The sequence below is a fragment of the Zea mays genome, chromosome 7 (assembly GCF_902167145.1).
Source record: "Zea mays cultivar B73 chromosome 7, Zm-B73-REFERENCE-NAM-5.0, whole genome shotgun sequence".
Classification (NCBI taxonomy): Eukaryota; Viridiplantae; Streptophyta; class Magnoliopsida; order Poales; family Poaceae; genus Zea; species Zea mays.
In genome coordinates, this window is record NC_050102.1 from 4939218 (window position 1) to 5011306 (window position 72089).

The 72089-nt window shown below is 45.6% G+C and overlaps 3 protein-coding genes across 3 annotated transcripts; 1 reads left to right on the forward strand and 2 right to left on the reverse strand.

Annotated features, from left to right (window-relative positions):
• Positions 1 to 20615: 20615 nt before the first annotated feature.
• LOC100273117 (oxygen-evolving enhancer protein 2, chloroplastic) lies at positions 20616 to 22107 on the reverse strand. The gene is made up of 3 exons (XM_008653782.2): positions 21637 to 22107; positions 21223 to 21506; positions 20616 to 21120 (listed from the first exon to the last, which is right to left on the reverse strand). Exons 1-3 carry the CDS (start codon positions 22091 to 22093, stop codon positions 20860 to 20862), a joined length of 1002 nt encoding a protein of 333 aa, XP_008652004.2. The 5' UTR covers positions 22094 to 22107; the 3' UTR covers positions 20616 to 20859.
• A 4574-nt stretch (positions 22108 to 26681) lies between these two features.
• On the reverse strand, positions 26682 to 29018 carry LOC103631938 (flocculation protein FLO11). The gene has a single exon (NM_001362669.1). It carries the CDS (start codon positions 28984 to 28986, stop codon positions 26920 to 26922), a length of 2067 nt encoding a protein of 688 aa, NP_001349598.1. The 5' UTR covers positions 28987 to 29018; the 3' UTR covers positions 26682 to 26919.
• Positions 29019 to 52475: 23457 nt separating this feature from the next.
• On the forward strand, positions 52476 to 54565 carry LOC100283096 (seed maturation protein). Its single transcript, NM_001397649.1, has 5 exons — positions 52476 to 52681; positions 53217 to 53432; positions 53579 to 53880; positions 53991 to 54060; positions 54152 to 54565. Exons 2-5 carry the CDS (start codon positions 53234 to 53236, stop codon positions 54310 to 54312), a joined length of 732 nt encoding a protein of 243 aa, NP_001384578.1. The 5' UTR covers positions 52476 to 52681; positions 53217 to 53233; the 3' UTR covers positions 54313 to 54565.
• The last annotated feature ends 17524 nt before the right edge of the window (positions 54566 to 72089 follow it).

Sequence of the window (72089 nt, forward strand, 5' to 3'; positions counted from 1 at the left end):
GGCTCCTAGCTGCCTTGGGGCTATAAAAGGGACCCCTAGGCGCATGGAGGGACACACCAAGCAACCTAAGAGCATTCTTGATCATCCACACTCATTCTTTGCGCATTCGTTTGTCATTCTAAGTGATTCGAGCTACGTTCTAGTGAGAACTTTGAGATAGTCTTTTGAGCTCGATTCTTGGCCGTGTGTGTGCGCATTTTGCTGTGGATTTGTGTGTGTTGCTTCCCTCCCTTACTCCGTATTTCTTTGTGAATCTCAAGTGTAAGGGCGAGAGACTCCAAGTTGTGGAGATTCCTCGCAAACGGGAAATTGAAAGGAAAAGCATAACACTGTGGTATTCAAGTTGATCATTGGATCACTTGAGAGGAGTTGAGTGCAACTCTCGTCCGTTGGGACGCCACAACGTGGAGTAGGCAAGTTTTGTACTTGGCCGAACCACGGGATAAATCACTGTGTCTACTCTGTGTTGAACTCCTTGTGATTATCATATTGTGCAAGATCTTCTCTCTAGCCACTTGGCATTAACTGTGCTAACACTTAATCAAAGTTTTGTGGCTTAAGTTTTGAAGTATACAGGATCACCTATTCACCCCCCCCTCTAGGTGCTCTCAGCTATGAAAGCACAAGATGGACGGATCATGATGTCGTCTGACTCATGCTAAGGTCATTTACTGTAATTGACCCCCATCTTGTCAATCTTATTCGTGAGAATCCCAGGTACACCAAGATGACGCCCGAGGAGATTCTTGGAAAATTTGTGAGCGGGCGCATGATGGTGAAGGAAGCTCGATACGTGGACGATGCTCTAAACGGTCCACTACCCGTCTACGAGCCTCAACCTGTTGCTCTCAAGGCAACCAGTAGCAGGGAGGCACTCCCAAGCAAGGTGGCACAAGTGGAGGCTGCTAGCCTCAACGAGGATGAGATGGCGCTTATCATCAAGCGCTTCAAGACCGCACTTAAAGGACACAAGGAGTACCCCAACAAGAACAAAACAAGGGGAAATCGCTCCTATTTTAAATGTGGTAAGACTGGTCACTTTATTGCAAATTGTCCCGATAATTATAGTGACCAGAGACAAGAAAAGAACGAGAAGAATGAGAAAAAGAAGAACTACAGGAAGGCAAAGGCGAGGCGCACCTTGGAAAGGAATGGGACTCAGATTGCTCCTCTTCCGACTCTGACGATGAAGGACTTGCTGCCTCAACCTTCAACAAATCCTCACTCTTCCCCAACGAACGCCATACATGTCTTATGGCCAAGGAGAAAAAGGTACGTGTTCGGGACACACCCAAGTACACTTCATCTAGTGATGAAGAATCCTCCGACGATGAAGTAGATTACTCTAGTTTATTTAAAGGTTTGGATAGAGCCAAAGTAGAGAAAATTAATGAATTAATTGATGCTCTAAATGAAAAAGATAGATTGCTAGAGAAGCAAGAAGATATTTTGTATGAAGAGCATGACAAATTTATTAGTGTTCAAAAATCTCTTGCTCTAGAAATTAAAAGAAATGAAATGCTATCCTCTGAGTTGTCTGCTTGCCATGAATCTGTTTCTAGTTTAAGGACTTTAAATGGTGATTTAAATACTAAGCTAGAGGAAGTTAATAAATCTAGTTCATATGTAGATCATGTTGTTATTTGTAATAGATGTAAGGATATTGATGTTTATGCCTGTAATGAACATATTGTTTCTATTACAAAATTAAGTAATGAGGTGGCAAGTCTTAATGCTCAACTTAAGACTTGCAAGGATAATTTTAATAAATTGAAATTTGGTAGGGATGCCTTCACTATTGGTAGACACCCTTCAATTAAGGATGGACTTGGTTTTTGAAAGGAAACCAAGAACTTAACAAGCCAAAAGGCCCCCGTCCTCAACAAGGAGAAAGGGAAGGCCCCCATGGCTAGTAGTTCTCAAAAGTGTCATGACTACATTTATGATAGAAAATTTTCTAGGAATGCTTATAATAATAGAGACTATGATCATGCTATGATTGCTTCCAGCGCTACTTATGATTGTAGTAGAAATAGGCCTAGGCACAATCATGTTGTGTCTCATGCGCCTAGGAGGAATAATGTTGTGTCTCATGTGCCTAGGAAAATGTGCAATGAACCCACTACTGTTTTTCATGCTTGCAACACTTCTTTTATTCTTTCATGTAAGAATGCAAAAGTAGTGGCTAGGAAGTTGGGATCCAAATGCAAGGGAGACAAAACTTGCATATGGGTTCCAAAAACTATTTTGACTAACCTTGTAGGACCCAACAAGAGTTGGGTACCTAAAACCCAAGCTTAAATTCCTTGCAGGTTTATGCATCCGGGGGCTCAAGCTGGATTATCGACAGCGGATGCACAAACCACATGACGGGGGAGAAGAAGATGTTCACCTCCTACGTAAAAAACAAGGATTCTCAGGATACGATCATCTTTGGAGATTGAAACCAAGGCAAGGTCAAAGGCTTGGGCAAGATAGCCATCACCAACGAGCACTCCATATCGAATGTATTTCTAGTAGAGTCGCTTGGTTACAACCTTCTGTCTGTAAGTCAATTGTGTCACATGGGTTACAATTGTCTTTTTACAAACGTTGATGTATCTGTCTTTAGAAGGAGTGATGGTTCATTAGCTTTTAAGGGTGTATTAGACGGCAAACTCTACTTAGTTGATTTTTCGAAAGAGGAGGCCGATCTAGATGCATGCTTAATAGCTAAGACTAGTATGGGCTGGTTGTGGCATCGCCGTCTAGCACATGTTGGGATGAAGAACCTTCATAAACTTCTAAAGGGAGAACATGTGTTAGGACTAACCAATGTTTGTTTCGAGAAAGATAGGCCTTGTGCAGCATGTCAGGCAGGGAAATAGGTGGGAAACACTCATCATAGCAAGAATGTGATGACAACATCAAGACCACTGGAGCTTCTTCACATGGACCTCTTCGGACCCGTTGCCTACCTTAGCATCGGGGGAAGTAAGTATGGTCTTGTAATTGTTGATGATTTTTCCCGCTTCACTTGGGTGTTCTTTTTACAGGATAAATCAGAAACCTAAGGGACCCTAAAGCGCTTTCTAAGGAGGGCTCAAAACGAATTTGAGCTAAAGGTGAAAAATATAAGGAGCAACAACGGGTCCGAGTTCAAGAATCTGCAAGTTGAGGAGTATCTTGAGGAGGAAGGCGTCAAGCATGAGTTCTACGCTCCCTACACACCACAGCAAAACGGTGTGGTAGAGAGGAAGAACATGACGCTTATCGACATGGCGAGAACGATGCTTGGAGATTTCAAGACGCCCGAGCAGTTTTGGTCGGAAGCTATGAACACAGCTTGCCACGCCATAAACCGGCTCTATCTGCATCGCCTTCTCAAGAAGACCTCCTACAAACTCCTTACCGGTAACAAACCCAACGTCTCCTACTTTCGTGTATTTGGGAGCAAATGTTACATTCTGGTGAAGAAAGGTAGACATTCTAAATTTGCTCCCAAGACAGTAGAAGGGTTTTTACTAGGGTATGACTCAAATACAAAGGCGTATAGAGTCTTCAACAAATCATCGGGTTTGGTTGAAGTCTCTAGCGACATTGTATTTGATGAGACTAATGGCTCTCCAAGAGAGCAAGTTGATCTTGATGACATAGATGAAGATGATGTTCCAACGGCCGCAATGCGCACGATGGCAATTGGTGATGTGCGACCACAGGAACAACAGGAGCAAGATCAACCATCCTCCTCCACAATGGTGCATCCTCCAACTCAAGACGATGAACAGGTACCTCAAGAAGAGGGACAGGATCAAGGGGGAGCACAGGAAGAACAAGTGATGGAGAAAGAAGCACCAAGTGCCCCTCCAACTCAAGTCCGAGCAACGATCCAACGACATCACCCCGTTGACCAGATTCTGGGTGACATAAGCAAGGGAGTAACTACTCGCTCAAGATTAGCTACCTTTTGTGAGCATTACTCGTTTGTCTCTTCTATTGAGCCTTTTAGGGTAGAAGAAGCCTTGTAGGATCCGGATTGGGTGTTGGCCATGCAGGAAGAGCTCAACAGCTTCAAGAGAAATGGAGTTTGGAGTATGGTGCCACGTTCAAAGCAAAATGTTGTGGGAACCAAGTGGGTGTTTCGCAACAAGCAAGACGAGCACAAGGTGGTGACAAGAAACAAGGCTCGACTTGTGGCAAAAGGTTATGCACAAGTGGCAGGTTTGGATTTCGAGGAGACTTTTGCTCCTGTGGCTAGGCAAGAGTCTATTCGAATTCTATTAGCCTATGCCGCTCACCACTCTTTCAGGCTATTTCAAATGGATGTGAAGAGCGCTTTCCTCAATGGGCCAATAAAGGAGGAGGTATACGTGGAACAACTGTCACACCCGGTTTTAGAAGGCAAACCGAATGCGAACTATGTACGTGCCAGGATCAGAACTCACGTACACAGCGATTACATAAATGAACATCATCACACAATGCTCGAATAATAACATAAAAGAGTACTTATTACATCATAGAGTCATAGACATCCACATAGTCATTGTCTTAACAGGTAAATCAAAGTACTAGCGAAACACAGTAAAGATAAGGCCTTCACAGGCAGCTGACTGGGGGTTGCCGCCAACCCACACCTAGAACTCGTCGTAGTCTTGAAACTCCTGGAAGTCTCCTTCCACGGCTTCGCCTTCTCCTGAGCAGTGGTTACAATGCGGACAACCTGGTGTTTTGTGGTAAAGCAAGGATGAGTACACATCAACGTACTCAGCAAATGTCCCGTTTGGCTGAAGTGGACTAGCTTTATGTGGGGTTAGGCTCAAGCAGTTGCTTTTAGTTGGTCAGGTATTTATCATTAGTAGAAGCCAGATTTTAGCATTAACCAATCCCGTAAACCATTTCCTCATCGAGGAACATCATCATCATAGTCAAACCAAAACCATGTCATAATCATTATATCTCGAACCATCTGTATCTCTAATCAAAGAGGATCCCAAGGCTGCTCTTAACCGTGAGCACGGCTGATATATCAGTTTCACTACCCTCTGCAGAGGTTGCACACTTTACCCATGAGTCATGATTCCCTTTCTACCCGGGGAGAGCTAATCCCCATTGACCACTACCTAGGTGGTCCGGCAGGGCATCACTACGTAGCTTTTACAAAGATTCCCTAGAGATCATAGCTGCCCGTTAGGTTTCTCCAGTTTGATAAACACAGTACCCCTCCCCGCAGGAGAGTGACTAACAAAGAGCAAAACGAAAGAACCTCGGCACTCAGCCTCGGCAGAGCAAGCACTGTGCCTGGACCCCATTGACGGCACGACGGCTAAGCAACTACACCTCTAGTTCATCCAATTAATCAGCTAAGGGCATCCCATTTCACCCTCATGGTTGCACTGTTATCCCGGGTGGTCTCTCAACGAACCAGTCCTTACGGAGAGGTACTCAGGAAACAGCCTGAGCCCCCTAGAGTATCACAAGATCATCAACATCAACAGGATAACAGTATCATAAATAGCCACATCATGTTCATTGATTATGTTAAAGCAGTAGCAAAGTGCTAACCATAATAGCCCATAAGGTCATCAAGGATAAAGTAAAGTGCAAAGCTAGTCAATCCTTAGGTTTCAGGAAAGTAATGCGGGGTAGTAAGTTATAAATGAATAGGACATAATGGGACAGAGGACACTTGCCTTCACCAAACTGCTGATCAGGGACTTCCTCTGCAACTGCCTCGGGAAACACAGACTGCTCGTTGTCTACGCAAAGCAATCATTCACACTATGCACTTGGGAAAATAACAAACAAAAACAATATACCAAACATATGCAGCAGAGAGGGGTCACAAGTTCATAACAGAAAAGGGATAGGCACTCTAGTGTTCCCTAGGTCTGGGGTAGAGGACTACACAAAGTGATTCACTATCCACTAATCAGGTCTAAGTTGGTGGTGGGATTAAATAATTATCTGGTTTGAGTTTCTAAACTTAAGTGTTTAAGTCCACAAACTTAAGTAATCCAACTTTTATTAAAGTCTACTCATTTCCAATTATCTTAAATAAGGTTTCAATAGTCTTAATCCTATCCTAGTGATTAGCTATTAATTAATACATGGAAACAGCAGGGAAACATTGCATAAACAGATAGATAATAATATTATGAACATTTTGCAATTTGAAGCACCTAATTTGGAGTTCATATGACAAAGTTATGAATTTTACAAGTTTAGGGGTTAAAATTATACCCTAAGGACTTATTTTGAATTAAAAAAAAGGGCCAGGGACTTAACTGCGAGAAACCAGGGACGGCGGGCGCAATTTCCAGAAAACAGGGGGGCTCTTTAAGAAAATGCGCGGGCGAAGGGGTATCGGGCGCCTACAGCCGTCAGATCTAAAGCGAACGATCAGGATTAGATCCTGCGGGCGGGCGCGCGGGCGCGCGGCGGCCTGGGCGGCTGACAGGCGGGGCCGGGCAGGCAGCGCGGGGCGCGGGCAGGCTGACAGGCGGGGCCGGGCGGACAGCGCGCGCGCGGGGCGGGCTGACAGGCTGGGCCCAAACGGCAGAGCGAGCGCGCGGGCGGGCTGACAGGCGGGGCCTAGCGGGCAGAGAGACGGGGTGAGGGGGTAGTGGGCCTGGGCCGCTGGATCGCTGGCGGGCGGCCAGGATTAGGTCCGGGCGGGTTGAATCAGGGCCGCCCGATCTGGGTTGAACGGCGGAGATCGGATGGGCGGCCTGGGTCTTCCCTACGGCTAGTTGGGGCGGCGGCGCTCGTCCCCGCGGCGGAGGGCTCGCCGGAGACGAGGGGCGCGGGCGATTGGCGGGGCTCTGGGGTGACCTGAGTGGTCGGGGAGGTCGGGGAGGGCGCGGGGAGTTCTCCGGTAGGGTCTGGGTCGGGGCAGAGGCACCGGAGGGGGGCGGTTCACGGCGGGGCGGCTCGGCGGCGGGGTTATTCTACTCCGGCGAGCAATCAAACGCAACAGAGAGCAAAACAAAGGGCGATAGGGGCGGGTACGCGGAAGGCGGCCGCGCCGACAGGCCGGGCCCGCTGCGCAGAGAGAGGAGGGGAGGGAGGCGCGCGCGCGAGAGATGGGCCGGCTGGGCCGAAAGGCCGAGGGGGCGGCTGGGTTGGGCTGCTTTACCTTTTTCTTTTATTCTGAATTGTTTCTCCCTTTTCTTTTATTTATTCTATTTGATTCAAATTCAAATGGGCCCCAAATTCAAATTAGACCTTTTGAGAATTATGCACCAAACAAAAGTGAAATCCAGGGTTCAACATGATGCAACAATTCATACCCCACTAGGGTTTAACATAATAGACTACAATTACAAGTAAAATAAGCACTTAGCTCCTATAGAAATGAGAGAGAAAAGAATTAGGAAGGATGAGAAAAGGAAGTAACACCTGAATTTGTGAATATGAGCAAAGAAATTTTATACCCCCAAATTCAGGGTGTTACAAACCTATCCCCCTTAAAAGAATCTCGCCCCGAGATTCAAGGTTGGTCAGCAAAGAGTTCAGGGTATTTGGCCTTCAGGTCATCTTCTCGTTCCCAGGTTGCTTCATCCTTCGAGTGGTGACCCCATCTGACTTTGCACATTCTGATAGTGTTCCTCCGGGTGACTCTGTCTGCAAACTCCAGAATCTGCGTTGGCTTTTCTATGTATGTCAGATCCTCCTGGACCTCCAAACCCTCCACTGGCAACTGTTCTTCTGGTACTCGCAGACACTTCTTCAATTGCGACACATGGAACACATTGTGCACTGCTGACAAGCTCTCTGGTAGGTCGAGCTGGTAGGCCACTTCTCCACGCTTGGCTTGAATCTGATATGGTCCGACGTACCGGGGTGCTAACTTGCCTTTAACTCCGAACCTTCTGACTCCCCTGATAGGTGACACCTTCAGATAGACGTAATCTCCCACTTCGAAACTCAGTTCTCTTCTCCTTCGGTCCGCATAGCTTCGCTGCCTTGACTGGGCTGTCTTCAGATTCTCCCGAACCATTTTGATATTCTCTTCGGCTTCAAGCAAGATGTCGGGGCCAAACACCTGTCTCTCTCCAGGCTGGTCCCAGTGCAGCGGAGTCCTACAACTCCGTCCGTAGAGTGCCTGAAACGGTGACATCTTCAAGCTGGCCTGGTAACTATTGTTGTAGGAGAATTCTGCATAAGGTAACCTTTTGTCCCATCCTGACTTGTCTTGCAACGCACAGGCTCTCAACATATCTTCTAGGATCTGGTTAGTTCTTTCAGTCTGGCCGTCTGTCTGCGGGTGATAAGCTGAGCTGAAGTTCAAATGTGTGCCCAAAGCTTCTTGTAGCTGCTGCCAAAAATGAGATGTGAACTGCGTTCCTCGATCTGACACTATCTTCTTCGGCACGCCATGAAGGCAGACTATCCGTGACATGTATAACTCAGCTAACGTTGCTCCGGTGTATGTCGTCTTCACAGGTATGAAATGGGCCACCTTTGTTAAGCGGTCCACGACCACCCAGATGGAATCATAACCGGCCCGGGTACGAGGTAGGCCAACTATAAAATCCATCCCAATCTCATCCCACTTCCACTGAGGAATCCGCAAAGGCTGCAACAATCCGGCAGGCCTCTGATGCTCTGCTTTGGTTCTCTGACAGCTATCACAGATGGCGACATATTCTGCGATCTCCCTTTTCATACCATACCACCAAAACCTCCTTTTTAAATCCTGGTACATTTTCTCACTCCCTGGGTGTATCGAGTAGGCTGTCTCATGAGCTTCCTTGAGGATCAGTTCCCGAATAGGTTTGAGGTCGGGAACACACAATCGGTCCTTGAACCAGATTACTCCTTCTTCATCCTCTCGAAAGTCTTTGCCTCTTCCTTCTAGGATCAGCTGCCGGATCTTGTTGATGTTTTCATCATCCTTCTGCCCTTCTTTGATCTCCCGCTCTAGGGTGGGCTCCAATTCCACTGTCACTCCTTGCGTACTATTCAGGAAACCGAGGCTCAGTCTGTCAAACTCCTTGGCTAACTCATACGGCATTGGGTACAAGGCCAACATATTAACTTGACTCTTCCTGCTCAGAGCATCTGCAACAACATTGGCTTTGCCCGGATGGTAATGTATCTCCAACTCATAGTCTTTGATCAATTCCAACCATCTTCGCTGCCTCATGTTTAACTCTGACTGGGTGAATATGTACTTCAGACTTTTATGATCTGTGTAGATGTCGCACTTCTGCCCATACAGGTAGTGTCTCCAGGTCTTTAAAGCATGAACCACTGCTGCCAATTCCAGGTCATGTGTGGGGTAATTCTTCTCATGGATCTTCAGCTGTCGAGACGAGTATGCTACAACTCTCCCTTCTTGCATCAGCACACATCCCAATCCGGTGTACGAAGCATCGCAATACACTGAGAATGACTTGTGGACATCAGGCAGGACTAGCACAGGAGCTGTAGTCAATCTATTCTTCAGTTCTTCAAATGCTTCCTGACACTTTTGGGTCCACTTAAACTCAACTTTCTTTGCTAGTAACGCTGTCATTGGTCTAGCAATCTTTGAAAAGCCTTCGATGAAACGCCTGTAATATCCAGCCATTCCAATGAAGCTCTTGATCCCGCGAACATCCTTCGGTGCTTTCCAGTTCAGGATATCTGCTACTTTCTTTGGATCCACTGCTAACCCATCTTGATTTATGATGTGACCCAGAAACAAGACTTCATGAATCCAGAACTCGCATTTGCCCAACTTGGCGTACAACTGATGCTCTCGAAGCCTTCGCAATACCATCTTCAAATGCTCCACATGATCTTCCTCACTTTGAGAGTATATGAGAATGTCATCGATGAACACTACCACAAACTTGTCCAGATAATCCATGAACACACTGTTCATCAGGTACATAAAGAAGGCTGGCGCATTTGTCAAACCAAAGGACATAACCGTGAACTCATATAACCCGTACTTGGTGATGAATGCCGTCTTCGGTATATCCGAGGGTCGGATTCTGAGTTGATGGTAACCAGATCTTAGATCTATCTTCGAGAATACGCTGGCACCTCTGAGCTGGTCAAACAGATCTTCTATCCTTGGCAGGGGGTACTTGTTCTTGACAGTGACTTCATTCAGGGCTCTGTAGTCTATGCACATCCTTTTGGTACCATCTTTCTTCTCTACAAACAACACTGGAGCGGCCCAAGGCGAGGTACTTGGCCTGATGTAACCCTTCTCTAACATCTCGTCTATCTGCTTCTTGAGTTCCACCAATTCTGGTCCAGACACTCGATAGGCTCTCTTTGAAATGGGGGCGGTACCAGGGATAAGCTCTATGGCAAATTCGACTTTTCTCTCGGGTGGCATACCTGTTAGCTCCTCGGGAAACACATCCGGAAAGTCCGACACAACCTTGATAGTCTCGAGCGGGTTGGGCTCCTTACTATCAACAGAAATCTGGTGACAGACTCCCTCTTCTGACTTAGGCATCCTTATCTCGGCCACTACCTCTTCTCCTGACGGGGACTTCAATGTTATGGTCCTCTTGTCACAACTAACATTTGCTTCATACTTCATTAACCAGTTCATCCCTAGAATGACATCTATCCCAGGGGTGCCTATTACTATTAAGTCACTGGGGAATCCTATCCCCCTTATTTCCACCATTATGTTTGAACATATTTTATCTGTTTGCACCTTGCCACCAACCGAATTAATCCTCATGGGTGGCATCATTGCCTCTACTGAGATGTTATGCAATTCTACCCATGTTGCAGTGACAAAAGAATGAGTTGCACCAGTATCAAATAGCACTTTCGCGGGATGAGATTCGACTGAGAACATACCTACTGCCACATCTGGTGCATCCTGGATCGCTTCGGCTTCCAAGTGATTGACCTTTCCACGGTTGTACGCTTGGTTACGATTGCCTGCTGCCGGCTGCAGTACACCTTGCCTTGCTGGAGCATTGGGGTTGGTCTGCTGCTGAGCCATCTTCTTTGGGCACTGCATCGCCCAGTGGCCTTGATCTCCACAGTGGAAACATCCTCTGCCTCCTCCTTGTGCTGGGGCTGCTTGGTTGCTCTGATTCGCTGCTGGGGCAGGAAGGCGAGGTGCCTGGTTGTTCTGCTTCTGATACTGATTACCTCCCTGCTGGCTGTGCTGGCGATACTGCTGCTGCTGCTGCGGGTACTGCCTCTGAAACTGCTGCTGATGCGGACGCTGATTCTGATTCTGATATCCCTGCGGGTGACCAGGTCTGCCTTGCTGAGACGAACTGCCTGAGAAACGTGGACGGCTGATGCCTCCGGACTGGGGTCCACTCATCTTGCGCTTCCGATCTTCCATGTCCTTACGCTTCTTCTCAGTCATGACTGCCCTATCGATCAGGTGCTGGAAGGTGGGGAAGGTGTGATTCATCAACTGGTAATGCAGGGGATCCACCAAACCTCTCATGAACCTGTACTGCCTCTTGGCATCAGTGTTGACATCCTCGGGTGCATAACGAGACAGCTGCAGAAACTTGTCTCTGTACTCACTAACAGACATGGGTCCCTGCTTCAGAGCCAGAAACTCCTCCTTCTTCACGATCATTAGTCCCTCGGGCACATGGTACCGACGGAAACTCTCGCTGAATTCCTCCCAAGTGATGGCTTCGGGGTCAGCATGGGTGGCGAGGTAGGACTCCCACCAGGACTGGGCTGCTCCCCTCAGCTGGCGGGGACCATACAGAACCTTCTCTCTGTCATCGCATTGGGCGGTGCGCAGTTCCCTCTCCACTGCGCGCAACCAGTCTTCTGCATCCATGGGGTCAGCAGAATGGGCGAAGGTAGGAGGGTGCCCTCTCATGAACTCACCACGCTTATCTCGTGGCATCTGGGGCATCTGCACTTGCAACTGGGGTTGGGGCTGCTGTTGAGCCTGCTGCATGGCTGCCAGAGTCTGTCCAATGGCCTGCACTGCCTGGGTCTGCATCAAGAACATCTGCTCCACTGACATCGGGGGTGGCGGGGGAGGCTGCCTCTGATTTTCCTCCTGCTGGTCGTGCTGCTCCTGCTGAGCACGCCTGTTGCATCGGCGCCTGTTGTCAGACATCTGTGGAAGACATTCACACATCAGCATTGATCTCACAATCTTTCAGCATAAGAAAAGAGAATACAGAATTCTTCATGACACTGAGTGAACAAAGAGCTTCACTGATCCTCATTCATGATTCAACACAGCTTCTCAGATAAGAAAGGAAAGTAAGAGTAAAGGGCTTCCCAACTAAACAACTGACTTCATTAATATTACTAGCTAAGCCAAACTGCAGGGGAAACCCACAGGTTGGCTACAGTCATTACAAAGATCCAAATCCAGTACAAGTTCATCATAACAAGCATGCAAGCGACTGATAAGCAAACTAAACTAAATGGAGGCAACTGATAAGCAAACTAAACTGACTACCTAAGACTGAGACATCTGACTTAGAATTATTACAAACTTCGACGCTAACGACCTAAGGATCCAAATCTATCCTGGTCTTACAGACAGGGGAACCATAAGTGTGGTGACCACGTGGCGGTGAGCGGTATGGGTGCTGAGTCCCAACAGGTGCGGGGGAACCACCCTCCTGGTGATGGCGCTCTGCCAACTCAGCACGCAACTCCGCAATCTCCATTCGAGCCCTGCTTAGCTCGTCCAGAGAGTGATCCAGCTCCGTGTTAAGCACTGCGACTAGGTTGACTGTGCTGCTCAACCTAGGGTTAGCCTCACCAACAGGTGAAACAACCACACTCTCTATGCTGCCAGTAGGGCGGCGGGGGTAGTACCGAAGGTTAAGACCGTCGGCCACGCCACCGAACAAAGAACAGTACTGAGAGAGTGCACGTCGTGCTGCATCCTGCATAGCCGCCTCTGCAGTGTCCCTCTCGGAGATGGAATAGTGCTCCGAAACGGCCTCCGCACCCCGGAGGTCATCCTCCGGACGGCGAACTAGGCAGGTAGCCTCCCAGCGGTCCGGGTACCTCCCGCGACTGTGCTGGTAGACTACACAACGATACTCGATCGACCAGGTGTGCCGGTCGAAAGCCTGGCGCAGCAAGGTGTCGAGCGCGTCGTGGAAGTGACAACCGCGAGCGGCGTCACGGGTGATGGGTCGGGCGACCCATCCTTCCGCCTCCTGCGGCTCAGAGGACTCCGTGCTGTGGGCTGAGTCGTCGTCGTCGGGGTCTCCTCCCGTAGCTCCTCCAACAGCTCCTCCAACAGCCGGGACGTCCCGCGGTGGAACAAGGGGCGCCTCCAGCTGGGCAACAGAGGGACGGGGCCTCACGGTCTCCACCTCCTGCTGGGGTGAGGAGGAAGAGCCCTGCTGCTCTCCGTGCTGGCGCCGGCGTTCCTGCTCCTCACGCAGGTGGTGGTGCAGCCTCTCCAGGTGACTCGACTGTCCGGACACGGTGCGGTGCAGAGGACGCTCCGCAAGTCGAGACGGCAGGAAAGGAATCACCGACTTACGTGCAGTGTGTCTAAGACGAGCCATCTACAAAAGACACCGTAAGCACAAGAGTAAGAGCAGAACTAATATGACAAGTGAATAAACCAAAGATAGAATAAGATAAAAATTTTAACAAGGTATAGTATAGATAGATAGTAAAACATAGGGTTGGTCGAGGTGACCGACTTTTGAAGTAACAACAGAGGTCAAGGTGAGAGGGAAGGTCAATAGTCCTTAGTACGACCAGTGCTACTCTAGGTCAGCGGTCCTACAGTCAGCATGGGCTTTGATACCACTTATGTCACACCCGGTTTTAGAAGGCAAACCGAATGCGAACTATGTATGTGCCAGGATCAGAACTCACGTACACAGCGATTACATAAATGAACATCATCACACAATGCTCGAATAATAACATAAAAGAGTACTTATTACATCATAGAGTCATAGACATCCACATAGTCATTGTCTTAACAGGTAAATCAAAGTACTAGCGAAACGCAGTAAAGATAAGGCCTTCACAGGCAGCTGACTGGGGGTTGCCGCCAACCCACACCTAGAACTCGTCGTAGTCTTGAAACTCCTGGAAGTCTCCTTCCACGGCTTCGCCTTCTCCTGAGCAGTGGTTACAATGCGGACAACCTGGTGTTTTGTGGTAAAGCAAGGATGAGTACACATCAACGTACTCAGCAAATGTCCCGTTTGGCTGAAGTGGACTAGCTTTATGTGGGGTTAGGCTCAAGCAGTTGCTTTTAGTTGGTCAGGTATTTATCATTAGTAGAAGCCAGATTTTAGCATTAACCAATCCCGTAAACCATTTCCTCATCGAGGAACATCATCATCATAGTCAAACCAAAACCATGTCATAATCATTATATCTCGAACCATCTGTATCTCTAATCAAAGAGGATCCCAAGGCTGCTCTTAACCGTGAGCACGGCTGATATATCAGTTTCACTACCCTCTGCAGAGGTTGCACACTTTACCCATGAGTCATGATTCCCTTTCTACCCGGGGAGAGCTAATCCCCATTGACCACTACCTAGGTGGTCCGGCAGGGCATCACTACGTAGCTTTTACAAAGATTCCCTAGAGATCATAGCTGCCCGTTAGGTTTCTCCAGTTTGATAAACACAGTACCCCTCCCCGCAGGAGAGTGACTAACAAAGAGCAAAACGAAAGAACCTCGGCACTCAGCCTCGGCAGAGCAAGCACTGTGCCTGGACCCCATTGACGGCACGACGGCTAAGCAACTACACCTCTAGTTCATCCAATTAATCAGCTAAGGGCATCCCATTTCACCCTCATGGTTGCACTGTTATCCCGGGTGGTCTCTCAACGAACCAGTCCTTACGGAGAGGTACTCAGGAAACAGCCTGAGCCCCCTAGAGTATCACAAGATCATCAACATCAACAGGATAACAGTATCATAAATAGCCACATCATGTTCATTGATTATGTTAAAGCAGTAGCAAAGTGCTAACCATAATAGCCCATAAGGTCATCAAGGATAAAGTAAAGTGCAAAGCTAGTCAATCCTTAGGTTTCAGGAAAGTAATGCGGGGTAGTAAGTTATAAATGAATAGGACATAATGGGACAGAGGACACTTGCCTTCACCAAACTGCTGATCAGGGACTTCCTCTGCAACTGCCTCGGGAAACACAGACTGCTCGTTGTCTACGCAAAGCAATCATTCACACTATGCACTTGGGAAAATAACAAACAAAAACAATATACCAAACATATGCAGCAGAGAGGGGTCACAAGTTCATAACAGAAAAGGGATAGGCACTCTAGTGTTCCCTAGGTCTGGGGTAGAGGACTACACAAAGTGATTCACTATCCACTAATCAGGTCTAAGTTGGTGGTGGGATTAAATAATTATCTGGTTTGAGTTTCTAAACTTAAGTGTTTAAGTCCACAAACTTAAGTAATCCAACTTTTATTAAAGTCTACTCATTTCCAATTATCTTAAATAAGGTTTCAATAGTCTTAATCCTATCCTAGTGATTAGCTATTAATTAATACATGGAAACAGCAGGGAAACATTGCATAAACAGATAGATAATAATATTATGAACATTTTGCAATTTGAAGCACCTAATTTGGAGTTCATATGACAAAGTTATGAATTTTACAAGTTTAGGGGTTAAAATTATACCCTAAGGACTTATTTTGAATTAAAAAAAGGGCCAGGGACTTAACTGCGAGAAACCAGGGACGGCGGGCGCAATTTCCAGAAAACAGGGGGGCTCTTTAAGAAAATGCGCGGGTGAAGGGGTATCGGGCGCCTACAGCCGTCAGATCTAAAGCGAACGATCAGGATTAGATCCTGCGGGCGGGCGCGCGGGCGCGCGGCGGCCTGGGCGGCTGACAGGCGGGGCCGGGCAGGCAGCGCGGGGCGCGGGCAGGCTGATAGGCGGGGCCGGGCGGACAGCGCGCGCGGGGCGGGCTGACAGGCTGGGCCCAAACGGCAGAGCGAGCGCGCGGGCGGGCTGACAGGCGGGGCCTAGCGGGCAGAGAGACGGGGTGAGGGGGTAGTGGGCCTGGGCCGCTGGATCGCTGGCGGACGGCCAGGATTAGGTCCGGGCGGGTTGAATCAGGGCCGCCCGATCTGGGTTGAACGGTGGAGATCGGATGGGCGGCCTGGGTCTTCCCTACGGCTAGTTGGGGCGGCGGCGCTCGTCCCCGCGGCGGAGGGCTCGCCGGAGACGAGGGGCGCGGGCGATTGGCGGGGCTCTGGGGTGACCTGAGTGGTCGGGGAGGTCGGGGAGGGCGCGGGGAGTTCTCCGGTAGGGTCTGGGTCGGGGCAGAGGCACCGGAGGGGGGCGGTTCACGGCGGGGCGGCTCGGCGGCGGGGTTATTCTACTCCGGCGAGCAATCAAACGCAACAGAGAGCAAAACAAAGGGCGATAGGGGCGGGTACGCGGAAGGCGGCCGCGCCGACAGGCCGGGCCCGCTGCGCAGAGAGAGGAGGGGAGGGAGGCGCGCGCGCGAGAGATGGGCCGGCTGGGCCGAAAGGCCGAGGGGGCGGCTGGGTTGGGCTGCTTTACCTTTTTCTTTTATTCTGAATTGTTTCTCCCTTTTCTTTTATTTATTCTATTTGATTCAAATTCAAATGGGCCCCAAATTCAAATTAGACCTTTTGAGAATTATGCACCAAACAAAAGTGAAATCCAGGGTTCAACATGATGCAACAATTCATACCCCACTAGGGTTTAACATAATAGACTACAATTACAAGTAAAATAAGCACTTAGCTCCTATAGAAATGAGAGAGAAAAGAATTAGGAAGGATGAGAAAAGGAAGTAACACCTGAATTTGTGAATATGAGCAAAGAAATTTTATACCCCCAAATTCAGGGTGTTACAACAACCCCCTGGCTTTGAGGATGACAAGTACCCGACCATGTGTTCAAGCTCTCTAAGGCGCTCTATGGACTCAAGCAAGCCCCAAGAGCATGGTATGAATGCCTTAGAGATTTCTTAATTGCTAATGCCTTCAAGGTTGGGAAAGCCGATCCCACTCTTTTTACAAAGACTTGTGATGGTGATCTTTTTGTGTGCCAAATTTATGTCGATGACATAATATTTGGTTCTACTAATCAAAAGTCTTGTGAGGAGTTTAACAGGGTGATGACACAGAAGTTCGAGATGTCGATGATGGGCGAGTTGACCTACTTCCTTGGGTTCCAAGTGAAGCAACTCAAGAACGACACTTTCATCTCCCAAACGAAGTACACACAAGATCTTCTCAAGCGGTTTGGGATGAAGGACGCCAAGCCCGCGAAGACAAGACACCGATGGGAACCGACGGGCATGTTGACCTCAACAAAGGAGGTAAGTCCATTGATCAAAAGGCATACCAGTGCATGATAGGTTCATTGCTCTATTTATGTGCTAGTAGACCGAACATTATGCTAAGTGTATGCATGTGTGCTAGATATCAATCCGACCCTAAGGAATGTCACCTTGTGGCCATTAAGCGATACGCCTTGCTTCGGGATCTGGTATCCAAAGGGGTCTACCTTTGACTTGATTGGATACTCAGACTCTGATTATGCCGGGTGCAAGGTTGATAGGAAGAGCACATTAGGGATGTGCCAATTTCTAGGAAGGTCCCTGGTGTCCTGGAGTTCAAAGAAACAAACATCTGTTGCCCTATCCACCGCTGAGGTAGAGTATGTTGCCGCAGGACAGTGTTGCGCGCAACTACTTTGGATGAGGCAAACCCTCCGGGACTTTGGCTACAATCTGAGCAAAGTCCCACTCCTATGTGACAATGAGAGTGCTATCCGCATGGCGGATAATCCTGTTGAACAAAGCCGCACTAAGCACATAGACATCCGGCATCACTTCCTGAGAGACCACCAGCAAAAGGGAGATATCGAGGTGTACCATATTAGCACCTAGAACGAGCTAGCCGATATCTTTACTAAGCCATTGGATGAGAAAACTTTTTGCAGGTTGCGTAGTGAGCTAAATGTCTTAGATTCGCGTAACTTGGATTGATTTATAGCATACATGTGCTCTATGCCTTTGATCATGTTACTTTGAAGCATTTACATTACTCGTTGTATATTTGTGGTGCTCAAGTTGTACAGGACCTCCCCGGACCTCACAAGTCCATATGCAAATGGTGCACATATTTAGGGGGAGATATGCCACAACTTGACCCTCTGAAACTAACCTTTGTGTTTGAGTATACTTGATGTAGTCTCCAAAGTGCATTGAAAGGGAAAAGTGAACTTGGACGATGCAAAGACTTCCACTGCACTCCGGTATTAGTGTACTCTTTTCCAAGTTCATACTTATGCTCTCATTGCCTTTTTGCTCTTAATTGACATTTTTTGTGAGGCAATGGGGTTAAAGGGCCAAAAATGATCCAGTTTTGGTGCTTCATGCCAAAGGAGGAGAAATTAAGGCCAAAGCAAATGGATCAGCTACCACTTGTGAATTTTGAAAACAATAGAGTTAGACTTTTGATTTGTCCAAAATACTCTTATTTGTAAAATTTGGTCTCTTGTGGGAGAGAATTTTAATTATGGGAAAAAGGGGGAATTTTTGGCACTTGATCAATTTTTCTCTTGGAATATCTCTAATGTGCCCAAACAAGCGTGTTTGACTTAGAAATAGGAAAATTAATTTGATTTGCAAAAACAAACCAAGTGGTGGCAAAGAGCGATCCAAATATGCCAAATTATAGTAAAAAACAATTTGGTCCTCAATTGCATTGATGTTGCACTTCTTTTGGTTGCTTTTGGTTGTGTTGGCATAAATCACCAAAAAGGGGGAGATTGAAAGGGAAATGTGCCTTTGGGCCATTTCTATAATGTTTTGGTGATTAAGTGCCCAACACGTTTAATTAAGTTCTTATGTGCCAAATAAAGTGAGAAGTGCAAATCAAGGCAAAAGGTATGTTTCTAGACTTGGTGAATTGTTTTATGTACTAACATGGTTATCCAAGTGCTAGAAACAGTGACTAAATAAGAAGAGAGAAAAAGGGAAAAGCTTGGCTCTGTGCAGCCAATCTTCTGCTCGGTCTGGCACACCAGATTGTCCGGTGCGCCAGGCTAGTCCGCGGTGAACTCGCCGCTCTCGGGTTTCGACGGCGGCGTACGACTATAATTCACCGGACTGTCCGATGGCACATCGGACTGTCCGGTGAACCAACGGTCACCAGTGCCAACGGTCGGCCGCGCAATCTTCGCGCGACACGTGGTCGCGCCAACGGTCGGTTGGGCACATCGGACTGTCCGGTGTGCACCGGACAGTGTCCGGTGCGCCAACTGATCCCGAGGACCATTGGTAGGCTGCTCTTCGTATGGAAAGAAATCGAGCACCGGACATGAACAGTAGCTGTCCGGTGGTGCACCGGATTGTCCGATGCACCACTTGACAGAAGGCAAGGATGGCCTTCCAAGATTGCCTCCAACGGCTCCTAGCTGCCTTGGGGCTATAAAAGGGACCCCTAGGCGCATGGAGGAGATACCCAAGCATTCACTAAGCATTCTAAGACTCTCACACTCTGCCTCCGCACATTTGATCGATTGTGTTAGTGATTTGAGCTCCGTTCGAGTTGTGAACTCTCTGTGCTACGTTTTGAGCTCAAGTCTTGGCTTGTGTGCGTGTGTGTGCTGCGGATTTGTGTGTTGTGTGTGTTGCTCTCCTAGCCTTACTCTTGTGCCTTCTTTGTGATCTTTGTTGTAAGGGCGAGAGGCTCCAACTTGTGGAGATTCCTCGCAAACGGGAGAAAGACTATAAGTAAGAAAGTCGTGGTATTCAAGTTGATCATTGGATCACTTGAAAGGGGTTGAGTGCAACCCTCGTCCATTGGGACGCCACAACGTGGAAGTAGGCAAGTGTTACTTGGCCGAACCACGGGATAAAAATCGTGTGTCTCTTGTGTTGCTCCTCTCTGTGATTATTTGTGTTCGCAAGAGCTCGCCTCATAGACTTGATTAACTTGCGCTAATATCTCTTTAATCAAGCTTGTTGGAATTTAGTGTTGAATTTCACAGGATCACCTATTCACCCCCCTCTAGGTGCTCTCAGTTGGGCTATTAACTAGGACAACAATTCCATAATTTTCCACACCTCTGGCTAGGGATGGCAATGGGAAACCGAAGTCCTATACCTGATGGGTAAAATCCCTATTAGGGCACGAGTATGGCTATTTTTAATACCGATGAGTATTTTGTTGGGTCATTTGTTATACCCATCGATCATGGTGGGCATGGGTATGTTTTCTCTTGCCCCGTACCTGCTACCCGATACAAAAGCCGCTAACATATGACATGTGGGTCCGGATTAAGGAGCGTGTTCTCTCTCATGCATAAGCTTGTATGATGTTGACATTTAATGGTGAATGTTGTTGACATTGTGATAAGTTTATGATGGGTTCAATAAATTTGTCACGATAGTACAAAGATAATATGTTATTTTAGTATCTTTCGATATTGATGAGATATGATATTTCAACATTTTGTATTTGGTAGTTACTTTTGCAATTTAAGTGATCATGTCTACTGTAATGTTAGTGGTTGGTTACAGGAATGGTATAATTTTGTACCCATGATAGGTAGTGGTATGAGTATGAGACTTTTTTTTCTTTAGTGGGTATGTATATGACTTTGTGTGCCTGTGGCTCAGGCCAGGCCACAAGCTCAGGAACTCTGATTCAAGTCCCGGAAGATGCTTATAGTCTTTGTTCTCATGGCTGGGAACATCGAAGCGCTACTATTAGCACTAAGATTTCCTAAACAATTTGCGTGACTGAAGAAATCGATCCTTGTACGGGAATGGAGCTCTCCTTAGTCTTTGTTCTCATGTACAGTCGAAGGAACACACAAGCGTGCTCAGCCAGGCCTGGCCTAGCCAAGCTCTCTACGTAGTGCGTGCATCCCATCCCATCGAAGAAATAAAATTACATCATCATGCGACGCTGAAGGAGGAGGCGGCCTTCTCGACTCCCTTCCTGGCGCCCTTGAACCACCTCTTGTCGCCGGCCTGCGCCTTGCAGATGTAGAGCTTGCCGTCGGAGACGGTGGCCGCGATGAGCTGGTGCTTGCCGCCCTCGTCGCCGTCCGCCGTCCTGGTGAGCACGGACACGGCGTAGTACTGCTTGCCGTCGATCACGGGGGTGGAGCTCTCCAGGACGTTGGCGGTGGCCACGGCGCCGGTCTCGAACCCGCCCTGCACGCACGTCGATTCATGTAAGGCAAGCAGCACTGCAGCTACAGAGATGCACACATGCATGGCCGTCGTCACCACAGTCCACAGGGTTATATTACGGACCTCGGAGTCGGTCTTGCCGCCGTAGGCCTGCCTGCCGAGCAGGTAGTCGACCTGGGAGAGGAACTCCTCGGGAGAGCCGTAGTCGGCGATGGTCTTCTTGGACGTGGGCTGGATGATGACGGACACATTGCTGTTGGCGTCGAAGTTGTCCTCGTAGCGGAGCACCTGCCCGGGGAACTCCCGCTCCTTGCTGGGGTTCCACTTGGACGGGATCAGCAGCTTGAAGCCGTCGCCGCTGTACGCGATGTACTCCGTGCTCGCCTTGGGCTTGCCGAACACGTTGGCTGCCGACCGACATGGACGACGCACGCGGCTCAGCGAGGCACAGGCACTCGATCAGGCGGCGGGCAGATGGTTAACTAAGGCAAGCGAATTGATCGAGGACGTGCGCCGGTTGCATGCTCCGTAAGTTACCTGCTTCTCCGTATGCCGCGGCGGCAGGACCCACCTTGGCGCCGGCGGCGGCCGTGACGCCGGCGAGGAGCGCGAGCGCGGCGCGGCGCGAGACGTCGCTCTGGTCCGCGGCGGCTTCCTGCTTCCGGGCCTTGCAGACGAGCAGCTGGGCGCTGCGCGGCGGGGCGGCGGCCAGGCGCGGCGACGCGCCGAGGCGGGCGGTTGACTGGTGGAGGAGGCAGCAGGAGGTGGACGCCATGGCTTGGCTCCTCCGGGGTCCGGACTCGTGGGGGAGAAGAGTGTGCGTGGGTGCCACCACTCGCGCTAGCGCGGGCGCGTTAGCGAGGCCGCGACGTGTTAACGAGGGGAGGCGGCCGTGGGGTCGCATACCGTACCTGTGCCTGTGGTGCGTGGCGCCCCGGCAGATGGAGTTTGGATCAGGGGCGACGCCGCGGGATAAGGCTCCGCGACGCGCCATTGGGCCACGTCGGATCGCGATGCTGGTTCCCTGCCCTTTCCGTTTGGCAGCAACTGTCATGACATGGCGTCTGCGTCTCTGCGATCGTCTACCTGCCTGCTGGTGGATCCTGAATCGAGCCAGTTCTGACTGAAGAAATACCACACATTTTATGAATTTTGACTCACAAATAGTCGGATTGTTATACACAAACAGTCAGGTCTATATTCAAAGCGGCTCAAGAATATACTGATTCTTTTTAATTTTGCCGACCGGCAACAAACTACTCCATCCGTCCTAAACTAATATTTATTTTTGCTTTTGATTTTTATATCTATATTCAAATGGATGAACATAAATCTAGACACATATAAAACATATACATCAAATATTATATAAATATATTAATTAATTAATTAACTAAAATAAATTTTAATTTGGGACAAAGGGAGTATAATAGAACTCAAGGGTTCACATTGTTCACATACCACTCTACACCTAATTTTGCAGTAAAAATAAGCTCGCCAAGTCGGTGGACTGTTCCATCCGTGACATGTCCAATGCCACTCCACACCTAATTAAGATGTTCCATGCATCTTACCTTAGCGTTCTCAGACTGTTTGAATGTCTGAAGTACTGAGAAAAAAAAAGGGTGGATGCTTTAGGAGGTCCTGATGATCTAGTACGTGGAAGATCAGAAAGGTACGATTGACGTTGCTTTAGCCCCTTTATATTTTATAAAGACTTGTTCAAAAAGGAAGATAGGTAGACTGGAGATTTCGTTGTCCCATGATCTTTGGGAACAAGATGAGAGAGTGTTAGTTCATGAGAATGATTTGTTGATATCTCTTCTTCTTTTTTTTCCCGGAGAACGAAATAAAGGTGACGGTTTGGAGTTGCGATGCTGAAGGTGCTCTAGGCTAGGACCATGTGGGCTTTTCCTTATGTTTTATCTTAAGTGTCCGGATCTTATTGAGAAGGATTTGTTACAGCTGTTTGAGTAATTTAGTCCTATGCAGATTAAATTTTGCAGTGTTGTCTCTCATTCCAAAAGTAGAGGAGGCTGAATCTACGAAGAACTTCAGACCAATTAGTCTTATTTATATTAGTTGTTCTTCTAAATTCTTACCCCTAAATTAGGTAAAATTATATATATACATATATATATATATATAGTCTGGGTGCCCCAACAAACCTCCCCTCCTTCTGGTCATCATAGCCGTTGTCGTTTCCATCTTGGTCCAGAGGGACCCTGGGCGAACGACACGTGGGTCCGGGGGGCTTATTCTTGCGAGTGGGGGCAGGCACAGTGCTGCTACTGCTGAGCGGCACAGTGGTTGTCGTGCGTGAGCCGGCGAGGGAGGCGGGCGACTGGTGTAGGGTGGATTGGAGAGGACGTGGTTGGATCACGCGTGAGGAGGGGGCGAGGGAGGCGGGCAGCTCGTGCAAGGTGGATTGGAGAGGACATGGTTGGATCACACGTGAGGAGGGGCAGTCATCGTGGGAGAGGTGGCCGCGTGGGGAGGGGGCGAGCGGGTGGGGAGATCCGCGGGCGTGGGTCTAGCGGGGGCACGACGGTCGCGGGGAGGCGGCGCACGGGCGAGGGTAGGCAGGAGCGCGCAGATGGGGGCACCGCGAGGGCGGGGCAGGCAGGGGCACCACTGGGTGTGGACGCCCTCGTTCCTATCTTAATAGAGTAGTATATATATATATATATACAGGGGCGGATCCAATAGTGGGGTAAAGTAGGTCATGGCCCCACCTCAATTTCTTATCTCTTTATATATATACACATTGAATATACTGTAAAAAATAGCAAGTATATGAGGCCAAAACTACACTGAACAGGCTACTTCCATCGTTCTAGTCTACCGTCCAACTTCACAGTCTGCTAATAGAATCTCTAGCAATATTCTTTATATCCATTCTCTATATTCATCCTTTACCATCTCCTATAAAATATTCCCTCTTGTATATCTAATCTCTCTCCTGCAGCGTCCACTAAATTTCATCCTCTATAGATAAATACCTATATTAGACACATTTTACTTCAATTTTCCGTACATATATATTTGGCATACTCTCAAATGTATCTCAAATGTATTGTACATATTTTAGTTTTGCTAAATTTGTTGATTGAAGTGTTAAAATGAATACAGGAGAGAAACTATATATATATGAAGGATCCAACAGTGTCCCCTAAATTTAGAGGACACTGTTAACGTGTAGAGTACGAGAATCTCTCCTAAAATTTAGGATATAAAACGTCATAGCACATCTGTTGGAGAGAGTCTAAACAGCCTACTCTTAGTGTGTCACCCTACTCAATCGACCATTGTGCAAACAAGAGTTTTAATAATTAAATATTAGAAGAATATCTAATCTAGATGAAATAGTTTTAAATCTAAAATTTAAAAGACAAATTGATGAGTATGATAAAAAAATATTCAAGATGAAGCGAGAAAGGTGTACATTCAAATTGTAGCTTTTATCGTACGGTCACTAGTTTCTATATGCAATATTACATGTGTCTTACGGTCTTGTCTAGTTGTTTTGCGATTTTGTTTGGCCTCACGTAAATTTATGTCCTGCTATATATATATATAATATTACAAGCCATGGGCTTTCAATAGCTAGGGAAACCCTAGCCCAACACTGTCATCCGGTTCAGCCGCACCAGGTCCCAGACGTCTATGAAAAGAGCCCCAGACCGCTAGGGTTCAATTTTTGACGCACTGCCCCGATACATGAGCGACAACGCCACCTAAGCACGCGTGGCGACGGTTCCCCGAGAACGAAAGGCGGCAGTGCCCCGAGACGCGCGCGACGGCAACGCCAAGCATATTGGTGCCCTCCGTACGCACGACGGGTGGCTACTCCCTGATCCGGCGGCGCGGCGGTGGTGGCTCCCCGATTCGGTGGCGCGATGGCGGTGGCTCCCTGATTTAGAGGCGTGACGGCGGCGTTTCTCGGATCCAAGAGCGCGATGGTGGCTGCTCCTCGATCCGACGACGCGACGGTGGTGGCTCCTCGTCTTGCGGTGCGACAACGACGATTCTTCGATCCGTAGGCACGACGACATCGGCTCACCGATTCAGAGGCGCGGCAGTGGCGGATCCCTGGAGGCGCGCGAGGGGTTCACCCGCCGCAGGACGCGTGACACCCTCCGATCTAGCAAGCCTTGGGCATCCTCCGGCGACGGTCTCCTCCGATTCGGCTCAAACTTGTTGATTTTTACGATCATGAATACAACACATCTGAGTTATCAACAACTCTCACGTTGGATCGGTTTTACGATAAAAAATGAGGATTTTTGCGCTAAAAGTCAAAGGATTTTACGCAAATCTGGGGTGCGCACCACCGTCATGCATGTATATTTTCCGCGTGCACGGTGAAAAAGGAAACCTCTTAATTTATGGTGTATGTAACTGCTATAAAAATTCAAATCCCTTAATTATCTCCCCTAATTAGATCCCATAATCAACTCCTGTAATCAAATCACTTGATTTATGGTGGCTGCGTGAACGTGGTGGCTGTTGGTTGGGATTGAATCAACATTTACACTGTGTATCTAACACTATTTTATACTTAAACTTTAGGATTTTTACGATAATGAATCTAACGCATCAAAGTTGTCAACGTCTCTCACGTTGGCTCAGTATTTACGGTCAAAACCGAGGAGTTTTACGCTAACCACACTAAAGCATTTTACGCTCGAACCTGAAGCTAAACTGAGGAATTTATTTAACACTGAAGCATTTTACGCTAAAGCTATTTGAAGCCTTAGGCTCGAACCTGGAGTGTGTCCACGAGTGCACTTTATTTATAAGGTCTAAACGAACGAGTGACCCTCATTTACCCTTAAACATTGTTTAAAACGGATTAAACCGCCGTTTAGCCGAACAAATTTAACAGACACGATGATATGCATGCTATTGCTATAGCTGCAGAGTGCAGACACAAATATAAGTCACACACGTATATATAATTTGATCTTTCGTTGACGAAAGATTGAACCTATAAATCCAGTACGTGATAATTTTTTTACATCGTATTTAAGGAGATGTAGGGAGCACTTTGTTCTTTCATTCCGGACACTTTAAGCGACGAGTTGCGTGAGAATTTTACTATAGATTCGCTCAAGAAAGATCGAGTTTTCGGATAGGGTAAACGAAGTCGCGTCAGCTCACGAGCGCGGTATAAGGCTATCCGCACTCATGTAACCCTAAATTTCTACTATAAAAGGAATATTTCATTCTGGTCAGCGATATTCTCTACTCTATCCTATAATACTCCGCGTTCATATTTACTCTAAATATCTATCCTATACCAACTACCATATATTCTATCATTTTTCCCCACACTTTTTTATCATTTTTTCCCACACATATACCACTAGCGGCAGCCGTCACGTACTCACATGCACCGGCAGCAGGTTTAGCGCATGCGCTGTATTTGAGGTTTCCAGCGTGGAGAGAGAGTGTAAGGTGAGGTTTCCAGCTCCCCACTGCGGCACTTGAGTGAACTGTAAAAGTTTAGGGGAGCATTTCCAGCTCCCCACTGCGCCCAGCCTAAGACTGTCCAGATAGTATGTCATGCAAAGTACTATAACAAAAACATAAATTTAATTGATTTTAGATATTTTGAATTTAAAAAGTATAAAACAATTTATAATTTAGGACAAAGAGAGTATATACATGACAAGAACATAGCCCATCATCACATTTCCTGCCAGACATCACCCAAACCAAAAGAATGACGACATTAGAACTGAAAAGCATGGCGAAACTTCAGTTAACGTGTAATTGACAGCTCAGGTGCCACAAACATCGAAACAATGCTTCGGCTCAGTTTTGTTGCCCACCGCCGGCGCCATTGCCGTCGACCATCTTGGTGATGAACTTAGGGATGGGGACCTCGTACCCGTACAACGAGAAGTCGGGCGGCAGCTGCGGCATCCTGGGCTCCGACGGCATCGCCGGGAACGAGATGTTGGCCAGCCCGGAGAGGTCGGGCATCTTGGGGATCTGAGGGATGTCGGCCGGGAGAGCCGGGGCCGCCCCAGGCTGGCCAGCAGCCGCAGGCTGCTGCACGGCGGCGAGACTGGTCATCATCTCGGGCGTAATGTTGGCCGGCAGTTGGCTCTGCACGGCCGGGAGCTTGGCCAGCACCTCCGGCGGCAGGTCCGCCGGCAGCTGGCCCTGCGCCTGCGCCGCCGGGATGGTGGCCAGGATCTCGCTCGTCTGCAGCTGCCCCTGCGACGCCGCGATGTTGGCCAGCGTCTCCGGCGGGATGCTGGCCAGCACGTCGGGCGGGAGCTTGGCCAGCACCTCCGGCGGAAGCTTCGACACCACTACTTGCGGTGGAACGACGTTGGCCGGCTGGTTGGCGTTGGCGGGCATGTTTACTGGGACGTTGGTCGCCGGGGTGTTTTCCGGCAACGACCCGGTGGCGGGAGGGACCGCCGCGGGTGAACCTGTCGCTGTGTTGGGTATGGTCACCGGGACGTTGGTCGTCTGGGTGTTCTCCGGCAACGACCCGACGGCGGGAGGGACCGGCGCCGGTGCACCTGTCGCTGCGTTGGCGTTGGCGTTGGCGGGCATGGTCACCGGGACGTTGGTCGCCGGGGTGTTCTCCGGCAACGACCCGGCAGCGGGAGGGACCGGTGCACCTGTCGCTGTGTTGGCGGGCATGGTCACCGGGACGTTGGTAGCCGGGGTGTTCTCCGGCAACGACCCAGCGGCAGGAGGGACCGGTGCACCTGTCGTTGCGGTGGCAGGCATGGTCACCGGGACGTTGGTCGCCGGGATGTTCTCCGACAACGACCCGACGGCGGGAGGGACCGGTGGCGGTGCACCTGTCGCTACGTTGGCGTTGGCGAGCATGGTCACCGGGACGTTGGTCGTCGGGGTGTTCTCCGGCAACGACCCGGTGGCGGGAGGGACCGGCGCCGATGCACCTGTCGCTGGGTTGGCATTGGCGGGCATGGTCACCGGGACATTGGTCGCTGGGGTGTATTCCAGCAACGACCCAGCAGGGGGAGGGACCGGCGGCGTTGCACCTGTCGCTGCGTTGGCGTTGGCGGGCATGTTCACCGGGACGTTGCTCGCCGGAGTGTTCTCCGGCAACGACCCGGTGGCGGAAGGGACTGGCGCCGCTGCACCTGTTGCTGCGTTGGCATTGGCGGGCATGTTCACCGGGACGTTGCTCGCCGGAGTGTTCTCCGGCAACGACCCAGCGGCGGAAGGGACTGGCGCCGCTGCACCTGTTGCTGCGTTGGCGTTGGCGGGCATGGTCACCGGGACGTTGGTCGCTGGGGTGTATTCTAGCAACGACCCGGCGGTGGGAGGGACCGGCGCCGCTGCACCTGTCGCTGTGTTGGTGTTGGCGGGCATATTCACCGGGACGTTGCTCGCCGGAGTGTTCTCCGGCAACGACCCGACGGTGGAAGGGACTGGCGCCGCTGCACCTGTCGCTGCGTTGGCGTTGGCGGGCATGGTCACCGAGACGTTGGTCGCTGGGGTGTATTCCAACAACGACCCAGCGGCGGGAGGGACCGGCGCCGCTGCACCTATCGCTGCATTGGCGTTGGCGGGCATGTTCACCGGGACGTTGCTCGCCGGAGTGTTCTCCGACAACGACCCGGCGGCGGAAGGGACCGGCGCCGCTGCACCTGTCACTGCGTTGGCCTTGGCGGGCATGTTCACCGGGACGTCGTTGCTCGCCGGGGTGTTCTCCGGCAACGACCCAACGGCGGAAGGCACCGGCGCCGCCGCCGCCGCTGATTCCTGGCCATTTGGAGTCGCCGGACGTTCGGCGAGGAGGCGCGAGGACACACAGAGGTGTAGGTGGATAGCGAAAAAAATGGCCAGGAGAGTCACGTAGCCGAGAGGCCTCATTGTGACTTCTCCCATGGAATCGAGATTCCAGACCCAGCAAAAAATGGAGGGCCGCAAACGCAGGATGGTAGATTGCGCAAGATATATATAGGAATCTAAAAATGAAGACGACGAGCCTAAATTTGGTGGCATGCATGTTTAATGGCAACACAACGAAATGAAAATGATTAGATCGGTGTGAGGTGGTGATAGCGCCTCTGAACAACATAAATTCAGGCATGTATATAACATGCTAAACATAGAATAGAACTGAAGTTCCAATTCGCTTCTGGTTCTTGTACATCTTGCCGGATATCTAGTATGTCCAGCCCCATCGCTGCCTGCGCAACTCCAATTAAGACACTGCGTGTTTGGTACGTATCATCATACGAGCACGCAACAGAGGTGTGCCTACGCTCCATCCAACCCCTTTCTCCACCGCTGCAGAACGTACTTGGAGGGCACTCTTTGATCTTCATCATCAGAGTAATTTCTACATATTAGAGCGCGGCACAATCGAGCTCATTCAGCTCATCCATGTTAGCAGAAAAAGATAGACCTTTCGATATAGCACATTAACGGTCACAGTCACAGAATCTTTGTTAGGTTGCCTAGAGAGAGTCATGCTCGCTTCTAGAGAGGTCTAGTCCAACCACGACGGTGTGCCCTGCTATCGCCTCCATCATCGAGGAGTCGTACCGGTCTTACTATTGCGCTGGTGGCGATGCGATACAGTGGTAGCGACAGGCCGCGGCAACGATGTCTGAGGGTATGGGTTGCCCTAGCGTGCAATCTGCGATGGAGGGCGGTCGTGGCTGCGGTCGAGGCCCGGGTGCACACAACGACGGAGGGATGGCCGGCCTAGAGACGACAATGGGAATCCGATCCTCGATTCCTGGCGGGGAATTCCTCATTAGCCGATGGGGATGGGGAAGAAACTCCCCCCTAGGGGTATAAACGGGAAAAATTCATCCCCCAACGAGTAAATAGGGATAGGGACGGGGAAGCATTCCTTATCCCCGTTCCCCGCGGGGACATGTTAAATTTGCATGTGACGATGTTTCCGTGTACTAGTTAATGATAAAAATAAATAATTATCTTGTCAAGAGACCACTAATTGTACAAATGTGTTTATTTTGATGTGTGCATAATGCTTTCTTGCATCTGGCAATGTGTATAAGTGACAATGTTTTACAGTAATAACAAAGAACATATGTCCTAATTATAATTTAAATGGGGATGATGATCCCTATTGAGGATTTATCGTCACGGGGAATGGTGATGGGGAAAAAATATTCCTTGCAAGCGTATGTGGAATCATCACGGAGAATTTTTTCGTTGCGGGAACGTGGATGAAGAGCTATTCACTAACGGGGAATTCCCCATTGCTATCTCTAGGCCGGCCCTACGTCGATGACGTCTTCGCCCTGCAGGTGGCGTCGCCGACGCCGACGACCACGGGCAGCGGCAACGCCGAGGTGGTGCCTTTCTAGAGTACTACTATGGTTGTATGAGTAGGTCGGCGGTCATGCAGTGCTATCCTGCTGTAGCCATGTGGCACTACAGGTTCAGCCAGTGATGCCTGACTTCATTGGCCTGTGTTAGAATATGGGTAAGCAAGTTTTGTAATTGATTTGTTTTTTGTTCCATCAGTGCTTGTGGTTGGAGACTGGTTCGTTTGATTGCAAGACATCGATATGTATTATTTCCAACAATTCATGTTCATCTGTAGCAAGTTTAGAGTGCCAAAAAAAGCTACTGTTTCCATTGGTGTCCCTGGGCCATGCATTCCTACGAGCTCCTTTGAGCTAGGCTGTACTAAAGAGTAAGCTCCATCAGTAAGACATTAGTTCACAAAAGAAATGGAGGTGTCAAAACTCCAGCACAATACGATAATCCTCTTCACACCAATCACGAAGGATTCAGTTACAACAACTTGAATGCAAACTCCATGTGTGCAGCTCTTTTCTATCGACTATTGGATGAACCAATAAATCAATACATACATAATTTATTGATCAAAAAGAAATTTATATATTCTTCCCTGTGAACAAGGGTAGTAACTAGCCTTATAATGGTCCAACAGTAGAACAACCACAAATTGATTACAAAATGGGGATTATATGTTTCTAACAGATTCTGCAAACTACTATCTCCAGCCAAGAAAATTTGACACATTTGACTTGGAGTGGTCTTCAATACGCCTCTTTGACCACAATTTTTTATAGACTAATTTCTACAGATTTATTACCTCATGATGCTCTGTTTGCAAATCCCAAGTTTTCATTACTGCAAAAAATATAAATGCTTGCATAATTCTGTCCCTACTATGTAAGTGCTTCCATATATACTACTACACATATATATTATTTCTATATAGCTACAACACCATTCCTCTTACTGTGTATATACACCAAATGAACTACTTAAATACATCGTTTAAAGACTGGCGCAATTTACCAGTAGTCCAGTACATAGATGATACTGCACTTATTTGGTCAGCAGCAAGCCCAAAGTGAAGTCCGCCATGGGGGAAGAGCCCGGCGCGTTTCGCTGGGTGGAAAAGGTTCAGCCCGACGCCCGACCCCACGTACGTGGGGGAGGCCACGGCCCATGAATCGTTAAATGGGCGTCACGGGCTAGTTTGCTATAGGGGCGCTTTGACTACTGCGTCTAGAGATATCAATTGGTAAATACCCACCGGTTATTACTACACTATACTCATATCTATGATAAAAATAATTCTATCAGGTCACCTATATAGACTGGTGGGTATGGATTTACCCCCATACCCATACCCATATGGGTATGGGTCACCCATCGGGTCACCCGTACCCACAAAAATTAAACATCTATCAAAATATTATATTATCAAGTATATCTATCTAAATATCATTACAAAATTTCTAACATTATTTAACCATACATTCAACACACCAAAGATAATTAGATAAAATAGTAACACTAGGACAGTACTACATAGCACATTACATGTTCCATTACATGGTCATTAAATTGTCGTTAAACCTTATATGACATTATGTCCTAAAAGGTTGTTAAATAGTAAAAAAGATGAATGACTAAAGTCCAAGGTCATGCTTGAGTAAGTTTATATTGGGTATTTGTCACACCCGGGTTTCGGGACACCAAGACCCGGGCGCGAACATAATCACTAGGTGTGCTAGGACCAAGTCTCACACATATGATGAATCATGGCACAGGATCGAATGTCACATCTTTACTATATAACATGAGTTCTATACAAAATAAATAATTACATCAACGGTCCAGCAACCCAAAGTTGACTGGGAGACGATGGCCTAGACCTCCCACGAATACATCGCAACATCCTCCATGCGCCTCATCCTGTGGTACCTGTTCTTGGCCTGTGGGGGTGTGAGACAGCAAGAGTGAGCTCACATACGTTTATAGCTCAACAAGTTGTGGGGAATAATGTGCATGAACTCACCAAAGGTGGGAGCTCAAGTGAAGTGTAAGGCTTACCAAAGAGGATGGTTAGAGCTGAGCATTGCTTTTAAAGTTGGTCAAAATTTTATTAGCAATTACTAAGTATAAGTAAATATCAAACCCAATTAAGTAGTAGAATAAAAGTAACAACATCACCTGCAATGCAATGCATATGACAATTTGAATTTAGTTCCATAAATTAATCATGTGAGGGTCCGAGCTGCTCATGACCGTGAGCACGGCTAGTATACCAGTTTTACACTCTGCAGAGGTTGCGCTTCTTTACCCACAAGTCATGTTACCCATCTGCCAAGGGATCGCGACTTCCCATACACCTCTACCGAGGAGGCGAGGCATGGTAACACTACGAGGCCTTTACAAAGTTCCACTAGCTTCAGAAAACCCACTACAGTTTATAGGAAGCTCCAATGCAGGGACCCCTCGCATGACCGCCATCGCAGCAAAATCATCCCAAGGGCCTCCCTACACTGACCACTCCCCTACTGCCCTTGCCCCTTTCGTGTAAGGTAGTCTTCCACTAGCTTTCCTAATTAATCAGCCAAGGGCGTCCCATTAAACCCTTGTGGTAGCACTGTTTTTCCGGGTGGTCGCTCCATGTTCCAATTAACATAATGATCTTATCATGAACAGTAATAATAAACAGATAATAAAAATGTGATCATGAATAATGTATCTTCATACCCAAAACTACATAAAGCACTAGCAAGTACTACCCAAAAAGTTCAGTGGTAAACAAGGTATAAAGATAGATAAACTAGGGTAACCTATTGGGTCCCATCAAAATTAACCTATGCAGATCATTATGATTAATTAGAACATGATTAGGTAAAAGAAGTGATCAAGGGCACAACTTGCCTGGGACTTGAGATTCCAGGTACCAGGATGATCTTCAGATGACTCATGACCTCACACTAGTCGTAGCAATACAACCAAACAGTATATAGGCAAAATTAACATTACACCAAACATAAGAATAAACTGCGTAATAATGATCTACGTGAAGCTACGAGATCGTGGGGTCGAGAACCACTAAGATCGGAGTTACGGTTACGGAGTTATGACATTCCAAAGATTTAGGAGTGGGGTGCAAAAGAAACTAAGTACATAATTTTAGTCTATGTTTCATGGCAAAATAAGGTTACTAGATGATAAACAATATTAAAATGAATTTAATGCAACTAGAATGGATTAATTTGGAGCTAAAATGAATTAAATATGAATCAAACCAGTTTCTGAATTTATTTTTACACTAAAAATCAACTTCTCCTATTATTTTATTATGCTTGCTTACTGACTGGGCTGCGACATAAATTCTCGAGACCCTAAGGACTAGTTTGTGAATTCCAGGGACCCATTTTAAATCCTTGATACTATAACCTGGATGGCAGGTTGATTTTGCCTAAGGTGAGGGGCTCTTTATCAAAAATACCACGGCCCAAGAGGTATCCTTTAATATGAGCCGCTCAGATTAGATCCAACGGCCCGTATCGGACCCAAATCGGTACGGGTTCACAGCCATTGGATCGAAATCCGACCATCAGGATTTTATGAGATCTAAACCGCTCGCCACCCACGGATTGACGATCAACGGCCCGTATTCGACGGACGAATGGATATGCGCCAATCTAATTCAGATCACCGATCCGCAATCCGACGGTCATATCCAAAGACCGCCAATGCATCTGAACTTCTAATCGGCTCCGTTCACCTCTCATCCAACGGCAACCGGCGCTTCTCCTTTCTACCGCTCGATCTCGCATCAGCGGTTACTGGTTGTCTTCTTCCTCCCCGCTAAGGCCCAAGGCGGCACCGTTCCCAGGCAACCATGCCGGAGTACGTGCACTGGCGTTCCCAGTGCCCGAAACCCACAATCTCAAATCCTATAGGTTCTGTACGGAGAGAAGTTGGCAACGAAATTCACGGTCGGATCCATACCACTGGTTGGGCGAGGATGGTTCTGTGGTTCTGCCCATGGCGCAAAGTAAATCGGAGGAGGTGGTGACGTCGCGGCAAGAAATCCTTGCTCCTCTAGTTACGGTTTTCGCCCCACCAGGATCTGATTCAACCTAGCATGCTCCTGCGACCCCCCCTGTTCTCATCATGAGGCCGGATCGGCGGCCTAGGCACGAATCGCCCACGGTGGCGGTCGGATTCTCTTTCCCTGCTCCGCTCCGTGGTGGAGTTCGTGCTTGCTTCTCGTTTCTCTCTCTCGTCTACCCTCACACCGGCCATGAAGCACGGTGGCCAGGGACATCGACGGCAGGCGCTAGCTGGGACGCGTGCACGGTGGAGTTGCGACGGCCGGTGAGGTTTGAGCCGGGATACGGTGGCCGACAACCCACGCGCGGTACGGCAGCAAGGAACAACGACCGATGGCACATTCCTCTGCTGTAAGCTGAGGCCACGGCGCGAGAAGGTCCTCCGTGCCCAACTAAGGCTCACAGAGCTTCAACGGCGCATGCCAAGTCGCGCCAGCAGGAGGACTCCCCGGCTGTAGAAATGAATCGATTCATCTCACTCTCTATTTCTTGCAACGGCGGCACACTGGACAAGGGATGAAGAGAAGGGGCGCCAAGCATAGAGCGATGAACGGGGAAGGCATCGTGGTCCTCGCATTTATACTATGGAGCGCAGCTAGGATCCCGACGGAAATCCCCCGATTCACGGATGCTGTTGCGCGGCGACGGAGCTCGGTGTGCCCAACAGAAAAGCGGATAGGGAGGAGCGGCTTCGATTCTTGTACTCCAAGAAGCACGGCCAGAGGAATCGAGGTCCGAGTCCAAATATCGCCAAGGTGGTTTGGTGCCTAGAGATCTCCGCGCCGAGGAGCTGCGCGCGCCATTGTCGCGGATTCTGTTCCTGTACCGAGGAGGGAGCTAACACAGGCGGCCCCACGCCGCAGTGATTGATCCGGCGTGCACAAAATTGAGGAGGCTGGCGCAGGGATTGAAGGAATGGGCCAGAAGTTTGATGGTTGGCCCAGTTGCACAATTCTTTTTTTTTATTATTCTATTTCAGATCCTTTTCTATTTGTTCAAATTCTAATATTCGAATTTTAAACTTGATTTGCGATTGTTCACTAATTATATTGTACAATTAAAAGTGCCAATTTTGGAGATAAATCTATATATTTTTATATTTTATACCCTTCCCCTTTTTTTCATTTCCATTTTCAAACCCTAACCTCCTTTTGGGTTCCAATTCAATTTTCTTATTAGTATATTTTGATTAATAGTGTTGCTATTATTATTATATGCACAACAAACAAAACTCCAATATGATGCACAAGTTGACATTAGTCATTTAATCCCTTTAAATGTGGTTGTTCTCATGCTTAGTTAAACTGAAACAAAGCAATAGGAGAATTATCTCCATTACCATGGTTTACAAATTTGGGTATTACAAATCCTACCCCCCTTAACAGGAATCTCGTCCTCGAGATTTGTGAGAAAAAGGGACACAGAAGGATTGGTCAGCTGTTAGGTTAGGTAGTTGTGTATGGCCAAGTCGACCTAGGACACCAATTTTGGATTAAATCATGTTCATAGGGGTAGGGTCTAGTGTATTTCACCTGTATTAACCAATCCATTAAATAACTCACATTAGGTTAGATCATATTAGATTAGATGGGATCTAGATTATATTGGTATGACTAGTTTGACTAGATAAGATCTAATTAATTTGCATTAGATCATGGTTGTTTAAACTAGGGTGGATAAGTATGCTTATTAGGATAAGATGGGTCCATAAAGATAAGATAGAATCTTTTGAGGTCAGTTAGATCTATTAGCATGACGTAAAATCTTTTCAAGATAAGATGAGTATCTTTTTAAGATAAGATGGATTTATGGGTGTAGGATAGAATCTTTTAAGATGAGATGGATATTGTTAGGCTAGATCCTTCAATGAGGGATAATCTAGTTTGTCTAGTTAGTTTTATAAGCATTATATATATGCAGATGTAATTGTGGACATTACTCCACAACCCATCACACTCAATCAAAGATCCAAATCAGATAAGTATCATAAGAACAAACATTCAGGTGTATAAATACCTTAAAAAAATTTATTTTTGTTCCTAAGGGTAGGTCTCCTATTCCTAAAGATCACTTTAGGCACAGGATTTCGAAGTGTGAAATCCAAGTTTGTCTTTAGAAGGAAAAGGTAAGGATAATCAGAGTAAAGCGGAAATAGATGAGAAAACATTAAGAAAAGTTCAGAAAAGAATTAGAGTACCAAAGGTAAGTAAATATTGGTTGTCCAGTTCTATCTAGGTTTCGTCCTACAGTCAACATTCCTCTGATACCACTTCTGTCACACCCGGGTTTCGGGACACCAAGACCCGGGCGCGAACATAATCACCAGGTGTGCTAGTAACAAGTCTCACACATATGATGAATCATGGCATAGGATCGAATGTCACATCTTTACTATATAACATGAGTTCTATACAAAATAAATAATTACATCAACGGTCCAACAACCCAAAGTTGACTGGGAGATGACGGCCTAGACCTCCCACGAACACATCGCAGCATCCTCCATGCGCCTCATCTTGTGGTACATGTTCTTGGCCTGTGGGGGGTGTGAGATAGCAAGAGTGAGCTCACATACGTTCATAGCTCAACAAGTTGTGGGGAATAATGTGCATGAACTCACCAAAGGTGGGAGCTCAAGTGAAGTGTAAGGCTTACCAAATAGGATGGTTAGAGCTGAGCATTGCTTTTAAAGTTGGTCAAAATTTTATTAGCAATTACTAAGTATAAGTAAATATCAAACCCAATTAAGTAGTAGAACAAAAGTAACAACATCACCTGCAATGCAATGCATATGACAATTTGAATTTAGTTCCATAAATTAATCATGTGAGGGTCCGAGCTGCTCATGACCGTGAGCACGGCTAGTATACCAGTTTTGCACTCTACAGAGGTTGCACATCTTTACCCACAGGTCATGTTACCCATCTGCCAAGGGATCGCGACTTCCCATACACCTCTACCGAGGAGGCGAGGCAGGGTAACACTACGAGGCCTTTACAAAGTTCCACTAGCTTCAGAAAACCCGCTACAGTTTATAGGAAGCTCCAATGCAGGGACCCTGAAAGTCGCCTAGAGGGGGGTGAATAGGCGAAACCTGAAAATTAAAACTTTATCCCCCAACTAGATCCCTTGATTAGTGGTTGGAACAAGATATACAAATATCAGAGAATAGAAACTAAGTTCTTGCTTGAAGAGAGTATTGCTAAATAATGCGGAAGTGATAAATCAATACAATTAGTAAGTTATAGAATAACAAAGCAAGAAGCCTTAGATGAGAAGAGCACTAGGACAAGTTCTTTCTTGCAACGTGTTGCTTCACTAAATGGGAATTTAACTTGAAGCAACACCAAATGATATTAGCAAATAAAGATGCAAGAAAACTTAGAGCAAGGGAACACAAACAAATCACAAGCAATAAACACAATGGACACGAGTGATTTGTTTTACCGAGGTTCGGCCATCGAAGGCCTAGTCCCCGTTGAGGAGTCCACTTAAGGACGGGTCTTTTTCAACCCTTTCCCTCTCTCTCCCCCGATCACACAAGGATCGGTGAGCTCTTCTTCTTCTCAAGGATCACTCTCGATCCCACAAGGACCACCACAATCTTTGGTGTCTCTTGCTAGCTTTTACAAGCCTCTAAAACTTTGGAGGAAGTTCAATGGGAGTCAAAACTCCACGCGCAAATGAACACAAAGATGAAGCACACACTATCTCTCGATGAATCTCACAAGGCACTAGTGCTAAACTCAAATGGGTAGCTCTCTTTTGCTTGCTCTCTCTTTTGTGGCACTTGTGTTGGTTGTAGTGGTCTAAATCTTGTGTATAGGATGGATCAATGAATATATGTGGTTGGGAGGGCTTGAGTATGTCAACTAGATGACTTGGAATGTTGCTTGGGCTCCCACCCCTTGAAGTGGCCGGTTGGGGTGGTATTTATAGCCACCAACCAAAATCTAGCCGTTGGTGAGGGCTGTCTGTTCGATGGCGCACAGGACAGTCCGGTGCACACCGGACATGTCTGGTGCGACAGCCACGTCACTCGACCGTTGGGGTTTCGACTGTTGAAGTTCTGACACTGGGCCCGCCTTGATGTCCGGTGGCGCACCGGACATGAACTGTAGAGTGTCCGGTGCGCCTGCTCCCGCGTGCCTGACGACTGCGCGCATCTGGCGCGCATTAAATGCGTCTGCAGGTGACCGTTGGCGCCGGAGTAGCCGTTGCCCCGCAGTTACACCGGACAGTCCGGTGTACACCGGACAGTCCGGTGAATTTTAGCGGAGCAGCTGAAATGAATTCCCGAGGCTGGCGAGTTCCGGAGGCCGCTCTTCCTTGGTGCACCGGACAGTCCGGTGAATTATAGCGGAGTCGCCTCTGGAATTTCCCGAAGGTGATGAGTTTGAGTTCGGAGTCCTATGGTGCACCGAACATGTCTGGTGGCACACCGGACAGTCCGGTGCGCCAGACCAGAGGTGCCTTCGGTTGTCCCTTTGCTCTTTTGTCGAACCCAATACTTGGTCTTTTTATTGGCTAAGTGTGAAACTTTGGCACCTGTATAACTAATACACTAGAGCAAACTAGTTAGTCCAATTATTTGTGTTGGCCAATTCAACCACCAAAATTATTTAGGAACTAGGTATAAGCCTAATTCCCTTTCAATCTCCCCCTTTTTGGTGATTGATGCCAACACAAACCAAAGCAAATGTAAAAGTGCATAATTGAACTAGTTTGCATAATGTAAGTGCAAAGGTTGCTTGGAATTGAGCCAATATAAGTACTTACAGGATATGCATGGAATGTTTCTTTATAATTAACATTTTGGACCACGCTTGCACCACAAGTTTTGTTTTTGCAAACTCTTTTGTAAATTCTTTTCAAAGTCCTTTTGCAAGATAGTCAAAGGTAAATGAATAAGATTTTGCAAAGCATTTTTAAGTTTTGAAATTTTCTTCCTTTGTTCCAAATGCTTTTCCTTTGACTAAACAAAACTCCCCCTCAAATAAATTCTCCTCTTAGTGTTCAAGAGGGTTTTAAGATGTCAAGTTTTGAAAATACTACTTGCTCCCCTTTTAGAACACAAAGAGATACCAATTTGAAATTTTCCAATTGAAAACCATTAATTTTTAAACTTAGGGAGGTGGTGCGGTCCTTTTGCTTTGGGCCAATACTTTCTCCCCCTTTGGCATGAATCGCCAAAAAGCGAATACTTAGAATGAAATATAGGCCCTTTTCCTAACTACTTTCTCCCCTTTGGCAAAGAAAACATATGAGTGAAGATTATACCAAAGATGGAGAGGCATTGTGGAGTGATGGCGAAGGGTAGATAATATCGATAGAGTAGAGTGGAAGCTTTGTCTTCGCCGAAGACTCCAATTCCCTTTCAATGTACCTATGACTTGGTTTGAAATTCACTTGAAAACACATTAGTCATAGCATATAAAAGAGATATGATCAAGAAGATATATCAAATTAAGCATGATCATAGTTCTATATAACATAGATTGCTCCCCCTAAGTATGTGCATGGAGAGGAACACATATTTTGGTCTTAAATGCCAATTGCACATAATTAGGTAAATGAGAACATATCTATATCATACAGAATGTGAAGTGCATTGTGTCATAGTATAAGTGTGATGCTCATGACAGTTTATGCACTTATGAAAGCATGTTGTAAATATTTCAAGCTTTTTCCCTTAAGGATTTCAAAGAGGCTTAAGGACCATCCACCTTTGGAATAAAGGCAGCTTATCCTCGTTACAAGGTTAAGCTTTAAGCTCTTTGACAATTAAATCACTTCATCTAGTTCCAACAAAGATGCATTAAAGCATGAATGAATTTTTGAGAAGTTAAACTAGATATGAAGCAGGGATATGCATGGACATGCTTTCTCTTCCTTTTAAACAAGATATGTAAAGAGAGTATAGAAAAGGAAGATTTAGGTACAAGTTTAAATGAAAGGAGATAGTTTTACCTTTTTGTACCTTTACATAGGGACGCTCTCTTCATTGTGCTTTGTCCTCAGTCTTAGATGCTTAAGACCTATTCTTAATGACAATATATGGAAATATTTTGCACAAGAGAGAGTTCTACAACTAGTGATCTTTTCAAGTTATTGTTAGCATATATCAAATGGATCACAAGTTGCATAAATGTATCATGAATTCTCCTTTTAACTTAGTGCATATCAAGAGAGATATCGATTGATAGTATATACGGCACTAAGAAGCATGATTGTTGATTGAAGTCATTCAATGATCAAACAAATAACAGATGTGATCAAAAGAACAACATACGCATTAGATTATCAATTAAGCTTAGAGTAGGAGAATCCAGCAAATATGCTAATTTAGAGTGAAAGACAAGAATTTAAAAATAGTAGCATACTTCATGAGAAACTTATTCTCATGCAAGAGACTATATGAAATTACTGAAATAAAGCAATAGTCTCAACAAAATCAAGATATAAGAATAGACTCCCCCTAAAGATATGCATCGAGTATTTGAATTGAATGGATGTATTTACTTTAAAGATAAATAGGGAGAAGCATTATACATCTTGATCAAGGCTCATAAATTTTGCAATAAACAACTTAAGCCTAGTATTCTCATAATGAAAGTATTTAGAATACTCACAACCACACCATTGATTGTTTTGTATATCTTATTATCCAAGTAGGTGTTGTTGTTCTTGATGTCCTCCTCTTTCATTTGAGAGTCCTCCCTTCGTAGTCATTTCCTTTTCCTTTCAAACTTATTGAAAATACTCAAGAAGGATGTTAATAGCACAAGGGAGTATATGATGATCTCTTTAGATAGAAAATAAGCATAATTCATCATTCATAAGTCACACAGACATGAAGTAAATTCCTTAACGTTAGTGCACATTAACAGAAAAGAGGAATGAGCACCTTTTTAATCATTTTTTGATCAATCAAAGGAATTTTACTTTTTCATATTGAATTTATTATCATGACTTAGAAGCGCATCAATATGAAAATGGATATAACAAAGGCATGAATTAGATTCTAATGGACAAGCGCATTTATGAAAATGATATTGAATGCATACTTAGTTAATTTCGGTCCAATAAAGAATCTATTCCTCACAAGGGTAGAATATGATAATTTAGATTAAATACCCATTGAGATGGGAACCAAACTTAAGAAGATGAGTTCCCATACCTTTGCTTTTACCTTTCTTCCTTTGGATGAAGATCAACCCATGAGGCTTGTGCACTTTCTATCTTGTAGACTTTCATAATTGAACTCAAGAGAAATGTTAGTAGCAACACAAGCACTAGTTTCCATTTTTGTAATCATTTTGATAAGGAATGAGAAGCTAGATTATCAATACATGGAAACTCCATAGCATGAACTAGATTATCCATAGATGACGTTATGCTCAATTTTAACTCATAAAACAAGCATAAATAATCCTTTGAGATTATAGGAATAAATCTAATTCATGATTTGGAAAGCGATAAATGTAAAAGAATCATATCCAATAAGTAAAAATACTTCATAAAACATTTGGATTGATTTTTCTTTTCATGTTAGATTACATGCTTCCAAAGAGAAACTTATTCTCTACAAGTGAGACTATTTGGGTTACTTAGATAAAATCATTAGTCTCACTATTCTAGTTATAGAGAGAGTTTTCCTTTTACAAGTGTCCTAAGGATTTGAATTCCTTACATGACACCTTATTCCTTTAAGAACATGAAATATCTCTCTATATCTAGAATCATGGCAACAACAAGATAATTAGAGGAAGGATATGCCATGACATACTAGCAATAAATTAAAGCATGTAGATTGCCATAGTATGGAAATGATGAATGTGCAATCTACCATATGAGAGGAAATTCTTCAAAGAATGGTAATATCAATTTAAAGACATTTGAAGTGCTTCAATTTTTCTATGTGACTACACAAGACACATAAGAAATGATATTTTAAATACTCGCATTTTAAAAGATAAGTGTTACCATCCTTTGGCTTTCCTCCATGCTGTAGGCCTTGATTTTTCGCATATGATGTCTGTTTACTTCCTACAACATATAATATCTTCCTCGAGATGATATGAGTTTAAGACATAGCAATTTGAAAAATAACCTTGGGTCAATCATGTATATAGATCATTGAAGATTGATAGTTTGAGTTAATAAGAATTGAATGGACTCTCTCAAACATCCCAAGGCTTCATATCATCTCCTTCTCCTACAAAGCTTGTCAAGGATACTTTGGTACCTATCGCTTGATGGGTCCATCACGGTTAGTCAACAAAGATCTAGGAACCCAAAAGTCCTTTGTGTTAGCACTAGGTAAACTCATTACCTTTCTAGCACAAGTTGCAATTTTGGGTTGCCTAGTTACATGAGAATTAATTGACAGGCTAGGAGTAGGATTGTTACCAATGGGACAATCCCTGCATTGATGTCCCTTCTTACGGCATGTGTAGCAAAGGCGTTTTTCAAGTTTTGAAGCTTTCTTCTTTCCTTGTTTGTTGCTTGCTACATGGTTAGTAAAGACTTTCTTTTCTAACCCTATGCCTTTTTGTTTTAAATGGGGACAAGATCTAAGCAAGTGTCCCTTCTTGGAGCATTTAAAACAAAGTCTATCATCCTTGTTAATAATCAAGCCATTTTTAATGTAGGGACATGACCTAATCAAGTGCCCCTCTTCAAAGCATTCACTACACCTCTTAATGTGAAGTGTGGCTTGATCATTACCTTGGATGTTACCTTTTGTGGAGGCGTGGTTGAGGCTTTTGGAGGAGGTGTTGAATTTCATCTTTTGTTTCTTCCTCTTGGCAATCCTCAAATCCTTGACATTTTCTTCAAGGGATGTAGTGCATGCCACGGTTGTTCCCGTCTCAAGCTTCTTCACCATGTGATCACGATTATCTTGAGAAGGTTGGGCAACGCATTTCCCTTTTAGTTGTGTCAAGCTCTTCTTTAGCCTCTCATTTTCTTCTTTGAGCTTTTGATATGAATCATCATTTGTTCCTGCAAATTCTAGCTCAAAGGAAGATTTGCTTGTCGACAAACAACAAGCATTAGCACATGGTAATATAGTATCAATTTGAATACATGTGCACGAGTGAGGTTGTTGTGATTTTAAGTTTTCTATCACAACCTCATGAGCAATGTCTAATATGATATGATCATCTCTAAGATTTTCATGAGAGCATAGGAGCATATCATATTTTTCTTGAAAAGCTAGATTTTCAACCTTTAGCTTTTCTACTTGGTCCTTAAGCAAGGTATTTCTATTTACTAATTGAGCGATACAATGTAAAGCGTTATCTTACTCAATTGAAATAGTTTCATACCTTTGGACCAAATCAACATGAGAGCACTTTAGCTCCTCATGTTCTTTAGTCAACTCGTCAAAGCATTGCATCTTCATTGAGAGAATACTTTCTAGCCTTTGACGAGCTTCGCTTTGCTCTCTCGCTCTTTCTAGAAGTTTGAGCATGACCGCCTTATCTTCTTGGCTTAGGCGAGCGTAGAGATGCAAGAAGCTTCTTTCTTCCTCCTCATCCTCATTTGTCCTTCCGCTATCATTTGCATTAGCCACACAACACATGTGGGAATCGAAATGGGAAGACAAACCTTTTGGAGAGGTGGATTCATCGTTTGGTCTCCACCGTTCATTTTCTTCTTCTTCCTTGCAAGGGTTAGTATCACAAATACCAAAGGAAGTAGAAGCACAAAATGAACTATCATGTTTGGACTCATCAAATTTGCTTCTAATTCTAGTCCAAATATCATCCGCATCATGGATGGATTCGTCATAGTTTGATATGAAGGCATGATAATCTTCTTTGCTAAGAGAATTAGTTAAGATGTCAAAAGCTAGATAGTTTAAGCGATAACATCTTTGATCCTCCTCGGAATTAATTTCTCCATTGAAATTAGAGGGAAAAAATACTCCTGTCTATAATTTGTTCTAATCGTGGATCTATGGTTCTAAAAGCATTTATAACACTAGTAGACCATGAGTCATAATTGGAACAGTCATCAAATAATATTTCAAGAGTTACCTCCTTTTGAGTTACGTTCGATGGAGGAGTCTTCTTGTTCCTGTGGGATCTTCTACGAGCCATCACTTCGAGTTGTTAGACTCAAGATGAAGTGCCTAGCTCTGATACCAATTGAAAGTCGCCTAGAGGGGGGTGAATAGGCGAAACCTGAAAATTAAAACTTTATCCCCAACTAGATCCCTTGATTAGTGGTTAGAACAAGATATACAAATATCGAAGAATAGAAACTAAGTTCTTGCTTGAAGAGAGTATTGCTAAATAATGCGGAAGTGATAAATCAATACAATTAGTAAGTTATAGAATAACAAAGCAAGAAGCCTTAGATGAGAAGAGCACTAGGACAAGTTCTTTCTTGCAACATGTTGCTTCACTAAATGGGAATTTAACTTGAAGCAACACCAAATGATATTAGCAAATAAAGATGCAAGAAAACTTAGAGCAAGGGAACACAAACAAATCACAAGCAATAAACACAATGGACACGGGTGATTTGTTTTACCGAGGTTCGGCCCTCGAAGGCCTAGTCCCCGTTGAGGAGTCCACTTAAGGACGGGTCTTTTTCAACCCTTTCCCTCTCTCTTCCCCGATCACACAAGGATCGGTGAGCTCTTCTTCTTCTCAAGGATCACTCTCGATCCCACAAGGACCACCACAATCTTTGGTGTCTCTTGCTAGCTTTTACAAGCCTCCAAAACTTTGGAGGAAGTTCAATGGGAGTCAAAACTCCACGCGCAAATGAACACAAAGATGAAGCACACACTATCTCTCGATGAATCTCACAAGGCACTAGTGCTAAACTCAAATGAGTAGCTCTCTTTTGCTTGCTCTCTCTTTTGTGGCACTTGTGTTGGTTGTAGTGGTCTAAATCTTGTGTATAGGATGGATCAATGAATATATGTGGTTGGGAGGGCTTGAGTATGTCAACTAGATGACTTGGAATGTTGCTTGGGCTCCCACCCCTTGAAGTGGCCGGTTGGGGTGGTATTTATAGCCACCAACCAAAATCTAGCCGTTGGTGAGGGCTGTCTGTTCGATGGCGCACAGGACAGTCCGGTGCACACCGGACATGTCCGGTGCGACAGCCACGTCACCCGACTGTTGGGGTTTCGACTGTTGAAGTTCTGACACTGGGCCCGCCTTGATGTCCGGTGGCGCACCGGACATGAACTGTAGAGTGTCCGGTGCGCCTGCTCCCGCGTGCCTGACGACTGCGCGCATCTGGCGCGCATTAAATGCGTCTGCAGGTGACCGTTGGCGCCGGAGTAGCCGTTGCCCCGCAGTTACACCGGACAGTCCGGTGTACACCAGATAGTCCGGTGAATTTTAGCGGAGCAGCTGAAATGAATTCCCGAGGCTGGCGAGTTCCGGAGGCCGCTCTTCCTTGGTGCACCGGATATGTCCCGTGTACACCGGACAGTCCGGTGAATTATAGCGGAGTCGCCTCTGGAATTTCCCGAAGGTGATGAGTTTGAGTTCGGAGTCCTGTGGTGCACCGGACATGTCCGGTGGCACACCGGACAGTCCGGTGCGCCAGACCAGAGGTGCCTTCGGTTGTCCCTTTACTCTTTTGTCGAACCCAATACTTGGTCTTTTTATTGGCTAAGTGTGAAACTTTGGCACTTGTATAACTAATAAACTAGAGCAAACTAGTTAGTCCAATTATTTGTGTTGGCCAATTCAGCCACCAAAATTATTTAGGAACTAGGTGTAAGCCTAATTCCCTTTCAGACCCCTCGCATGACCGCCATCGCAGCAAAATCATCCCAAGGGCCTCCCTACACTGACCACTCCCCTACTACCCTTGCCCCTTTCGGGTAAGGTAGTCTTCCACTAGCTTTCCTAATTAATCAGCCAAGGGCGTCCCATTAAACCCTTGTGGTAGCACTGTTTTTCGGGGTGGTCGCTCCATGTTCCAATTAACATAATGATCTTATCATGAACAGTAATAATAAACAGATAATAAAAATGTGATCATGAATAATGTATCTTCATACCCAAAACCACATAAAGCACTAGCAAGTACTACCCAAAAAGTTCAGTGGCAAACAAGGTATAAAGATAGACAAACTAGGGTAACCTATTGGGTCCCATCAAAATTAACCTATGCAGATCATTATGATTAATTAGAACATGATTAGGTAAAAGAAGTGATCAAGGGCACAACTTGCCTGGGACTTGAGATTCCAGGTACCAGGATGATCTTCAGATGACTCGTGACCTCACACTAGTCGTAGCAATACAACCAAACAGTGTATAGGCAAAATTAACATTACACCAAACATAAGAATAAACTGCGTAATAATGATCTACGCGAAGCTACGAGATCGTGGGATCGAGAACCACTAAGATCGGAGTTACGGTTATGGAGTTATGACATTCCAAAGATTTAGGAGTGGGGTGCAAAAGAAACTAAGTACATAATTTTAGTCTATGTTTCATGGCAAAATGAGGTTACTAGATGATAAACAATTTTAAAATGAATTTAATGCAACTAGAATGGATTAATTTGGAGCTAAAATAAATTAAATATGAATCAAACCAGTTTCTGAATTTATTTTTACACTAAAAATCAACTTCTCCTATTATTTTATTATGCTTGCTTACTGACTGGGCTGCGACATAAATTCTCGAGACCCTAAGGACTAGTTTGTGAATTCCAGGGACCCATTTTAAATACCTGATACTATAACCTGGATGGCGGGTTGATTTTGCCTAAGGTGAGGGGCTCTTTATCAAAAATACCACGACCCAAGAGGTATCCTTTAATATGAGCCGCTCAGATTAGATCCAACGGCCCGTATCGGACCCAAATCGGTACAGGTTCACAGCCATTGGATCGAAATTCGACCATCAGGATTTTATGAGATCTAAACCGCTCGCCACCCACGGATTGATGATCAACGGCCCGTATTCGACGGACGAATGGATATGCGCCAATCTAATTCAGATCACCGATCCGCAATCCGACGGTCATATCCAAAGACCGCCAATGCATATGAACTTCTAATTGGCTCCGTTCACGACCTAGGACACCAATTTTGGATTAAATCATGTTCATAGGGGTAGGGTCTAGTGTATTTCACCTGTATTAACCAATCCATTAAATAACTCACATTAGATTAGATCATATTAGATTAGATGGGATCTAGATTATATTGGTATGACTAGTTTGACTAGATAAGATCTAATTAATTTGCATTAGATCATGGTTGTTTAAACTAGGGTGGATAAGTATGCTTATTAGGATAAGATGGGTCCATAAAGATAAGATAGAATCTTTTGAGGTCAGTTAGATCTATTAGCATGACATAAAATCTTTTCAAGATAAGATGAGTATCTTTTTAAGATAAGATGGATCTATGGGTGTAGGATAGAATCTTTTAAGATGAGATGGATATTGTTAGGCTAGATCCTTCAATGAGGGATAATCTAGTTTGTCTAGTTAGTTTTATAAGCATTATATATATGCAGATGTAATTGTGGACATTACTCCACAACCCATCACACTCAATCAAAGATCCAAATCAGATAAGTATCATAAGAACAAACATTCAGGTGTATAGATACCTTAAAAAATTTATTTTTGTTCCTAAGGGTAGGTCTCCTATTCCTAAAGATCACTTTAGGCACAGGATTTCGAAGTGTGAAATCCAAGTTTGTCTTTAGAAGGAAAAGGTAAGGATAATCAGAGTAAAGCGGAAATAGATGAAAAAACATTAAGAAAAGTTTAGAAAAGAATTAGAGTAGCAAAGGTAAGTAAATATTGGTTGTCCAGTTCTATCTAGGTTTCATCCTACAGTCAACATTCCTCTGATACCACTTCTGTCACACCCGGGTTTCGGGACACCAAGACCCGGGCGCGAACATAATCACCAGGTGTGCTAGGACCAAGTCTCACACATATGATGAATCATGGCATAGGATCGAATGTCACATCTTTACTACATAACATGAGTTCTATACAAAATAAATAATTACATCAACTGTCCAACAACCCAAAGTTGACTGGGAGATGATGGCCTAGACCTCCCACGAACACATCGCAGCATCCTCCATGCGCCTCATCCTGTGGTACCTGTTCTTGGCCTGTGGGGGGGTGTGAGATAGCAAGAGTGAGCTCACATACGTTCATAGCTCAACAAGTTGTGGGGAATAATGTGCATGAACTCACCAAAGGTGGGAGCTCAAGTGAAGTGTAAGGCTTACCAAAGAGGATGGTTAGAGCTGAGCATTGCTTTTAAAGTTGGTCAAAATTTTATTAGCAATTACTAAGTATAAGTAAATATCAAACCCAATTAAGTAGTAGAACAAAAGTAACAACATCACCTGCAATGCAATGCATATGACAATTTGAATTTAGTTCCATAAATTAATCATGTGAGGGTCCGAGCTGCTCATGACCGTGAGCACGGCTAGTATACCAGTTTTACACTCTGCAGAGGTTGCGCATCTTTACCCACAGGTCATGTTACCCATCTGCCAAGGGATCGCGACTTCCCATACACCTCTACCGAGGAGGCGAGGCAGGGTAACACTACGAGGCCTTTACAAAGTTCCACTAGCTTCAGAAAACCCGCTACAGTTTATAGGAAGCTCCAATGCAGGGACCCCTCGCATGACCGCCATCGCAGCAAAATCATCCCAAGGGCCTCCCTACACTGACCACTCCCCTACTGCCCTTGCCCCTTTCGGGTAAGGTAGTCTTCCACTAGCTTTCCTAATTAATCAGCCAAGGGCGTCCCATTAAACCCTTGTGGTAGCACTGTTTTCCCGGGTGGTCGCTCCATGTTCCAATTAACATAATGATCTTATCATGAACAGTAATAATAAACAGATAATAAAAATGTGATCATGAATAATGTATCTTCATACCCAAAACCACATAAAGCACTAGTAAGTACTACCCAAAAAGTTCAGTGGTAAACAAGGTATAAAGATAGACAAACTAGGGTAACCTATTGGGTCCCATCAAAATTAACCTATGCAGATCATTATGATTAATTAGAACATGATTAGGTAAAAGAAGTGATCAAGGGCACAACTTGCCTGGGACTTGAGATTCCAGGTACCAGGATGATCTTCAGATGACTCGTGACCTCACACTAGTCGTAGCAATACAACCAAACAGTGTATAGGCAAAATTAACATTACACCAAACATAAGAATAAACTGCGTAATAATGATCTACGCGAAGCTACGAGATCGTGGGATCGAGAACCACTAAGATCGGAGTTACGGTTATGGAGTTATGACATTCCAAAGATTTAGGAGTGGGGTGCAAAAGAAACTAAGTACATAATTTTAGTCTATGTTTCATGGCAAAATGAGGTTACTAGATGATAAACAATATTAAAATAAATTTAATGCAACTAGAATGGATTAATTTGGAGCTAAAATAAATTAAATATGAATCAAACCAGTTTCTGAATTTATTTTTACACTAAAAATCAACTTCTCCTATTATTTTATTATGCTTGCTTACTGACTGGGCTGCGACATAAATTCTCGAGACCCTAAGGACTAGTTTGTGAATTCCAGGGACCCATTTTAAATCCCTGATACTATAACCTGGATGGCGGGTTGATTTTGCCTAAGGTGAGGGGCTCTTTATCAAAAATACCACGGCCCAAGAGGTATCCTTTAATATGAGCCGCTCAGATTAGATCCAACGGCCCGTATCGGACCCAAATCGGTACAGGTTCACAACCATTGGATCGAAATCCGACCATCAGGATTTTATGAGATCTAAACCGCTCGCCACCCACGGATTGACGATCAACGGCCCGTATTCGACGGACGAATGGATATGCGCCAATCTAATTCAGATCACCGATCCGCAATCCGATGGTCATATCCAAAGACCGCCAATGCATCTGAACTTCTAATTGGCTCCGTTCACCTCTCATCCAACGGCAACCGGCGCTTCTCCTTTCTAACGCTCGATCTCGCATCAACGGTTACTGGTTGTCTTCTTCCTCCCCGCTAAGGCCCAAGGCGGCACCGTTCCCAGGCAACCATGCCAGAGTACATGCGCTGGCGTTCCCAGTGCCCCAAACCCACAATCTCAAATCCTATAGGTTCTGTACGGAGAGAAGTTGGCAACGAAATTCACGGTCGGATCCATACCACTGGTTGGGCGAGGATGGTTCTGTGGTTCTGCCCATGGCGCAAAGTAAATCGGAGGAGGTGGTGACGTCGCGGCGAGAAATCCTTGCTCCTCCAGTTACAGTTTTCGCCCCACCAGGATCCGATTCAACCTAGCATGCTCCTGCGACCCCCCCTGTTCTCATCATGAGGCCGGATCGGCGGCCTGGGCACGAATCGCCCATGGCGGCGGTCGGATTCTCTTTCCCTGCTCCGCTCCGTGGTGGAGTTCATGCTTGCTTCTCGTTTCTCTCTCTCGTCTACCCTCACACCGGCCATGAAGCACGGCGGCCAGGGACGTCGACGACAGGCGCTAGCTGGGACGCGTGCACGGTGGAGTTGCGACGGCCGATGAGGTTTGAGCCGGGATACGGTGGCCGACAACCCACGCGCGGTACGACAGCAAGGAACAACGACCGATGGCACATTCCCCGGCTGTAAGCTGAGGCCACGGCGCGAGAAGGTCCTCCGTGCCCAACTAAGGCTCACAGAGCTTCAACGGCGCATGCCAAGTCGCGCCAGCAGGAGGACTCCCCGGCTGTAGAAATGAATCGATTCATCTCACTCTCTATTTCTTGCAACGGCGGCACACTGGACAAGGGATGAAGAGAAGGGGCGCCAAGCACAGAGCGATGAACGGGGAAGGCATCGTGGTCCTCGCATTTAAACTATGGAGCGCAGCTAGGATCCCGACGGAAATCCCCCGATTCACGGATGCTGTTGCGCGGCGACGGAGGTCGGTGTGCGTAACAGAAAAGCGGATAGGGAGGAGCGGCTTCGATTCTTGTACTCCGAGAAGCACGGCCAGAGGAATCGAGGTCTGAGTCCAAATATCGCCCAGGTGGTTTGGTGCCTAGAGATCTCGGCGCCGAGGAGCTGCGCACGCCATTGCCGCGGATTCTGTTCCTGTACCGAGGAGGGAGCTGACACAGGCGGCCCCACGCCGCAGTGATTGATCCGGCGTGCACAGAATTGAGGAGAGGCTGGCGCATGGATTGAAGGAATGGGCCAGAAGTTTGATGGTTGGCCCAGTTGCACAGTTCTTTTTTTTATTATTCTATTTCAGATCCTTTTCTATTTGTTCAAATTCTAATATTCGAATTTTAAACTTGATTTACGATTGTTCACTAATTATATTGTACAATTAAAAGTGCCAATTTTGGAGATAAATCTATATATTTTTATATTTTATACCCTTCCCCTTTTTTTATTTCCATTTTCGAACCCTAACCTCCTTTTGGGTTCCAATTCAATTTTCTTATTAGTATATTTTGATTAATAGTGTTGCTATTATTATTATATGCACAACAAACAAAACTCCAATATGATGCACAAGTTGACATTAGTCATTTAATCCCTTTAAATGTGGTTGTTCTCATGCTTAGTTAAACTGAAACAAAGCAATAGGAGAATTATCTCCATTACCATGGTTTACAAATTTGGGTATTACAGTATTTTATACCCATAGGTTAACGGGTATGAGTAAAGGTGGAACGTTCTAATACCCGTTGGGTGAAGATTTTTGTCCAATAACAGACTCATAGATAGAATATTTAGTCCATATATATATTCTAATAAAGTAAATATTTATCGAGTATCGGGTCACGGGTACCACATGTACTGGGTCCACAGATACGTATTATGGAACCGAGAAAGCCAAGCAGTGCCGCGGTGACAGAAAATATCGCTGACAGGCATGGCCCACGATCGCAGAACGTGTGGCTGCAAACGGAGGCCGTCGTGAGCCACGCGCAGCCCAATCAGCAAGCGGGCCCACCTGTCCAGCTGATCCCGTCGATTCGACGAACTACATTGTTCCCTCTTTCCTCTCCTCTTTCCCCATCCGTCCAATCAACCCGACCGGGCTGCTCTGCTGCCTCTCCGGCGCCATTGACGAGCAAGAGAGTCCTCATCCTCCGGCACCTGGTCCGTCGCGTGCCGTGCCCACCCGCTAAGGCCAGGGCGCCCCGACTTGAGCTCACCGCGCCGAACTCGAACCGCTGCTGTTCCTCGGTAAGCTCATCGCTTCCCTAGTTTCCTCCGGTCAGTTTATGCAAAAGCAAGCCCCTTTTCAGCTCGTTTTTGGCCGGCCGGCCGGTCGCTGGTTGGTTGCTTTAGCCTTTTGTGCATCCTGAATAAAGAATCCGCCGTGGAGGTGGACAAAAAGGAAGGAGAGGCTGAGCTGTTCAGATTCCGATTCTTTTGGTTAGAGTTCCTGAGCTGTTCAGGATCCAGGCTATTGATTCAGAGTGGAGAGAAATACGTGGGCCATGGTTAATCTCTTGTTCAGCTAGTAATCGCCCCAGCAGCTCCTGGGACTGGGAGGGAGCTATTTTTCATGTCAAGGGCGTATCTGTAACTCTGTAAGCTTTTTTTTTCGGCCTTTGTGCACTCAGCAGGCCTGTTTGTTTGAGAGAGAGAAAAAAAACCACAGGTAGCAGCAAGAAGCTGAAGCATATCACGGCTCTGACTACCCCACACTGTCACTGACTGACTCTGCATCTAACCTGTACGCGCACGCACGTGTTTCGTGGTTCTGGGGATTCAGGGGCAGGGTCGTCGAGGATGCCGGAGCACTCAGAGAACGCGGCGGCGGACCTGATGGGCAACATCATGGAGACCATCGCGGAGAACCTCCCGAGGCAGAAGTCCGTGCGGTTCGACGACGGCGACGGCTCCTCCATCTCCGAGCAGGCCAAGAAGCTGTTCGGCGGCGGCGAGAGCAGGAAGAAGTCGGTACACCACGTGCTGGGCGGCGGCAAATGTACGTACCGCGCATTGCAATTTGCACTGCACGCCCTCGGGCCTCGGCCCTCCTGGGTCTTCTTGGCCTCTTCCGCTCCTTCATCTAATGGCTGCAAGTTTCGTCCTCCTGCTGACGGTGGGCTGCTCTGCTGCACCTGCACGCAGCCGCCGACGTGCTTCTGTGGCGGAACAAGAAGATCTCGTCCAGCGTGCTGGGCGTGGCGACGCTGGTGTGGGTCTTCTTCGAGTGGCTGGACTACCACTTCCTCACCATCCTCTGCTTCATGCTCGCGCTCGGCATGGCCGTCCAGTTCGCCTGGTCCATCTTCTCGTCCAGCGTGCCCCGCGTGCAGCTGCCGGAGGAGCTGTTCGCGAGCGCCGGCGCGGCCGCCGGCGCCCAGGTGAACAGGGCCCTGGGCTTCCTCCAGGACGTGGCCTGTGGACGCGACCTCAAGCGGCTGGTCATCGTAAGTGACGCCGTCTCGCGTTACTCTTTCTTCGCCGAACGGCTTTTGCAGAACTGCAGTAGCTATTCCTGTATATATTGTACTCACCCACCGTTGGTGATTAATGTAAGGTGATCGCCGGGTTCTTCGCTGCGGCGGTCGTCGGCAGCTTCTGCAACCTCCTGACGGTCATCTACATCGGTAACAGCTTCTGAGTTCTGGCCTGGCAGTGCTTGCTTTCTTTCTGTTCCAGGGTTATATTGCAGTTCTGAATGTTCTGGATACGGTTCAGGGTTCGTGTGCGCGCACACCCTGCCGGTGCTGTACGAGAGGTACCAGGACCAGGTGGACGAGTTCCTGTACAACATGCTAGGGCTGGTGCAGAGCCAGTACAGCAAGCTGGACAGCAAGGGCATCCTCAAGGGGGGCGTCAAGTTCAGGAAGAGCGACTAGCTGATTTCCTCCCATCTACGACTACGATTTGATTCATCCTGGGAGTCTTGATCGATCGACACTTGTTCTGTTCTGTACAGCGAGTAACAACCGCTGCTGCTAGCTACATTCTTTACTGTACTGTACTTGTGTGATGACATCATATCTTCGCGTCGCGTGTACTGAAGAACTACACATTGCACTAAGGTTGCTTTCGTACGTGTACGTGCTCATCTTTCTTCCTTGGAAATCACTCGGATGTGCCGCCCTTTGCAAAATGCAGCGATCCCTTGTTTTTTTTTCTTTTTCTTGAGGAACTGGCTTCTTTGGTTTGTATTTCCGGTCGGGTTCATCAGGATTCTTCAAACAAAAAAAAAATTGGTAGCAATAATGGCTTCTTGTCACAACTCATTCAGACAACGAAGAAAAACAGGAAACACCCCATATCATCTACGTGGGCTACGGGCGTCGGTTTCGTCGTCGGCTGCGCATCAAAGCCCAGTGCGCCCGGCCCAAGGTCCGTGAATGCGCTTGCTGGGCTGAGCTGGTCCGGGCCGCGCGGCCCATGGTCACGTTCTTGCTGGGGTCCGGTCAGGTTCCGTCCTGTCCTGTCCTGTCCTGCGATGTCCACCATGGCGCGGCGGCGCGCACGCGGGCTGAGGAGGGAACGTGCACCGCGCCGCGACACCACGTGCCGGCGGCCGCTCGCCATGAGCACCGCCTCAGCCCCAATGGGAGTGGGACGCCGCTGGCCAGCTCGGACGGACAAGCTCCGGCGGTGGCCCACCGGTGCCGGGTGCCGTGATCTCCTGTGCAGCGCGCACGCACTACTGCGTGTGCATGCTTGCATGGTGTGGAGGGGGATGGAATGGATTGCTTGCATTGCATGCCCCGTGTGCCATGTTTAGAAACTACTCTCTCTATTTGCGTTGCCAAGGTTTCAGTAAACCAGCTTTGTCGGAATCCATTCTCAGTTCTCTGTACCTAGTATACGATGAAATCAAAACACTCATCCGGTTAAGAATCGCAATCCCATCTCTTGGCCTTCCGTAGATGATCCGGTAAGGAGACATGCATGCTTACTAACGCAGCAGTTTATTTATATATGGGTGTATCTATTGTATTTAGGACTGTTTCACGAACGACCTAGCTACCTGACCTGCCACAGACAATCCGACGCCGTGAAGCCACGTCAGATGTCAAGGTGGGCCCAACCGGACACAGCTGTGCACTGCGTATGTCTCTGGGGGTATCTGTGCTCCTCTGGCTTTACGGAGAGATGAGATCTGTCTGCTGTGCCTAGCTTGTGCAAAGCTGCACCAGTAAGCTCATGGTGTCTCCATCTTCCGTCCACCACTACACTGCCCCAGATACTGTGAGATCTTTTCTCCACCGTCCGGCCGGCGTGATTCTTCGTCGCTGCTGGCGATTAACCCGAACGATCCGACGCTACAGCTAGCTAGCTAGCCTTCAAGCTCCATATAGCTACCACTGCGCGCGCCCTCTGTGAAGAGCGCTAGCTCGATCTGGACTGGACCTCTCCCTCGGCGACAACGGCTATAAATACCTGCTGCTCGCCAACCCTTCATCCATCAACCATAGCAGCTAAGCTAGTGATTTCCGAGCTTCACATCACCAGTAGAGCTCCACACGTACTGCTCACCCAGCCAGTCTTGTTGCTGCTGCTAGCTGCTAGCTTGCTCGAGCTAGTTAGGTCGAGCGAGGGCGCAGTGAGCCAACTTAGCTAGTGAGGCATATGGCGGCCATGGCCAGGTCTGATGATCAGTGCGACCGTCTTGTGTGGGCATTGCCCATGGAGCGTCCGCTCAGGGACTGCCGCGGCACCGGCGACGACGACGACGACGACTACGACGTCGCCCCGGCTGCTTAATAATTAACTAACGGATCAAAATCTGCAGTATGCATGGCATGTGATCTAGAGTTAGAGATTGTACAAGCGATGACGATGAGTGAGTATGTGTGTGCCGAACGAGGTCTCGAGATGATAGATGTATATCATCATTTCTTGCCTCCAAGCTAGCTAGCTAATAATAACTTAGGGCTTGTTTGGGAGCAAGCCCTTAGTTTACTCTCTTGTAGTAGTAATATTAATTAATGTGTAGCTTGCCTAGCTAGTTAGAAATAAAAAAGGCGTTCATGACGAATGAGCAGCTAATGATGTACTAGAGTTGATAAGTCAGGATAATTGCTGACTCCATGTATTTATATGGATGCATGTTAATTGGTGTAACAAAGGTTATGTGTTGTTTACTATTACAACGACTTTGTAAAGGAAATAAATTGAAGGACGACTTGGTTAATCATCAAGACGAATGGTATATTGCTCCCTTCACTCTACACACACTTTGGCTTTATTTCTATGTGTTTGAAAAATTAAAAGGCGGGCAGAGGATCAGGTCATTCTACAAGATCGGCGGCACAGACGGCCTCTTAGCATGTTGTAGGACAAAGAGAGGACGTGAATTAATTGGATATGGATAAAAAATACCATGAATTAAATTGAAAAGATCTTCTTTCTTGGGACTGATCTCAACAACAACAACAAAAAAAGATCTATGAATATGTCTTCTAAACAAAATAATTCTAGGGAATAACAATAATATCTTGAAAAATAAGGTTTCCTCTCTAGGGCATCATATTAATCTCCTCCTCCCTCCCCCACTAAATCCTTCACTTTTAAATAATTGCCACAGAATATTTTGTGCAAGGTCCTCTCTATCTTTAGGGCTAGTTTGAGAACACCAATTTCCCAAGGGATTTCTATTTTCTCATGGAAAAATGAACTAATTTCCCTTAGAAAAATAAAAAACCCTTGAAAATCGGGTTCTCAAACTAGCCCTTAATGGACAAATTAAGCATGTTCTTTGTGCAAGTAAAACAAGCGTGCTCATTTATTCCATTGGATTAGTTGATGCACTTAGTTGGACATATAACGAGAATATGTAATTCTCATTTCCGATAGATTATATATCCTAGCAGGGGAACAAGTTAATCCATTCTTTATTCGCTACTAGATTAATTGGATCATGAACCAGCAGCAGTGATACGATGAGTATCACTAACAGTCTAAGCCATGACCCGTCAATGGCACTCGTGATACCACTACCAGATCAGTGCACACCAAAGAATGAATTGTTGAGTGCCAACTGTAGTACCACGTCCAATAATTCTCATTTCTCTCACACACCAGACAATTCTCATCGTTGTTTCATTTCTCATAAGGTATATAATACATCATGTATACCTATAAAGGATAAATTAACATAATAGGTAGCAAGATAATCAAGTTCCTACAAACCAACAATATATGACTCGTTATCCTTAGTCTCTTACACTGATATTAAACTATATTATACAAACCAAAGTCATGATGAGTGCACACACCCTACTCGATCTAATTAGTCACTTTCATCTCACAATACTCTTAGCCTCAACTTTAATAGTCCATGCCGTGATCATCTCTTATTGTGAAGTGGAACTACTTATGTATATCAACAAATGAGAATTAGTGCATATATATGCTCTCTTGCCTCAAAGGAACGGGCACACAATCTACCATAGATTGAACCAGCTAGCTATAGGCACTCCAAATTGGCAATCGCCTATAGTAGAATATTCACGTAACCCGCGACCATTTTGTCGTGGTCCTTGAACCTACATACTACCAGCGACGATATCTGATTTTCTCCGCCACTTGAGTTAGAATGGAATGGAAGAGCTACATTACGTAATGTAATGTGAAATCATAAAACAGAAACTACAAGTGGTATCATACAATAAATAGAATGTGATGTTCAATGAAAAAAATGATTATATACACATGTGAGCATCACTTCTACTATATATACCACAATCTACATTGTTGTCCCTAGCCGTCTGCTCATTGACTGCTGCCTTGTCGTCTAAAAGATTTGCACCTTGCGCGTATGAGAAAGCCAGGAATTATGTATCCATTGATGCCAAAGCTCATTCATGCATGCATATTCCGGCAACTTCTCAGCTCCAAGCAGTTCTCTTTCATCCAACGCCACGCCGTCGTCCCCACAATGCAAATTTCTACGATCTCTTCAAGCTCATGCCATCTTGAAGCGTTAATAGTGGGAAGCTGTCCACAATGGGCCACGACCACCAAGAAACCAGAGTGTATCTTCGAGACATCTAATCATCTCAATAATCATCTAAGATAAATTATATAGGTCTAGTAGGGAGAGATCCAAGTGCCTGGGATCGATGAAGTTCTTTGGCAGTGATACCGGGTTTAGCTAGGTCGGACAGTGATGGGCTAATCCCGCGTAGTGTCTGCTTGATAAATGCCAACAAAACCTTGTCCGTAAACTAAAAAAATTGTTTTACCACAAAGGTTTTTTTACTGAGATAGTACTGTCTAGCTTGTGCTACCTGATCGAGTTTTGTGAGTTCTGTACGCTTAAACAAACTAAGCCTACTGTTTATGGCTTTATTGGTGACTCGTGGACACTGCAGTGTGAGATCATCCAATAAACTTTGCTGGGGGTCAGCCTCAAGATGAGGACCCAGTGCCAGTGGTCCCGGAGGATGGTCAGCAGCTCCCTCTTGAGTTTTTTGGTTTGGGTCAACCTGTGCCGGCTGTGGGCTGAGATCTTAATTTCCCGCCAGAAGGCAATGTCCAAGCTCAACCAGCAGACAACATTCAAGGAGATTGGGACCAATGGATTGTTAATGATCCACCTGTGCAGCAGCCTCATCTGGACCTGCCACCTGACGAGCAACAAGTCAGCAACCCGCATTCGGACCTGTCCTCAGATAGTTCTTCTGGTCACATTCATGGTGCTCTGCTGCAGAATGGGCAGATTCAGAATGGGCAGATTCCTGATGATCTGGTGGCTGCGGGGCCGGTGCCCAACTTTAATGCCCCCGCCCCCTGCCTTGGGTGACATCCCTATGATTGGGCCCCAGGAGGTTGACGGCCCACCAATTCAAGGTGTTCTTCATGTGCCTGGGGATATTGTTATCCCTGATGCCCAACCGGTGGAACCTAACGTTAATGGCCACAACAACGTGATGTTGAATTTTATGTTTTCACATGACTGGCAGCCGGACCCTGTTTTGCTGAGTCACTTGGAAAGGAAAAGGAATGCTCAGTTCTATAGGATCTAGGCTAACTATTTTGCCCCGGCTGGTAATTCGGTGACCTCGGTGCAGGTTCCCAAGAAATGGGCGCCCTTTTTCCTATCCAACTTGCTGCATGAAGATTCTTTTAGTTGGTCAAAAACTTTCCTGTCTTCGGATATTCCTTCTGCTCTCATGGAGCCAGACACTGAGACACATCCCTTTGTCATCCCCAGAAAGTGCCCTGATGACAAGTTTCTTGATTCGGTCCTTTCTGAGGAATCTGCTGACGACGCTTCTGCTCCCTCGGACTCGGCCTCCTCTCCACCAAAACTTGCTGTTGTGGAATCTGACCTGAGGAGAAGCAAGAGGCTCCGTGACGCCCGGGCTGGGTTCAGACAGAGTTCCTGCCACAAGAAGAACTGTTTGATGTGTCAACATAAGTTTGAGGGTCCCCCCTCCCTATCAGCCAAGACTATCAGACGCTTAGGAGAGAGCTTTTGCAATCTGTCAGAAGAGGAGCTGGCTGACAAAGTCCTGAAGAAAAAGAAGAACTCGCCTGGCTGTGTTGGCTCTAATAAGTCAGGGAAAAAAGACAAGGGGGATAAGAATCAAGACTCTTCAGATGATGACAACTGATCTGTTGATGCTGCTTCGGGTGGGATTATTTTGCAGGTCTCAATTTAGCCAGGCTTTTTGGCTGTCTCGGCCCTGGCGTCTTTGTTTGCTTATTGTGTTGAAGAACTCTGTGGTTTCTGGTAGTGCTATGTCCCGTTCTAACGGATATGCTTTTGCCCTCCCAGTAATTGGGTTTGGGTTCCTTTTCATCAACGAACTTGATCCTTTCGATGAATAGTCACAATGCTATTAATTTTTCCGACTGGTCCGTTTTAAGTTTTAATGTCCGAGGTATTAACGCGGTGGCTAAGGGGAATGATATTCATTGTGTGATTAGGGAATCCAATTGCGACATCATCTGCTTGCAGGAGACGAAGAAGGAATTTTTTGACAGGGCTGACCTCAGAAGGTTCTGTCCCAATTCTTTTGATGAGTTTGCTTTTGTCCCTTCGATAGGAAATTCGGGGGGTTTCATTACTGTTTGGAATAGTTCGAAGCTGGTTGGCAGTGCTATTTTTCAGAACGAATATGCTCTCTCGGTTGAGTTTTCTGCTATATCGTCGGATGAATCTTGGATTGTCACTAACGTTTACGCGCCCTGTTCCCCGCATGGGAAAATTGAATTCCTCCACTGGTTCTCCAATATTAATATGCCCTCGGAAAAGCGCTGGTTGATTGTTGGGGACTTTAACCTGACGCGTAGGCCTGAAAACAGAAATATCGCTGGGGGACATTAACTTGATGTTGAAATTTAACGAGGCAATCAGTCAGCTCGACCTGATGGAAATTCCCCTCCATGGTCTCTTCTTTACTTGGTCGAACAGGCAAAGGGAGCCCCTTCTTCAGAGACTCGATTGGTTTTTCATGTCGCAAGAATGGTCGGTGTGCTACCCTGGCACCCTCGCAACAACGCTGCCTAGGGATATCTCTAATCATGTGCCTTGTCTGATTTCTTTCAAGTCAAAGGTTCCCAAACCCAAGATCTTTAGATTTGAAAATTTGTGGCTGCAATTTGATGAGTTTATGACAGTTTTCCAAAATTCTTGGGCTGGTCTGCCAAGTCTTTTGGACAAAGCGAAGAACTTAACGGCAAAATTCAAGTTCACCAGAAAGATCCTTAAAGAGTGGCAGCGATCTCTACCAAAAATCGACAAAACTGTGAGACAAATTAAGTTGATTATTGAATTCATCGATATTATTGAAGAGTACCGTGACCTTTCGATTGAAGAATGGAATTTCCGTGAGTTGTTGCAATCCAAGACTGCTGAGTTACTTCAGTTTCAAAAAATTTATTGGAAGCAACGGGCTTCCATCAAATGGGTCACTGATGGAGATATCTGCTCCAGATTTTTTTCATGCTCATGCAACAGTAAAGCATGGCCGCAATACAATTGCGTTGCTCTCGGATGACAGTGGCTCAATCTTTTCTGAGCATGATCTTAAAGCTAACCTGCTTTGGAATGTCTTTAAATGTCGTTTGGGATCCTCAGATTTTTTGGAAAATGTCTTTGATCTCTCTAGCTTGCTGTTCTTCCACAGTGACTTGCATTGGTTAGATGGGTCTTTTTCAAAGCAAGAAATTGATAGTATTGTTGCGGCTCTTCCTTCTGACAAATCCCCGGGACCTGATGGGTTTAATACCAATTTTATCAAAAAATGTTGGCCGATTATTTCTCAGGACTTCTATGACTTATGTGACCAATTTTACCACGGGGATGTTTGTCTTCGAAGTATCAATGGTTCTTTCATTGTTCTGATCCCGAAGAAGGATAATGCTAGTTTAGTGGGTGATTTCAGACCAATTTCGCTTCTGAATAATAGTATGAAAATCATCACTAAGCTGCTGGCCAATCGGTTACAGGCAGTGATGACTTCCCTTGTTCACAAAAATCAATATGGCTTCATCAAAGGAAGAACCATTCAGGACTGCTTGGCCTGGGCATATGAATATATTCATCTTTGCCATATCTCAAAAAAGAGATTATTGTGCTCAAATTGGATTTTGAAAAGGCCTTTGATTCTCTTGAGCATGAGTTGATTAGGGATATTCTTCGGTCTGGCACGTCCTCGGTCCTCCTTAATGGTGTGCCAGGGAAAACTTTTCATTGCAAGCGCGGGGTTAGGCAGGGAGATCCCCTCTCGCCTCTTCTTTTTGTTCTAGCGGCGGATCTGCTACAGAGCATCATTAATAAAGCGCGACAACAAGACCTGCTCAAGTTGCCCCTCGCCGCGAATTGTGGTCAAGATTTTCCGATCGTTCAATATGCGGATGACACATTGTTGATAATGGAAGCTTGCCCTAGACAATTATTTTTTCTCAGAGCTGTTCTAAACTCTTTTGCAACTTCGACGGGGCTCAAGGTGAACTACAACAAATCAAGTATGTACCCCATCAATGTTTGCCCCGCTAAAATGGAGATTCTAGTCGGAACTCTCAACTGTCAGATAGGTTCAATGCCCTTCACCTACCTTGGTGTTCCGCTTGGTCTGTCAAAGCCTAAAATCTGCCACTTTTTACCGCTCATTCATAGGATTGAGAAGAGATTGTCATGCACTTATGCTCTCCTTTCCCAGGCTGGTAGGCTGGAGCTTGTTAACTCGGTGTTCTCAGCTCTCCCGACCTTTCTGATGTGCACCCTGAAAATTCCGGTTACCACGGTCAAGAAGATTGATTCTTATCGGAAACATTGTCTTTGGAGAGGAAATGACGTCAATTCGAAGAAACCTGCTATGGCCGCCTGGAGTATGATTACTCAGACTAAAAAAATGGGGGCCTGGGAGTGGTGAGATTAGAGGCACACAACAAGGCTCTGCTTCTGAAGTTTTTGCATAAGTTCTTCAACAATCATGATATTCCCTGGTTAAACCTGGTTTGGAACAACTACTACAAGACAGACAGGCTCCCTAACTGCTCAAAAATTGGATTCTTTTGGTGGAAAAGTTTGCTTACTCTTGTCCAAGATTACAAGGGATTGGCTGCCCCAACTATTGGGGATGGGAGAACTATTCTTTTCTGGGAAGATATGTGGAATAGGGGCACCCCAACTCATCAATATCCTGAATTATTTTCCTTCGCCTGTAACAGCAAACTTACTGTCAAAGAAGCTAACCAAAAGGAACACCTCATTGAAATTTTTCAACTTCCTCTGTCGGTGCAAGCCTATGAACAATTTCTTGACTTAGACGAAACTTGGGGGCAAATCGCGGTGACCAACACAAAGGATGCTTGGAAACTCATTTGGGGAGCTGATAATTTCTCTACAAAGAAAACTTATAGACACTTGATGGGTCAGGCTCAAGTTCATCAGATCTTCAGATCGCTTTGGAAAAATAAGTGTCAACCGAAACATAAGGTATTTTTTTGGCTTTGGTTAAAGAACAGACTCAACACAAGGGATATGCCGAGGAGGAAAAACACGACTCTTGAGTCTTACACCTGTGAGAACTGCATCTGGCAAAAGGAGGAAACCCTTTATCATCTTTTCCTAAAATGTAACTTCGCGAAGGCTTGCTGGAATTCTATTGGTTTGACGCCCCCAAGAATTACTAATCCTGTGGAAGCTGCAGTTAATCTAAAGCAGCAGCTCAATATTTCCTTCGCTATGGAAATCGTCATTCTCATGACTTGGAGCATCTGGAAGTGCCGTAATGCCTGGCTGTTTCAGGATAAGGACCCAACAGTGCAATATTGTAAAAATGAGTTCGCAAAAGAATTACACATGGTCTCGCTTAGAGCTAAAGGGCGATTCGATTCGGCAATTCCTGAATGGCTTCAACAGTGGCAGTAGATTCCACCAATTTTAACCTTTTGTAATTTATCTTTCTGTATATTTCTAACTCTGTCGTTTTAAAGATTTAATAAAATTTCAGTAGGGCTCGCCCCTCCTGTCCTATCAAAAAAAAAATAGTGGGAAACGATCAAATGTCCCCAATAATAATAAGAACAGACGCATTTCATGCATACAAACACAAACCGTTTATTTACATGTATCATTCGTATTCATATGTAATAGATGTATAGAGATGAAGTTCCAGATGAAGAAGACGATGCTCATCTACGTGGGCTCTGGTTTCGTCGGCGGCGGCGGCGGCTGCGGTGCAAGCCCACGAGCACGGCTGTTGGACCGCGTGCGCGCATCCAGCTGGGGCCTGGGATCCGGTCCCGTCCTGTCCTTCGATGTTCCACTCCCACCATGGCGCGGCGGCGTGCGTGCGGCGGGCTGAGGAGGGAACGTGCACCGCGCTGCTCCACCACGTGGCGGCCGTGCGACGGCGGCCGCTCGCCATGAGCACCGCCTCGGCCCGGTGGGGCGCCGGACGCCGACTCGGACGGAGGTGGCCCACCAGTACCGGGATGCCGTGATCTCCTGTGCAGCGCGGACAGTGCATGCAACCAACACCGTGGGTGTGTGAGTGTTATAGCCATTGGATTACTGGATTGCTGCTATGCCGCGATTTGGTGTCAAATTAAAACTGTCTTTCTTGCATAAAAACAGCTTGCCGGTTCTAACTCAACGGGGTGAACTACGTATATATTCTCGTGTAAGGAGGGTGAATAAACTAATTCCCTCTTTGGATCCTCCTGTCCGCGAAGAAGTCATTAAGGTCCGCTCCACTTGATTATCATCTAACTACATTAGTTAATAATATATTTGTATGGGATTTGCGAAATTTTATAGGGGTGAGCTGACCCCAATAAGAACATGTAGCTTCACCCCCGCTTCTGGCTAACTGTTTGCCAGTGGCTAACAATTAGTCGACAAATACTTAGCTCACAAACAATTTACTGGGACTTTTTTTAATTACTGGCTAATAAATGTCTAAAATTAAAGTATAGCAGGTAGTCTGTTTTATTCCTGCATGACAAACAATTTGTCAGGGGAGAAAGGAAAGAAACTGACAGGGGTCAGAGTCGTCGTCTTTTTCACTTTTTATGATCCATTAGCACCTATTAGCAAGTTCGAATATCTAATGGGCCGACAAACAATTTTACCAACACTATGGCTAACAATTATCCAATTTATTAGCCAGACCGTATGCTAAAATTAGCCAGTCGAACTGTTGTCCACACGGGCACGGAACACTCATCATGGTGAACCCTTCCATAAATGATTTGATATAAGGAAATAACATATACTTGTGGAATGAGACTGGCCCGTGGGCAACCACATACATTATGATTGGTTGCGTGCGCAGCTGCGTCTGACTCACGCCCGCCTGGCTCGGTAGAGATTCTCGCCGGTCCCGTCTCCGCGCATGCAGGTAAATGGTGGAAAAAGTGCTTTTGTCGCACATGTACGTGTAGACCCTGTCGATGCACTACAGATAATCAATCACGCGCTTAGGCGCAGTCAACGCATGCGACAGATCTGGTTACGGTTGGCCAACCAACCAATCACACGGATAGAGTAGTACTTCCTGACAGGCTGCCATCACTGTACAAACATAATGGCAAGCACTCACATGCACATTGTTTGTTTGAATTTTGTTAACATTTGATCTAGTCACGAGATAAGACAAGGTGACAGCCAACCAAGTGACTATGGACAATGCAAGCCCCTAAACTCAAATAGTACTACACCAGTACTGCTCTGTCTCAACTGGTACTACACCAGTACTCCGTAGCAGCTAACGGAAAGAAGAAGAAAATTCGGTACGGATCATCCGTACGAAAACACAAGTACTAGCGTATCTGTTTTTCCCCCGCTAGCTAGCTGGCACAGACAATCCAACGCCGGGAAGCCACGTCGGATGGCGAGGTGGGCCAAATCGGACACCGTGTCTTTGGAAGAAAAAAGAAAACTGGAAAGCAAAGGAGAGAGAGAGAGAGAGAGAGAGAGAGAGAGAGAGAGAGAGAGAGAGAGAGAGAGAGAGAGAGAGAGAGAGAGAGAGACGGGACGGCCGGGGTATCTGTGCTCATCTGGCTTTACAGAGAGCTGAGATGTGTCTCTGCTGCGACTTGTGCAAAGCTGCAGCAGTAGTAAGCACATGGTGTCTTCATCTTTTTCGTCCATCTGCTGCCCAGATTAGATAGAGATCTTTTGTCCGATCCACTGGCCGGACCGGCCAGTGATTCTTCCTTCCTGGCGATTAACCGATAGAGGTAGCTAGGCAGCTAGCCCTAGCTTGGCTCGACTCGACGTCGACCCGACGACCTCTCTCCCTCGTCGGGGGTCGTCTGCGACGACGTGGCCAGTGCACGGACGCCAAGGAGATGAGGGACCTCGCCGACAATGACTATAAATAGCTCCGATCTCCCCCCTGCTATCGCCACCAACCAAACTGCTCCAGCAGCTTTAGAGCTTCTCAAGCTTCACAGTAGCAACCAAGCTAGCTAGCTAGCTCTTCTTGCTGCCTGCTTGCTCGATCGATCGAGCTAGGTCGTCGAGGGGTGGAGTAGGCAAGCTGGCAGCTGCTACTGCTATGGCCTGGTGCGACCGCCTTGTGTCAGCAGCATGGGCGGCATTGCCCGTGGTGGAGAAGAGCTGCCGCGGCGCCGGCGACGACGACGACGACGACTACGACGTCGCTCCGGCTGCGTAACCGACGGGTCTCCAGCGGCGTTTTGCGCATATGCATGCATGCATGCAGTCATGACTAGCTATACGTAAAAGCGCTGATGAGTAGCACGTACGTGTGCTGCTGAGGTTAGTTTTGAGGTCACGTATATTAATTTCTTTCCTCCGAGCTATTAAGAAGAACTCTACTACTCCTGTACTAATTAATATGTCTAGCTTGTGCTTAGCTAGCTAGTTAGAAATAAAGAGGCATCCATGAGTTACTGGGGCTGGGCAGCTAATATAATGATGCATGCATGCAAGTAGTGGGCAAATAATTAGTACGATTTGTATCCAAAGGAGTCCATGCATATATGCATGATTTATATGGATTTTGGTGTAATATATAGCTCAGGAACTGTGTGCTGCTTTACCAGTTAAATCTAAAGCAAATAAATTATAGGAGTTCTCATGAATCATCAAGAACGACACATTGGTGTTGTTTCCTGTCTGTCTGGAAGGCCGGGGGTTAGTTCATTGCACGAGATAGATCTGGCCTCTGACGATTATTGTAGGACAGAATCGAAAGAGAAGGTAGTACGGTGAATAATTAATTGGATATGGATGGAAGGAACATAAATTTTTAAGAATAATAGTATATCGGAGAATAAGGATTTTCTAGCTAGGGCATCATATATATTAATCTCCTCCCCTCCCACTAGATCCTTTCGCTTTTAGTACTGCAAAAGAATATTTTGTGGCACAGTACGTTCCTCTCTATCTGGACTAAATAATTAGCATGCGTTTTTGTGAGGGTACTCTCTGGTGCAAATAAAACAAAGCATGCTTATATATATTTGTTCTATTGGAGCTGGTGCACTTATTCAGATATATAAGTAGAAACAACGTGCTCATTTCTGGTAGATTGTATCCCAGCACGGGAATAAGTTGATCCACAGTCGTTCCCCAGACATTTTTTTTGCTTTTTTCTTAAAAACACTAGGAACGTGCCCGTGCGATGCCACGTAATACAAATTGCGACCCTTTAATAGACTTAGGGCCCTGACGACGTGCGGCGTGAGTACAATAGTGACGGCAAAATATGTGATTGTTAAAAATAGATACAGAACGATATAAATAAGTCTACCCAAATAGATTGAAATGGAATCACACAAATAATTTATAAAGAGTAAATATATAATGCTTAATCATAAGTAAATATGTTGACACCCTGTACACTAATCTAATCTTTTTTAATAATATTGTTAACTCTCTGTTGTATATTTGCCGGGATAGCATATCTGCACGAATTTTCCTCGTAACTTAACAGTTCAATAATAAAGTTCCTTCGAAGAATCTTTGCATCCTACACATAAGACATATAAGAGAACAAAACATCAATTTTTTATTATTTAATTGGAATATATGTTTGAATATGAAAGGAACGTACTCCACTCATCCTAACAAATTTCATTGGACTATCATTCCCTCACATGGCCATAGCTTGTAGGATAAGGTAGCTGGTGTTAAGCCTATAAAATAATGTTTTGCCAACTAAGTTACATACAATGGAAATCATAGAAAAAAATGAAATTACTAAGAAGATGGTACAGAGAAAATACTCTTTTAAGTCAATTGGAACACCAGGTTGAATTGTATGTTGCCACTTAAAAATATCCTCTGTCCATCCAGTACGTTTCTTGCTATAGGCAATCTTATATTTCTTTGAAGCGATGATAATCGCTTCTGCGAACCTCTTGTATGGCATGTGCTTACACCAATCTTGAATAGGTGCAAAGTCAATAAAAGTGACGTGTTTTTACCATGATCTATTACAAAAAGGGCGTAGCAACCGTTAAATTTCCATGGCATAAAAACCTGTAAAATATTAGTCATTAGGATTGCAAAGAAGTGCCTTTTATAAATACATTTGAAATGAACTCATACTTACATATTTACAAGCCGTGATATAATAGTTCATTGATGGCCAACAATCGAGTGTTTTTGTTAACTCTTTTGCTGTAGGGTCCTGATGGTACTTTGCAGTTTACCAAAACCAATCATTCTCTGGATAAATATTAATATATATACATGACCACATGAGGATTAGATATAGATAGATACTATATATTGCTACATTATTGATTGGAAATAAACTTACCAAGAAGCGCATGTCCATATAATGCTTTCTATTCTTTATGATTTCACCTTTCGGTCTACGTGACTCTTTATTGGCAAGCAATCGAACAGCCATGTCAAAACATTTTAGAGTCATATCTAGATTTATACTTAATATGTTCTGCAGGTCTTTGACAGATATTTCTATCTTAAAAGGATTGAAACTTCGCACCCATATCATCCTGTAATGTAGCATGACATGACGGAAGTCTATATCAAGACTATACGTAATTGGTATAAATAAAATAGACAAAACAATAAGCACTTACTCTAATGTCCTATCGTCTTGGATTGCCATAATGTAATCACATAGCACATCTATTAAATCGGCTTTAGTAACTGGCATGTCTTTTATGGAGAGACCACTCATTAAAAAGTCGTCTGTGCACCCATCCGCTGAGACTTTTGTAGGAGTTCTTTTATCCCATTCATCAACAAACCACCTTTGTAAGTCTGCTTGAGTAATGGGGCCATCCTCATCTTCCATCAATACCTCGCTATTATCAAGCACATGGAGTAGTTTCCTCTTCTTATGATTTGTTGGGCTATCTAATATCTCAACATCAGAGGGGCTTCCAATATGAACTTCTTTATCATATTTGTATATCGGATATCCCCTTCTTTTGTTCATGTATGAAGATAGTAATATAGCAGCCAATTTTTTCCTAAAGTGTGACATGTCATCCTGCAAATAAGAAACAATTTACTTAGCATTATATGTAACACTGATTGTAGATGTGCATATATGTCATAATAGTAATAATATACCTGGTAAAACTGTCATATAGCTCATCCCTAATATTTGTATTTAGGTATTAATACAAACTATCGAAGTGTTTGACTGTCTCATATGAACTTGTCATGGCCTCGATCTTGGATCCCTAATATTACTTTAATAGTTAAAGAGGCGATGGTATTAAGGTCATATATAATTTTTGAAATGAAAATTATGAAAATGTTGTCTTACATTGATGTCAGACAAAATGAAATGTTGGTTGTCTCGATAACGTGGATCAATAGGAAATTTAACTTCTACCCGAGCGACAATATTGTACTTCCGTGGTAGCCCATAAAAATCTTCATCACGATAGTCATCGAACAACCTGAAGCTATATTAACCATTCGATTAAATATAAGGGTCATAAGTTTGATAGACAAAGCGTGTGTAACCATTTAATATAACTTACATAGGCATCCTTTTTGGGCGGTCCGCTGCAGCTCTTTCACGATTCAATACGACGGGTTCCATCGAAAATTTGTATCCTTTAACAATGTTTAAATTTTTATTTTTATAATTGAGTAGAGGGGGCAAGCGAAACAAGGTTTAGTACATGATTATATTTGTTTAAACACTAATGCACGATAAATTTGCTGAGCAATAAAGGGTTTTTGTTTTTGTCTTTGTGTTTAATGTTAGACCCGCTAAAGAAGCAGAAAGAGAAGCAAGTGAGAAATAGAGTTGGGAACGGATGCAAGCGCACCGTACTCAAAGTATACTACCAGCTAAGCCTTCCCACTATCATGTTATCTCAAGTTTAGCATCAACCTATATATACAGGAAGCATGCATATAGAATTTTATACCCCCAAAAATACCCCCAATACACACAATGGAATGAACTCATGTCATATTTTAATTACAAAATTTACCATATATCTTACTAAACTCACTGATGGGAAGGCCAAAAGTTATTATAGAAAGATGACATCTAAACTTCAGTAGATTCAAAAAGAGAGGACCATAAATCCCACTTTCATGTATCTCAAGTTTAGCATCAACATCTATATACAGGAATCATGCTTATAAAATTTATACCCCAAAAAATACCCCAAATACACACAAGTTAATTAACCTATGTCATATTTTAATTACAATTACACCATATATCTGACTGATGGGAAGACCAAAAGTTATTATAGAAAGAGGACCACTAAACTTTAGTAGATTCAAAAAATAGAGGACCCTAAAGCATAAAAAGTAAAAATGGAGTTAAGTCAAAAAGTTTTTGTGATTTTAGTGAAGGTCAGGCATGAAGAAAGCAAATCAAACCTGTTAAGGGTTGCAAGTATATCGAAGACAGTCTGAATGTTGAACAGGATCTTTCAGCAAGAACACAATATCCAGATAATGATGTGTCGTTGTCAAATTGTTCCTACCTACAAAAAGAGGACAAAACGTGCACTGTGGTCAGAACTTTCATTATTCTAAAATACCTGCCCCATCAATCCCATTGAGCAGTAAGCTTTGTGTGCCATTTAATTACATTATCACAAGATCTGTTGCAGGCCCACAATATTTGCATACAAATGATTATCATATAATTATACAGTGAAGTTGAATCTTATTTCTGATCATTAACACTATTGTCAGCATAATCATATGGTCTCTTCTCCAGCTGGGGCTGCTTACAGGATTGCCTATGGTGATGGAGCTAGGTTTGGAAAAGGGTTCTGTGCAGCTCTGAGTGATTTTATCCTCATGCAATTGCAGTTAGCATCAGTTTTGTTCACATTCTCACTTGGAACAAAAGCACACTACTACGGTCGTACTATTCTCCATGGGGGTGCTAAATACCGGCCTACAGGGCATAAATTTGTTGTTTTCCATGCAAGCTTTACTGAGAATTATCAGTTGTATTCCAGAAGTCATTTTGTCAAAGGAGTTGAGTTGATCTTCCTTTTGATAGTCTACAACATCTTTAGGAGATCTTATGTTAGCAATATCGTGCATGTGATGATCACATACTCAACATGGTTTATGGCAGTGGCTTGGCTGTTTACTCCTTTTCTTTTTAACCCAGCTGGTTTTGCTTGGCAAAAAATTGTCGACGACTGGGCTGACTGGAATAGGTGGATGAAGAATCAAGGAGGCATAGGAGTGCAACCAGAGAAAAGCTGGGAGTCATGGTGGAATAGTGAGAATGCACATCTACGTTACTCAGTATTGAGTTCTAGAATTCTTGAAGTGTTGCTCTCACTACCCTTTCATGCATCAATGAGTTTAGTCTAGGAAACTGTTTGAAGCGGGGAAATTTGGTGCTTTGGCAGCGAGAATTTGGATGGAGCCGGCGGCTGTTGCCTCATCGGCGCGCTCACGCGCACGCCGCACATCCCGGGCGTGCCGTTGCCTGACGTAGAGTCGGCCGTATATGACATTTGTCGTGTATTTTTACTTGTTATAACTCTTTTTCAGTTGGAGATTCTTGTATTAAGAAAGAAAATTACCTTTAATAACAAGCCCTTGTATAAAGATCATCAAAAGCTATACATTATTGATGAACTATTGGAGATTATGAATATAATACTTTGTTACTGTTGATTTCTTGATGCCATGATTGGAACAAAAACTATTGCTCGTCTTATATTTCCTTTGTTTGGGCTTCATATTAATGGACCG

What these genes read in the sequence shown, in the direction of transcription:
- LOC100283096 (NM_001397649.1), top strand. Translation starts at nt 53,234, where the DNA reads ATGCCGGAGCACTCAGAGAACGCGGCGGCGGACCTGATGGGCAACATC. An exon ending in CGTGCTGGGCGGCGGCAAAT is followed by an intron (nt 53,433 to 53,578) that starts GTACGTACCGCG and finishes ACCTGCACGCAG; the next exon opens with CCGCCGACGTGCTTCTGTGG. An exon ending in CCTGACGGTCATCTACATCG is followed by an intron (nt 54,061 to 54,151) that starts GTAACAGCTTCT and finishes GATACGGTTCAG; the next exon opens with GGTTCGTGTGCGCGCACACC.
- LOC100273117 (XM_008653782.2), bottom strand. Translation starts at nt 22,093, where the DNA reads ATGGCGCGTCGCGGAGCCTTATCCCGCGGCGTCGCCCCTGATCCAAAC. An exon ending in CGCGGCATACGGAGAAGCAG is followed by an intron (nt 21,507 to 21,636) that starts GTAACTTACGGA and finishes GTCGGTCGGCAG; the next exon opens with CCAACGTGTTCGGCAAGCCC. An exon ending in GCGGCAAGACCGACTCCGAG is followed by an intron (nt 21,121 to 21,222) that starts GTCCGTAATATA and finishes ACGTGCGTGCAG; the next exon opens with GGCGGGTTCGAGACCGGCGC.
- LOC103631938 (NM_001362669.1), bottom strand. Translation starts at nt 28,986, where the DNA reads ATGGGAGAAGTCACAATGAGGCCTCTCGGCTACGTGACTCTCCTGGCC.